We start from the raw sequence: 72,089 nt of genomic DNA, 5'->3' as shown, positions 1-72,089 counted from the left end.
TTCTCCAAGAGTGCTCCAAGAAAAACTCTAAGTGTCCAAGAGTACGAGAGAGAGAGAGAGAGAGTAGAATAGAGAGCTCCAAGCTAGAACTGACCAAATTTTGAATTGACAAAAAGCCATGAACTGATCCTCATAAGCCTTCTTATTAATGAGACCATTATTCTCTTCATTTTTCCATTATTTTCCTTCATTCTCCTTCTCACATTCAACATGTGACCTTTCACCTCCCTTTTCTCCTATTTTCCATTACTTTCATAAATAAAATGCTAATAAATGCCTCATGCCTTCCAAAGCCTTTGTCAATTTCAGTAGCCATTAATTAATCACAAGTGATCCCGATCACTATGTTTTTTGCCCAAACTTAAACTTGGAATATGTGTCCCATGACCATGGTTATTATTTTTCCTTTATTAACTTTATTACATGGATTTTTGACTAGCGTTGTTACACTACTATAGTGCATTATATTGACACCTGAATTACTTACTCGATGAGTAAGATTTCTGGAGTGGGCATAGACATTGGACAACCTTAATTATCTAAAGATGTAGTTTGAATGCATAAAGTGTTCAAAAAACACAACCACTAAACAAGGATAGTAGAGACTTGTGCAAAAAGTATGATGATTTCAAGTTCGCATTTCAAAAGGGAAGATTCAACCACTTTGGTTAATTCATCCAATGCATTGCGAAAATCCTTTACATTAGTGTGCTTTTCATTATCTTAAAATTTATTTTAAGAAATTACCCATTGATATTTGTCACACCAACTATAAGTGCAATAAATTAAAAGAAACCTTTAACAAATAGTTTAAGTGGTGTTTTTATTAGCCACTAAAAATAATGTGTAGGGAAATTGGCATACACAAATTATTTTGAATTGATGAAATTGCAGATATCAGGTGTTAACATTACACAAGTTTTTCTTGTGGTGATCCATTTTTGCATTAAAAAAATTAATTTTATCGATATCCAAAATTGCAATTTTGTTGAAAATTTACTAACCAAATTACAATAATGATTTAGAAAAATGAAAATGTAGAATATTTAGCTTTCTTTCTAACAAATTAGCATTCAGATTTTTTTTCTTTTTTTTTTTCGAAATAGTGAGAGATCAAAAATTTATTAAACCACCTCAAATGGCTTCTTACTCTACCCCATACAAAAACCCCAATATAAAGTTGATTCTCTAACTCATTATTTGCAAAAATATATTTTTTCAATTGTGGAACCTCCATTAGAGGACCTTCTATAATTGCATTCTTTTAATGTTTGTGGCAAAGGTGAAGTTGGTGAACTATCTTCGTTTCTTTTCTGCTTTCTTTCGCAGGGATCAAAGGCTTCCTTATTTATTTTTGGGTGCATTATGTCCCTTAAAATACTAGATCTACTTCAATGACAGTGCCTTTCTAATCAACAATGTTTTAGTGCATCGTTGTAAAACCAACATGTGTCATTTTTTTTTTCTATAAATAGTTTTAGCATTACCAACTTTAGTTTACCTTGAGCTTGACTCATTAGTTCCACTTCATTCTATGAAGGAGAAAGTACATCAAATTATGATTCAAATTTTTCATATGGACTTAAGTTTTCCACCTTAGGGTCATGTTGCACATTAAAAGGTTGGCCCCTAATTTCTTCTTCTATCACTTAATGATCCATGGGAAAGAAATGGGGGGCTTCAACCACATGACATGTTGTTGTATGAAGTTTAATGGAACAAGTTTTGTGTTGGAGAGTGGTGTCATAATTGATAACATCCTTGGTCAAGTAATGAGTTAATAAGTGGATACACTCAATATTTTTAATGGGCCTAGATTTTTTTTTGGCAAAGAAATTTTTTCTCTTGATTTACTCAAAATTCTAGTATTTTGAAAGTCTAAAGATGGACCAAACCAATAGCAACAAATTTATATGATCAAAACTCCCATCAATCAAGTAAAACTATAAATTCTACAAGCATTCCTACCGTATTTGGGGAAGAATTCCCAAAAGAAAGAAGTTGATTATGTCGATAAGGATATGATAAGGATAGGATATTTGTGATCTTGGTTGATGTTTCAATTGAATTTTAGGAGATGACACAACACTTGAAAATGAAAAAAATATATTTGAGGGGCAAGGAATCATTAAGTGTGGTTCTCGTAACCAAAGGGAGGGTGAGAAAATGTTAAGTGTGGCTGGTTTGAACTTATTTATTCCCTTGGTTAATAACAATGGGTCAAAGTCTTTATCTTTGAACTAGAATATCTTGTCCTATCTTTTGATCTGTGTAAGAAGGAATTTCCTCATGGTTTTCCTTCCTATACATTTAATATATATGACCTCCATCCATTTAGTACACACTTAAGTGCAAGGGCATAACAATAACAATAGTGGGATTTTGGATATATATGATGATCATCACTCGGCGGGAGAGAATGGAGTCGACTCTGCATCATAGGCTGAACCCCACCTGACAGGGGTTTACAGGCCGTCCTACGGCCCTGTAAGCCCCTCCCCCACACGTACCTTTTTTCCCCGTACTCCATTTCCCGAGCCGTTTTCATCTTTTTACCTCCCGACTTGCGGCCCCATTTTTTCACTTTTTACCCTAGCGCATCGGCTCCTGTTTTCACCCTAGGGTTTCTTTCTGGCAGCACTAACCGCATCGGAACGGAGCATCCAGAGCAAGCTCGGGGTTTCGGTCGCCTACTGTTTTCCTTCCGGCGAGAGCGACCTGCGAACCTGCATTCCCAAAACGGTCCCCCGAGGTCGGTGCTGACGGTTACCAGCTCACGAGGCAGGCACAAACAAGCGGCCACATTTCTTTCGAGGAAGGCTTGCAGCTGTCGACATGGATACCGAGGACCTTGATTATTCGGATTCCCCGCTGGCGGAGTCCTCCATCTGGCGCACAACGTTCTCCTCATCTGGGGGTATGCACAGTGGAAACTTGTCTGCTAGTTTCGAGAACCCCTCCCTGTCCCGTTTTGACCCGCCTATCCCCTCCTCCCTTTACTCTGGAGAGCCTTCCTCTTGGAATTCTTTTGCCATACCCTCTCCGGCTTCGCTTGGTTTCCTCTCGGACTGCCTCCAGTCCTCTCCGATCGGCACCGTTTCCCATATGCCGGAGATTCCCCCCATCCCCCCTCTCCCTGTTATCCCTCCGGCGACCTCAACTAACCCGGTGGAAAACCCTCCCCTGGCGACTTCTATCCCCCTCCCGGCCCATTCGGCCCCTTCAGGCAGTTACCACGCGGTTCCCCCCCTCCCTGAAGCCATCCCAGCCCTGGGGTCAAACCCCCTCCCTCCCCCTAACAATCATCCTCCGGCGGGCTCAAAAGCTCCTTCTAACCAGGGCCGTATGTCCTCTCGTCCCTCCAAGAAGCAGCGCTGCTTTAAATCCACGGCTGAGGACGCTTTCTTGAGGTTGGAAGAAGACATACAGTGGGAAGACGCCATGGATTTGGCGGATCGTGTACTTGTGGGAAGGATTCGAGGCAGGCATGCATCGGCGGAGAAAATCAAGCAATGGGCTTCAGAGATCTGGGGTCAATACCTAGCGGAGATCCCATCTGTACAGACATTCGTGCGAGGATGGTTTGCACTCAGATTTGCTAGGGCGGACCACACGAGCTGGGTTCTTTCTTCATTTTGGCACTTTGAAAAAGCCCCGGTGCTGCTCAAACGGTGGACACCCCTCTTTGATCCTGAGACGGAGCTACTGGGCATTGGACCGATCTGGGTCAGACTGCCGGGCCTGCCCCTTCAGTACTGGTCCGATGCCATTTTCAGGAGAATTGGGAACGCGCTTGGCACTTTTATGGAAACAGACAAGTCCTACATCTCGACGGGTGCATTGGCCTATGCTAGAATACTAGTGCACATGGATACCAGAGGCGGAGTGCCGGCAAACATCACTATTCAGTGGAAATCTACCTCAAGGACGCAGAAGCTAGATTACGAGGGCATTCCCTTCCGCTGCAGAAGATGCCACCAGGTGGGGCATCTCTATAAGGACTGCCCCCTTCTCCAGAAGACTCAGCAGGCAACAACAGGAGAAGATCCGCCCATATCGGAAGGCCACACTGAACCACCGGTAGCAGAGGCACCAAGAGTGGACCACATTATTACATCCGATACTGTGGAAGCGCCTCCAGCATCTCGACGAAGGAAGCCTGCATCAAACTCAAATCGGCCGCCTTCTCCACCTCTGACACGCTCAAGAGCAGCAAAGGGAGCGGTCTTCTCGTCGGGTATGTCCTCTTCTTTGTCTGCCTCTGCATCTCTCCTTGTATCTATGAATTTATCAGCAACTGGCTGTCCCCCCCCATCGGGATCCCCCCTCCCCATTCCCCGTCTGCTCAGGACTTGGTCAAGATGGACCGGCCTCCCCCCCCCCTCCCGGGTCACAATATGTGACCTGCCCTATTCCTAAGCCATCGGGCTTACCTCTCTCCTCATCGATCCCCTCTTTCCCCCACCCCTCTTTCCCCTCGCCCTCTCCCTCGGTGAACTCTACTCCGAGATACCCCACCCGCTCGACCACCAAGCTGAAAGTATCGGACTCCATTGGGCTGTCGCTGGACAACCTTATCCTCTCACCCAAGCAGGGTCGTGGTCGACCTTCTTCTATGTCAATTGCACAAAAACAAGCGGAGGATGAAGTCCTCCTGGGAAAACAGAACACTATTCCAAGGGCCCTTAGAGCGCAGGATACCCTCCCCCATCCCACTCCATGAAAATTTTGTCCTTCAACTGCAGAGGGTTGGCCAGCCCGGAAAAAAAATCGGCCCTGAAGCGACTTTTACTATCGAATCCGGTGGACATTATTTTTTTACAAGAAACCTTGTGTAACGCAGACTCTGCGTCCTCTATCCTAAGCCTGTGGCTGCCGGGATGGACTTTCTCAGCCATCGACGTCTCGGGCCGCTCTGGAGGAATCGCCATAGGCTTCAAGGATAAATCCATCCTGCTAAAGAATATCTGGGGTGGAGGGGGGTATTTGGGGGCGGACATTTTCTCAAAAGAAATGGAGGAAAACTATAGAATCATCAATGTCTATGGTCCTTGTGTGAATAGAGAAATATACTGGCAAAAGCTTTTCAACTCCCCTCTTCTCCAATCGGATAACATTATATTGGGTGGAGACTTAAATTTCTCTCTGGGTTTCTCTGAATCTTGGGGTCATCAGGCTCAAATTGATCCCCTCTCTGACTATTTTGAGCATCTGCTAGAGGATCACCACTGGATTGATCTCCCCTCAGCAAAAGTCCAATTCACATGGAAGAACAACCGAACTGGGGATCAAAGCTTAGCCAGAAGGTTGGATCGATTCATCATCAAGGAAAGGCTCTGCAACCTACACCCCAGATCTCGACAGTGGGTGGGAAGTGGGGGGATCTCAGATCATCGTCCCATTTTCCTGGAGATGGGGACTAGACAACAGACCCAAAAGGCCCCCTTTAAATTTAATTCCACTTGGCTCAGGGACCCCAATTATATCAAGCTCATAACAGATTTCTGGACGGCACATCCGATCCCTGAGAATGTGGACCCAGCCACTGCTTTTGTCAGAAACCTCTCCGAGATTAAAGGGATTTCAAGAGAATGGGCTAAACTGAAGAGAATACAGGATGATCACACACTATCTCTGGCTGAACATGCTATTGAGGCACTAGAATCTGACTCAGATGGAACTTATATGACCACAGACCAGAAATCTATGTATGAAAGTTGCATCAATAGGAGAACACAGGTCCTCAGAGACAGGGAGGACTCTTGGAGACTTAGAAGTAGAGCCATCTGGCTCAAGGAGGGGGATGAGAATTCTAAGTTCTTCCATCGGTTTGCAAATGGTCGGAAGGCGATCAACACCATTTGGGAGCTCAAGGATGAACAAGGACATCAAGTCAGCAAACCTGGAGAACTTGCCTACCTGGCCTCAGCTCACTTCAGGGACATTTACAAAGCACCGGAACAAGCAAGTCTTCTTGAAATTATGAGAGTGGCAGAGCTCTTTCCCCGTTTTGTGGATGATGAAGCTGCAGAGGCACTCACTAAAGATATCTCATTGGAGGAGATGGAAGCCACCATTAAGGGATTCCAAAAAGACAAAAGCCCAGGACCTGATGGCTGGACGATTGAGTTCTACTTAGCCTTCTTTGAGCTGATAGGCCAGGATCTCCTCAATGCCATAAAACATTGTAGCCTCTCTGGTTCTGTCCCTTCAAGCATCAAGGCCACTTTTATTGCCCTGATCCCAAAATCTGATAAGCCGGTATCTTTCAATGACTTTAGGCCTATCTCGCTCTGTAACTGTCTGTACAAGATATTAGCCAAAATCCTAGCGAACAGGCTGAAGCCCATCCTCTCGGACCATATATCCTCTGAACAATTTGCTTTCCTCCACCGTCGTCAAATCCATGAAGCTATAGGCACTGCACAGGAGCTTCTCCATTCGATGCACAACAAGAAGCTGAAGGGCATGATCCTCAAAGTGGACCTCTCAAAAGCCTTTGACAGGGTTAATCTACTATACATCCGTATGCTCCTCACTCACCTGGGCTTCCCTTACCCGTTCATCAAAAGTCTCATGAGCTGTATAACTGATGTCCCGTTCAGTGTCCTCTTAAATGGATCCCCCACCCCATTTTTCACAGCTGAAAGAGGCCTCAGACAGGGCTGTCCCCTTTCGCCCCTCCTGTTCCTCCTCATTATGGAAGGGCTAAGTAGGTTGATTGCTTCTGAACATAGGAGAGGTCGTTTTAAAGGAATCAAAATTGCGGACAACTGCTCACTTACACATCTCTTGTTTGTGGATGATGTACTCATTTTCTTAAACGGAAGCATGGCTGACTCATCCACATTACAACACATCTTTGATCTCTTCCAGAAAGCCACAGGTATGGTTATAAATGTTCAGAAATCCACTATTACAGCTCTTGGCTGCACTCCACATGAAATCATCTACACAAAGAATCGCTTCCCCTTTCAAATTCATCCCATGGAGGAAGGGCTGAAGTATTTGGGCTTCCGTGTGAAACATGGTGGATACAAGATCGCTGACTGGATTTGGCTAATCTCAAAGGTGGAGAAGAGAATCAATGTATGGTACAATAGATATCTTACAAGGGCCGGTAGACTTACTCTTATCAAAGCAGTGCTGGAAGCTACGCCGGTGTATTGGATGTCACTGGCATGGATACCAAGAGGGATATTAACCAGGCTACAAAAAATTTGTTGCAATTTCCTATGGAAGGGAAACAGACAGGGAAATCTCTTCGCCTGGGTGAAATGGGACACAATTGCAAGACCTAAAAAATGGGGGGGCTGGGGAATAAAGAGACTAGATCTTTTCGCAAATGCTCTGGCAGCAAAGCTGGGATGGCAGCTTCTCACTTCTCACAGTCTTTGGAATAAGGTAGTAAGGGAAAAATATATTGCCCCGGAGAGCATCTACAGCTGGATCTGCAGGGATCACAGAGGTAATGGAAGACACTCTATCATCTGGAAAGCTGTCCTAAATTCTCTTCCCCTTATCCGGGAGGGGCTCACCTGGAGAATCCATCAAGGAATTTCAGTCCGCATTGGCATAGATCCCTGGATTGGATGTGGCAATATGCATAGACTATCTGGACAGCTCATAGCTCACCTACAGGACCAAGGGATCACTCACATTGCTCACATTGCTGACCATGAAAACACCTGCTTTCTTCACCAGGCTTGGAAGTCAGCACCAGATCTCCACATTCCGGAACATTGGAGACAAGAGTGGGAATCCTACATTGAAGCTCTCACACAAGCACACATCAGAATATCAGAGGAGGAAGATGAGATTGTTTGGGCTCTAGCCAAGAGTGGGTTATATACACCAAAGGAGGGATACCTGCACCTCATGCGTCCATATCAGCCAGACCATATACAACAATGGTGGAGATCTATTTGGCATTTAAAGGCAGCCCCCAGAACGAGACTGCTAATGTGGGCAATCCTGTACAATAAAATTCCTACTGGCGAAAACTTAAAAAAACGCTCCCTCCATGGACCGTTCTGGTGCCATTTATGCAGAAGGAACGATGAAGACACAGAGCATCTTTTTCTCACGTGCCCGGTGGTACAGGAACAATGGTCTCTCCTTTCTGCTCGCTCCCCCACCCTCCAGCAATGGCAGGGCCCCACTATCCTTGAAGCATGGAAACGCTGGCTGGAAAATCATTCTGGAAAGGACAAAAACATCCCTCTCCTCATGTGCTGGTCCATATGGACAGCAAGGAACAGAGCCATTTTTGATCAAAAGCTTCCTCACTGGCCTATCATTTTGACCCACATCTTTGCTGATCTTGCACTTATCCCTGACGACCCTCCTCCTGCTCCCCCCAGAACCATCACCCCTGAACTCATAGACAAATCCATCCCATGGGCCTACTTTGATGGCTCAGCCCAAGAGGAGGGATGTGGAGGGGGAGCCCTCCTCTTCCTCAGAGATGCCCACTACTTCATGCTACAAATTCCTCTGGGTCGGGGTACAAACAACTATGCTGAGCTTACTACTGCAAAACACATTATCTTTTTTGCACTCGAGAAAGGATGTACTCATCTACAATTGTTTGGGGATTCACAGCTTGTCTGCAATTGGCTCAACAGAAAATCAATTTGTAATGCTTACTCTTTAAGACATATTCTGGAAGAGGCCCTTAGACTAACAGATGCTTTTGAAAAATTTGAATGTCACCATATATACAGGGAGCGCAACGTTCGGGCGGACCACCTGTCCAAGCAAGCAGCACAGAGGCAAGAAGCGGACTGGCTAATTCAGGAGGAGCTGGACGGGACCTTCTTTCAGCACTACCACAGACCCTTTGATGATCAACAAGCACAAAGGGACGCTCAACACTGAAAGGGGTCCCAACATTTCACAGTTTATTTTGGTTTTCCTTATGTTTCTATATACATAATCTGTCATATATGTATGCACCGTCTCGTGGCGGAAAAACAGTTTGTTTTTTTATATCATTTCCGGACAGCAAGATACAGCTGCGCCATATCAGCACCTGATACTTTTCTTGCTGTATATATTTTTTGGATATAAACCTCCCTGGAGGATGTACACTCCCTTTGTGGTGACAAACACTAAGGGAAAGGAATGATCTCTCTTAGCTCACCTGTTCAGTTCTGGAACAAACGTCAAAAATTTCTTTTTGATGGTTTTTGAAAGGCACACAGCCTTCGTATGCATATGCTCAGCATCTACAGAATGTAATTTCTTTTGCCTTAATAGAAATTACGACTTTTTCTACGGGAAAAAAAAAAGTACACACTTAAAGAACCTTGGCCATCTTAGAAAATATTTACCGAAAAGGTAAACTATGGTCTTGTGAGGATCTCATACCTAGTTCCATGTGCATCTATATACATGATAATAGTTGAGATTATTGCTTTGAGGGTCAATAAGATTCTTTCTGAGTCAATCTCCATTGAGCAATTTAGATTCCTTAAAGGAAGGAAAATCCATTATGCATTTAGGGTAGAACAAAAAGAGGTGCACATGATAAAAACAAAGAAATTATCAGTCATGGTTTTCAAGTTGGACCTCTACAAGGCATACGATTATGAAAAAAAATTGTGTCGATTCACATTAGGTTTTGTGTTCATATTGTGAGTTGGATTATTGTCTAACATCAATGTATTTTCTAGTCTTAATCAATGAATCAAAATATTATTTTTTTAGACCCAAGAGATGACATAGGCAAGGTTATCCCTTGTCATATTTGCTCTTTTTGATGGAAGCTAAAGGCCTCGACAAGACTTTATTAAAGGCAAGAAGAACAAGACCCTCGAAAGGTATGTAACTCAAAAGTTCAATGTATTGACGAATTTTCTTTTTTTGAATGATGTCTCAGTATTCCATGATAGTTAAATGAGAGATGCGAGTAACTTAAAATAAACATTAGAAATATACCACATTTCTATTGGTATGAAGGTTAATTTGCAAAAGGTTTCTATTGCTTTTACTGGGGTGACAAATGATAAGTTAGCTTCAATCTACAATTGCTCTCTAGATTGAATTCTAAGTAGGTTTCAAATACCTGAGTTTTCATATAAAGGCAAATGACTATGGGATTATATAATATTCCTTTTTTGGATATGGTCTAAATGGATGAAACCTTCCCATGGTATTTACTGTGGTATTTCCCATGGTAACTGCCCCTAGTATTTTCTTTCATTTTTCAAGGGAAATAATAAAATAAGGCTTCTAGAGAATCCATCAAGCCTATAAAAGGGAATAGGAGCTAGGCATTGGATCATTCAAGTTTATTTATCTTCTTGTTTTTTTCTTGAGAACTTGGCGTGGCCAGTTCCAATTTGATCGAGGTACAAAAACCCCATGGGTGTTATTTTGTCTGGTTGATCCATCCAGGGTTCACGATTGTGCTTAATTGCATTTGTCTTCTCATTTTGTTAAGCAACCGTGCATGCCATTGCAAGGCTTGAAATTTATTGTATGGGGATGTACATTTCCTTTAGTTATTAATATAAATAAGGCTTCATTTTCAGATCCCGGTGTGTTGGCTATTTTGATTGCAATTATTTTTAACTAGAACACCTAGATGTGCCAAATTGGTTGATTATTTCGTTGTTCGGTATATTACAGTGGTATCAGATTTGTGCATCCTTCCCTCATGAGGGTTTTATGCAGGTAACTTCAGTGAGATTTACTTTCAGCCTAGACAACATTTCCATCTTGAGTGGTATTAGGTATCACCCTAGTTGGTCTAATTTTCTGTTGATTGAAAAGATAATTTTCTGCAGATTGAAAAGATAATTTTCTGCAATGGTTCGAGGGTTATCAGGGTTATCATTTTAATTGCAGAAAGAATGGGCCCTGAAAATAGAAGGCGAGCATTATTTTAAAGGAAGATGGGCTAAGAGGCCATCACACCCACAAAAAAAAAGAAAATGAAAAGAAAATGCATAAAAAAAATAGAAAAATAAAATAAAATAAAAATGCATTAGATTTGGGTGTGTTGTGGAGAATCTAATCATTGGGAAGCCGAAATCTAATCCAAACCTAGAAGTTTGATCCATTTTTAGCAGTTCACTAACATTACTAAGACCGCTCGGATCAATCCTGGTTGCACATTATTGTAAGGTTGTGGGGTTATTTATAAGCCGTGCTAGCAATAAGAACAATGGCTTGAAGGTTGTAAAGCCTTCCTCGTCAGAGTGTTGATCTTCACAATCGAAGGGTGATCGGAAAGGGTTATTGCTTGAAAAATAGAATTGGCTGAATAAAATCAGAAAAATCATCATAGTCGACTGACAACTAATTTGTGGATCGACAACCAATTGGTGGAAGGGTGTGGCATCAGAGCGGCTTTGCTATTGCCGAAAGTATCCCTCCATTTCGCTTGATAGTAGAATGTTGTTAAAAATCAAATCTGGGGAGTCAAGTGGCATCCAAGGTGTATATCGATCCTATTAGTGATCGATCTATTTACAATTAAGCCATTACTTAGATCTATTTATAAAATAATTTATATACAGCATCCACGTTCGCATTCTTGTCAGAATAGAGACATCCCGTGCATCATATCAGCAGCCTACTGAGAGTTCATTACAAGGGTGATTCTTACAGCACCACTAATAGGCAGAGGCATGTTGTTCCTTTGAGTAAAGGATGATGACTCCTATACGCGTTGAGCAGCGTGTTGTTCTGTTGAAAAATTAGTATGGTTTCCTGTGTTATCTGTGCACTAATCTTCAATATCAATGACGTGTTAATGAGCAGCGATGGTGGTGAAAGTCACTGCCCTCCATCTTACAGTCGAACGCTACTTCAGGAGGAGAAAGTGCTAAGGGTTATTAGGAGTAACAAATTAAAAAACAAATTGTGGCATCTAGGGCCGAGAACATCCCAACGCAGGACAAAATACCTTCAGGGCTGAGAATACACCCCTTCTAGCCATCGAGGCAAAGTAGTGAAGCTCGTACAACGATTTGGAGTTTTCCATCTGCAAGAACGATGGATTGAGATATATAGGAGGTCGACTATTATCAACAACATTAAATCTCCAATCACGTTGGAACACCTGCTCATTGGCTAAATTACTGCATAAACTGAGGAGGTCGAACCACTGAAGAGAACATCAACCTACAATGATCTATCACTAATCGTTGGGTAAAGCTAGTGTGTCGAGGATCTTATGAGGAGTGCCACCACTACACTCGTAGGAGAGAGATCGTACAGAGGAGGAGTGCCACCACTACACTCGTAGGAGAGAGATCGTGGACGCTGAGGCGAAAGTGTAGCAAAGGGATTGTGAGCCAGGCGGTCCATCAGACAGAGGAGACGTGCGACCATTGCAAATGTAGGAGAGAGAGGAAGTGTACGTTAAGGCGAACATGTAGCAAAGGGGGTCTTGAGCCCTCAGACGAACGCATCAATGACACGTAGTCCAGATTGACTAATTGAAGAGGCATCGAAGTTTATTCTCTAGTTTCGGCCACATCATACGCTTGTCGAAGAGGAATGGTTCTACACCTATGTCTTGAAGCGGAGGGCGAGTTTCCAAATTTATAATAGAAGTCAACCTGGCCAGAATTAAGGAGGTCAAGATTCATTGTGACACCAACTTTCATAAGGGACTAAGGCCAAGTTATATTAATGATTTGTGCAAATTGGGAAGAGGCCGAGTTGAGGAGAATATCACTATTACAAAAGTTTACTGCGTGCAAGAGAACAATTTGTTATCTCTGTTCAAAGGAGGTAAATCAATTTTATTGAAGAAAGCCAAGGAGAGAGAAGGAAGATCAAGCGTCAAAATCCATTGATGCCAAGCCATAATGTCATCACTTTCCTTTTGGAAACGCTTCAGGAATCAACATAGTAGTACATCCACTGGTCCTCTGGGCTGCGATATTTTAGTGGATCAAAAATGGAAACAACCTCGAGATCAGAAGAATGAGTAGAACAACATGCCTTTCTCTCAAAAGATCAATGCTATCCTTCAACATTCAAAGGATATTTGGAAGGAAGATGTAAAAATCAAGTGTCTTTTTGAACTTGGATCCAAAATGTAGAGAACAAAGTCAAAAGATGTCCTCCTAATGTTAGACAAATTATACATAGCTTTATGTCTCACAGAGTAATCAGACTGGAAAGGGTCAAGTTGGGCCTTGAAGCCATCCATGCTTACTTTAATACAACCTAGGTTCTTGGAGCATTCTTGTGAAAAATTTAAACTCACAATCGCTGCTTGTCTCAGTAAAATCTTAGCCTTAACAACGCTGCCATCGCCCTACAATGATGACATCATGAGGAGGATTTTTCGAGTAATGGTAGGAGCCCTCCAATGATTAGACAATAACACCCTTCTTACTTTCTTTCGGAGATGCAAAATTTTAGAATGCATGGAAAAATCTAGATTTGTTATACTTATGCTGGATCTAGAATGTGATGGCTTAATCCTTCATATGCTCCAATGCTTTTGCACCTGCATTACGACATCTCATTGAAAATTTGTCAAACCAGACATGAAAAAGATCATGTCCCTAATCTTAGGAGAAGATAAATCCATCTGCAAACAATTGAGGTCCAAATTGTTAGCCATTTGGAGGAAGGAGCTAATTGTATCACCTGTTGCCTATGAACTAGTTGAGGGGTTGGTCAAACAGAACATTAAACTACTTAAAATGAAGTTGACCAAGGAGGAACTAACAAGGATTTGTGGAGACAATAAGAGTGAACTAAGGAGGAAAAGCTTATGCTTTGTATGCAAGGGATCTTGGGCACTTAACCATTCGTGTCCATGTGATCGGAAGGAGGAAACAAGGACAAAACCAGAGGTAATTCCTTCAGACCATGAGGATTCATCTGAAGGATCCAAGCAGTCAAGTACAAATGGTGAGCAACAACAAAATGCTATTCAGAAAGACATGTAGGACATCCATGAAGAGCATGAGAAATCAAATGTAAATAAGAGTCCATTGGTGTATCCATGTCTAACAACCAAAGAGGATGGACAACAAATTGTCCCCACAAGTGGAGAAGGTCAGGAAGAAGACATTTAAGGAGACTTAAATGAGGAGACAGTGATGGTAAGCTAGTATGATGAGCATGATCATAATGAGAAACTTAAAAAATAAAATATGCAGGATGAGCCATTTCTGGAGAGTTGGTCAAAGGTTCAAGCTGGGGCTATGTTAATTGAGCAACCAATGTAGAAAGATACAAAAGAATTCAGTAGAGCACCAGAATTTCCAAGAAAGGACTTTCGAGAAAAGATCATGAATTTCAAGACAGATCTTATGATGTTGAAGTAGAGATTTTGGACAGTCCGAGACACTATTTTACATGAGAATAGGAAAATTGAGGAGCTCATAGGGGTATGTGTCGAATCGATGAATAAGATGTCTAATGTTGAGGAATGAATCAAGTCCCTCAGAAGGCAACAAGAGGAGTACAGTTGGGAGTTCCAGAGAAACCCTCTACATGAGTACATAGATGTGGCTTGCAACACTACCAACCCATCTTTATACACTAGGAAGAGAAGGGTAGAGTTCTCCAAATGCATCATTTTGGGTGACCGAATAGAGCAGTATGAGTTGAGCATCGAGCAACATCAACATAGTATATTTGCAGGTATTCATCCTTCCCAAGGGATGGATTGGTGAGAGATTATGAGTTGGTAATGTATTGATGGGTTGATTCCTAAGAGGATACTCATAGCCAATGACATATTGCAGCTTAGGCCATTTGGCACTGGCAGTGATGGAGGGATAAGATGGTACCATAACCCACAGGTCCCAGGACTTAGGTGGCACTGGGATCTAGGAGAATCCATTGGGAGCAGGATTGGTTAGAGGATTTTTTGGGATCCAGGTATCCAAGGATCCATTCAGGATCATTTAACATGGAGGATGGAATAGCACACCGGGTTGTATGGGATCCTGGTATTAATGGTTTTGTTGTGGATAGCAGTGAATTGCTTCAGGGAAAGAAATCTTTGGTAGGGATGATTTGTAATATTCCTTTTTTGGATATGTTCAAAATGGATGAAACCTACCCATGGTATTTACTATGGTATTTTCCCATGGTAGCTGCCCCTAGTATTTTCCTTCATTTTTTGAGGGAAATAATAAAATAAGGCTTCTAGAGAATCCGTCAAGCCTATAAAAGGGAACAGGAGCTAGGCATTAGATAATTCGAGTTTATTTATCTTGTTGTGTTTTCATTGAGAACTTGGCATGGCCAGTTCCAGTTTGATCCCAGGGACAAAAACCTCGTGGGTGTTATTTTGTCTGGTGGATCCATCTAGGGTTCATGATTGTGCTTAATTGCATTTGTATTCTCATTTTGTTAAGCAATCGTGCATGCCATTGCAGGGCTTGAAATTTATTGTATGGGCATGTACCTTTCCTTTAGTTATTAATATAAATAAGGCTGCATTTTCATATCCTGTTGTGTTCAGTATTTTGATTGCAATTATTTTTAAATAGAACACCTAGATGTGCCATATTGGTTGATTATTTTGTTGTTCGGGATATTACAGATTAATGATTGAAAACGGTTATTTTCCAAAGTTGAAAGGAGAATTAATTTACGGTGTAATATTTGATTATCTAGAAGAGGGATACTTATTCTAATGAGATCAATGTTGGAAGTAATTCTAATATACTAGCACTCTTTGGCATTGAATCATAAGGGGATTTTGGACAAAATAAAAAATATTAGTTTTAGGTTATTATGGTCACGGATTAAAGAAAGTAAGGGTATCTCTCTGGTAAAACAACACATCACAACAAAACCAAAGACTTTGAAGGATAAAGACTTAAAAATATCCACCATTTTGGGAAGACTCTGGCACCGAAGTACCGAAGTGCTTATGTAGGTTGATATCAAATAATAGATTGTGGAGTCATGTTATCATCAATAAATACATTTAACCTAATACAATATAAGAATGGATTGAAAGCCCCTCTAAGAACATCCATAATGTGTTTATAATTTGGAAATCCATTGTTCTATCCTTCCCTATAATTGAGAATTGTTTGGTTTGGAAGGTAGGTAATGGTGAAAGAGTAAGTGTAGGAACTAATTCTTGAGTAGGGAGTGAAGAAGCATACAATATTTCTAAAAACATGATTTCTTATTTTCAACGGAAGGGTATATATAATTTAGTTTAGGTAGTCTCTCTAGAAATCTCCGCTATATGACATCAAGAGTGGAAAAAACATAAAAATATATGGTATTAGATGGTTTTGGAGGTGAACTATGGGAGGCCTATATAGCTAAATTGAAGGTGAGTCATGCCAGAATCAAGGATATAGAGGATGGCATGGTTTGGTCCAAAAATCTATCCAATTATTTCTACATTCCAAGATTAAGATACAAAGTTATGTTTTCAATTAATAGATTTCAAGAAGTTCAATTGTGGTGGAAACCACTATGTAAGATTAGGCCTCTTCTAAAAGCAAGATTTTTTATATGGTTGACCATAATGAATAAGGCTCTTACTTGGGACATATTGTATAAGAGGAATAAGTAAGGCCACAAGGGCAACTTGTTTCACAACACCTGTGTTAGTAGGATATTAAATAAAACATGTAATCTCACAAGATATTGATAAAAACCTCCCAAAATCATTTTATTGAACCCCCACTTTAAAAACATCTTTCTAATAAAAAGAACCTCTATTTTTAATAGACATCCCCTATTTTTATTGAATACCCCCTTCTATACCCCCCAATATCTATAAACCCCCTTAACCCACATCCCCACTCCCAATACCTACAATATATTGACTCTATTTTTCACAATTTTAAAACCTCATTTATGAATGAATGTGGTAAGATATTGGTCAACAAAGTGAAGCCCTTGTGAGGAAATTATAAGTCACTTGGTAGTCTCTTGTCTATTCTAGACAAGTTTAAGATGAAATGGATAGTTTGATAGGGGTAAGAGGAGGTTGGCAAAGAGAGTCAATAGAAGATCATTTCAAACTCTGGTACATGAAGCCAGAGCTAAAAGAATTTAAAATCTATACATTTGATGGTAAAGTGTGACATCTAGCTTACTAGGAACATATGCATATTTGAGGACAAATTTAATCTTCCTTCTTTCAAATTTTCTTCTTAAAGTAGATCTATCTTTTCCAGTTATAAGTCCATTCCAAAGATCTATTGTCAAAGGTAGCTTACACATAGAGTCTGGGGAGGTAACTAGGATCCAGTTAGTTACGTGGCAAGGAGAATCCTTTATTTGAATTCACACTCATTTCTTTAGGTTCAAACATTGTGATATGTATGTTAAAATTTTAGTCTTGAAAGTGCGTTTAAAATTATTTAAAAGGAAGGAGTACCCAAATTTCACATTTTTAATGAGCCTACGATGATTATATTTAGGCGAAACATGAATTTATGATGGAAAATTTATTCTCAATTTTTTTTTTTTGAAAAAACAAAATAAATAAAATGTGCTTTTAATTTCATTCATTTCTTTCATGTTTATGTGGAGCACAACTTTAAAATTAATTCTCTAAAAAAAGACATCAATTTAATATTAACGTTTAAAGATAATAAGTTCATAAACATATTGTCTTATTTTCTATTAATATATCATGTAATCTTCTCAAAATATTTGAGAAGGGCAAATTATTCATTTTTATCTTACTTCATTGTTATCTTTTGAACATTACTAAATAAATTCTAATTTTTTTTCATTTGAGACATTGTCTTTTATATATATATATATATATATAGATAATGGATATATATTACTTAAAACATTAATGTTTTCTGGATGATTTTGAAATATAATATGTATATATAAAATATTCATTTAATTTTTATTAGAATTTATAATAATTTTTATGATATATAATTTAAAGAATATATAATTTGATAAAAATCAGTTAAAACTATATTAAATTTTGGTAATAATTGTATTAAGAATCAAATTAGATCATATCATATGTTATTTTATTTTTTTTAAGTATAGTAATGACTAAGAATCAAGCATTTTGGGTAACAATAAGTAAAAATTATATATTTTTAAAAACAATGTATGATTGTAAATAACTCTCACTCTCAATCTTTCTTCATGAGATTTGAATTGGTAATTTGATAACTGCTAAATCTAACATAAACCAACATAAATCCAACCTAAATTTAACCATCTCAACCTCACTGATTTTATTTTTCCCTTTTTTTAATCTCTTCCAATTAACAATGAGTTTCTAATTTTAACCACCTTATATAGAAAAATCCTTAAATCTTCCAAGTCCAATCACTCCAGCAAATATTTAATATATTACAATTGAGTTGCATGAAGCAACATTAAATACTATCGTACAAGATGACTCCACACCTCCATGTAATGAGAGCTCACTGCAAGTGACAAAAGCTTGTGAGTGTTGGGAAACCTCAGACAGTGAGTAGAATAATCCACGTATTTTAATAACATAAATATGTAGTGCAACGTTGTTTGAATGAACTATTGCCACATGGAATTAAATTTTTAGTCGGTGAGTGGAGGCCTCATTAAATAATATAATGTTAAACTTTTCGGTACACTATTTTCTGAGTGCTCCTAGAAAACCTCACACAGTGAATAAAATAATTTACAAATTTTAATACCTTAAAGTAGTGGTGCAGTGAGTCATCTAGACATGGAATACACTTTTTGGTCAGTGAGTGGAGTTATCAAATAAAGTTGTTGCGCAGATAATGTAAAGGATAAACTTGTCTTGGCTGAGTGTTCATTGGAAACTCTACATTTAGAAAGAAAGAAGAATGAATTTATTTTAACATTTACGAGGCTAAAGATAGTCTATGGGACATATTGATTCTTCATCTGCTTGATGTATTCGATTAGTTTTCTGTGAAGCTTCAAAATAAATGCTCCCAGCTTCTCGACAAACCCGTCGCTAAATAGATTATCCCAAGAGCTAGCTACCAACATATCTGCATAACTTTCCATGTTGTCTTTGAAGGACTCACATTCTAAAATGAAATGTTTTTCTTTTTCTACTTTTCTGGAAAAACAAAAAATGTATACTCTTTCCTCCCACACTTCCTTTGGCCTTTTCCAGCGCCCTGTTTCACAACGGAGTTGATGAGAATTAGTCTTTAACTGAGCAAAAATAATTTTTGATCTCCAAGAGATATTGGCCTCTATGTATGCTTTTGGTTGATGACTATGAGTGGGATTAAACACTTCAAGAAAGTAATTTTTCTTTCTTCCTAGCTCCTTATCCCAAGTACGCTTGTGGAACTTTTCAATAACAAAAACTTTTATCTCTTTGTTGTTTATGAGACATGTGTTCAAGCAAATACCCCATTTACTAAACCATTTTTTATTTTGCTACATCCAAGTTTTTTTTCTCTTGCACAATCTATCATTAAAGACAACCTTAGGCCATCTACCCTCTTCCATTTGCTCAATTTTTTTTTAAATACCTTATGACTCACACCATAGAAATTGCTTCAATAGGAGCAATCCCTGTTTCACTTAACAAGATATCATAAGGAACTGCACTTTTAATCTTAAATTTGTTTGTAATCAAACACTTCTGAATTTTCTCAATTTGTCTCCACTGCATGTCAGATGTACTGTTAGCCCATAGTTCACAACAATAGAGAATCACCGGAATCACTAGAAGCCCAAAAAAAGTTTGAGTGGTTTTCCAGTCCCATAACTTTGCCTCTCTACACCTATTTTGAAAAGCATAAAATGCTTTCCAACCCCTCAAAGTTATTTTCTTTCTACAACCATTCCAGCTTAGAGTAAAATAATGTACAAATTTGAATAAGATAAACATGAATGAATCAGTGAGCAGAGAGGTCATCAGTTAAAAATTGTTGCTGAAATAATGTAATGGAACAAACTTTTTGGTGCAGAAAATGATCACAGACTTCTGTTATTTCTATTCTCCTCCATGTCATAGAGTGTTTTGTTTTTTCTTTGGTTTGTCTAGAAACACAACAACGACTTCTCCACTATATATTTCAGCATTCCATCAAATCCAATCCAATCCAATCCCCCTTACCATCAATTAACTGTACAAACCCAAATAAACTCCACAATAAAAGAACACAATGAAAGAGCACAAGGAAAGCGAGTCATAATATTGATAAAATTGCTTATTTATGCAAATGCAGTCTAGGTACGAGACAATTGGGTCTCGGTAACTTATTAACCGTAAAAACAGAATGTAAAACTAATTACATATTATACAATATAAAATAACAATCCCGAAGGATTATTTAACATTCCCCCCTTAATCTCAAGGGACATCTAACATGCTGAGTAACATTCTGAACTTTTCAAACTTTTCACGTCCCAGTGGCTTTGTAAATATGTCTGTGATTTTCTCTGAAGTAGGACAATGTGTCAAATGAATAACTTTGGCCTCTACATAATGTCGAATCAAGTGATATTTGGTGTTAATATGCTTGCTTCGATCATGAAACTTGGGATTCTTGGCCAACTGAATTGCAAAAGAGTTATCGACGAGTAGTGGAGTTGAAGCCTTTTGTTTCTCATGCAAATCTTCAAGTATTTTGCGAAGCCAAATGATTTCTTTTGTAGCTTGAGCTACTGCAACATATTCGACTTCGGTGGTAGAATCAACAGGAACAGATTGCTTGCATGATCTCTGACTGATGGCTCCTAATCTAAGACTCATCAAATAACCAGAAGTAGAGACTCCATTCTCCTTGTCTCCATCAAAATCAGAATCTGAATAGCCGGTGAGATGGAAATCTACAACTTTGGAATTATTGATGCCATATGCTCGAGTGCCTTTCAAATCTTGACCACTCGCTTTGCTGCATTCCAATGACCTTCACATGGCTTATGCATGAACCTGGAAAGTATCCCTACAACAAAATCTATGTCAGGTCGAGTAGTAGTTAGAAAATTTAAACTTCCAACAAGTTGCCTATACTTTGTTGGATCTTCAAGCATACTTCCTTTAGTGGAAGCAAGCTTCAAATTCTGCTCCATAGGAGTAGCGACAGGATTACGATCCTGCATCTCAATTCTGTCTAGTAGTTGTCCAATATACCTTTTCTGAGAAATGAAAATATATTTTGGTTTCTGATCAACTTCAATCCATAAATAATAATGTAATAAACCCAAATCTGTCATGTCAAAAACTTTCAATAATTCTCTTTTAACGGATGTTATATAGTCATCATCGTTTCCTGTGATCATCAAATCATCTACATACACAACCAAATATACGACTGACTTTCCAATTTTCTTAACAAAAAGAGTTGCATCATCCGGATCAAATAACTTATAATTCAACTTGAGAAGGTGTTCAGTTAATTTTTTATACCACGCATGAGATTCTTGTTTTAGTCCATACAAAGCCTTAACCAATTTGCATACCTTTTTCTCTTTGCCTTTAACAACAAAACCTTCAGGTTGAAACATATAAACATCCTCCTTCTAATCGTCATTCAAAAAAGTTGTTTTAACATCCATATGGTGTATCTTCCAGCCATTCCAAGCTGCAAGAGAAAACAGAGTTCTAATTGTGCCCCATTTTGCCATAGGATAAAATGTCTTTGTGTAGTCAACATCTTCCTTCTGAGCGTAGCCTTTTGCTACAAGTCTTGCCTTGTATTTATCAAGCGAACCATCTACTTTGTGTTTGATCTTATACACCAATTTGCAACCAATGGGTTTGATACCTGCAGGAGGATCCACTAACCTCCAAGTTCCATTCTTAATAAGTGCATCATATTCCTTTTGCATTGCATCATTCCATTCATCACAATTAGCAGCTTCTTAAAAACAATTAGGTTCACTAATTGTACAATGATTGAATTCACAGTCATGAGAAACATTCCCTGAATCACCTTTAGAAGGCATTCCTGTTTCAAAATCATCATACTTGCTTGGAACTTTTCGAGCACGTGTAGATCTTCGTAAAGGTTGTTGAAGTGGTTGTGATGGTTGCTCATCTTGAAAAACAGGCTCAAGAATAGGCTCTTCAAGAGCAATTTTTGGTCCTACAGAAACATTACTATCATCCAAATTTTCTTCAGCAATAACATTCTCATGAGTCAAATATGGAAGAATCACACACTAATCTAGAATGGGAATCCCCCCTTCAGTGTGTGGAACAACATTATCAAATTCAAAATAGAACTTCTTAGATGCAAATTTCTCCAAATGAGCCAGTTTCTTATCAACAGTGGAATTACTTTTATCTGATTCAAGGAAAATGACATCTCTGGAAAGAATGAACTTCTTGTTCTCCTCATCATACAATCTATAAGCTTTGGAAGTAGTAGAATATCCCAAGAAAATGCATTTACGACTCCTAACACCCAACTTGTTGCGCTGATGTTTAGGAATTAATGCATAGCACAGAGAACCAAAGACTCTAAAATGTTGAACAACAGGAAGACGATTATACCACATTTCATAAGGAGATTTATTATTAATGATAGAAGAAAGACAACGATTGTGAATGTAAGTTGCACAAAGCACTGCTTCTCCCCAAAACATCAACTTAACATTCTTAAAAAGCATCATAGATCTAACCATATTAAGCAAAGTTCTATTCATGCGTTCTGTGATGCCATTCTGTTGTGGATTATAAGGTACAGTAGTTTGATATTTGATTCTGTTGTCCTTCAAATATTGTTCAAAAACATGAGAAGTGTACTCGCCACCATTATTAGTTCTGAGAATGCCTATATTCTGTTGAGTTTCATTTTTAATCATCAAATGAAATTTTTTAAAAAACATCAAACACTTGTGACTTATTCTTCAACAAATACACCCAACACATTCTCGAGTAATCATCAATAAATGTCAGCGCATATTTATTTCCATTTGCAGTTGCAATAGGCATAGGTCCACATAAATATGAATGTATGAGACCTAATTTTCGTGTAGATATGAAAGAAGAACTATGAAAAGGTTGTTTACAATGCTTTCCTATAATACAAGCATCATAAGGTGTAATATTTCTTGGAATTGTCGGAAGACCTTTAATACCTTGATTTTTCATAATTTTGATGCTGCCATAATTGATGTGACTAAATCGAGCATGCCATAACAAGCTGGGAGACAGGACATCATTTTGTTGTGCCAAAAGAACAGAACTTTCACGAGAATTAGTAAATGAAATACAATTTAATTTTAAAAGCCTACCTTCTTCAACACCGATCATAACAACTGCATGATCAGATGCTCTTCTTATCTCAATGATGTCATCAAATATATGAATAGAATGCCCCTACTGCCAAATATGGATAAGAGACATCAAATTTCATTGAAACTGTGGAATATAAAGTGCATCATGTAGAACATAATCTGCAATATCCGATATCTTCAAACGAATAGACCCAATGCCAGATGGTTTAATTTGAGACTTGTCAGCAAAGTAAATAATACCATCAATATCATCACTAAAAGTTTCAAAGAAATCTCGGCTAAATGTCATGTGACAAGTGGCTCCTGAATCCAAAATCCAAGTATCTCGACATGAAGAAAATGCAGTGTTGAAAACATCATTCATATTAAAATTACAGTGAGCAAAAATGTAATGTGTAGACTCTAATGATTTTCCCTTATCTAGTGGTGGTTGATCTTTCTTTTCATTTAATTGTTCTCTCCTTTCACTAACTTTCTCCCAAGGAATTTTACAGTTAGTAGAAGTATGACCAATTTTACCACATCTAAAACATTTGATAGCTGGTATATCATTAAAATTTCTTTGTTGTTTGTCTCCCTGATTATTCCCGCTCCCCTGCCTCTATAATTTCTCCTACCACGACCTCTACTACTTTTATCACCTTTAGAAGTTTTAGCATGAGACTTCTGATCCTTTTGTGCAAGGCACAAAGTTTCACTAGAGTTAGGTGGAGCCTTTTTCTTCCCAAAGGCTTTTTCTCTCTCAGCTATTTTTCTTACTAGTTTATCAAATGTAATGTCTTTTAGCTGCCCACTAGCTTGGAGAGATTCCGAATAATTTGAATACACAGGGTGAAGGAATTTTATAAAAGTTGTAAGTTGTAAATGTACCTTAATTCCAGTGGCTTCTGTATCATGAAAAATGGCTTTTATTTCAGAGGCACTCTTCAAAGGATCATTATCCTTCATCTCCAAATTAAACAACTTTAACAATAACTGAATAATTTCTAGTTTTGAGTGTGAATCATACAATTCTTTGAACTTCTTTGGAGCTTCGAATGCAGTACCAGAAGAAATGATATATATGCTTACTTCTTCTATCATAGATGCAATTTTTTTTTTTTTTTTTTTAACAAAGTCGGTTGCTATATATTGATTGAAAAATGTGATAAGGCATGGAGCCGTACATAGTTTGCTTCGAGAGCATTACATATCCGAGGATAGAGCATGAGGTTCCTATCCCTGAATTGGTTTCTGAAAATTCTGACTACTAAAGAGCTAGTACTACTATATATCCGGACGAACTGATGACACAAAAATTTGCATTTGCAATACATAGTTAGTCAATGGAAATATGACTGATATTTCTCGCAGTGGAGTCCTCGGGATGCTGATCTGCTTCCATTGGCTTTGCGCTTGAAGAAGTTGATTTCTCTTTCTGCTTTGCTTCCAAAATTTCCCTTAGAATTGCCAACGACTCCTCGGCATGGATGCATCTGTTGTTGAGCCCGTTGAACTGCTCCTGAAGCGAGTGAACCCTGTGGAGAAACAAATTCATTTCTGTACGGTATTTAGCGTGGAGATTTCTGAACTGCTCCTCGAATTTTGCTTCTAGACTTCGAATCTGCTCTGCATGCCTAGCTTCCATATTTCGCACTTGATCTTCCAGAATTCGTTGTTGAGCTCTGACCTCGTCGAATTCGGCCTGGAGGTCGCGGCAATGGAAGCATTGCTCAGAACGAGCCATCACAAAATGGGGTTGGATTCTAAGAGGGACGGTTTCACAAGGATGATCTATAGACTCCTTCTGGCTACAAGAGAAAAAGGCCCAGGTAATAATGCGCGGATTATTGGCAGGTCTGGGTAAGATTAAAAAAGAGCAGATGAGCTTCGAGATCCCCGATCTCACTTTCAAGGATAGGTAAAAAAAGAGAATCTGTAAGATAGCTCCCAGGACTAAGAGATAAGAAATTGAAAAAAGGGAAGATGAGCTGGGTAGGTGCGAGCAGAGGGAGCAGGATGGAAGGCGGGTGGACGGCCAGCGAAGACGTTGAGAGAGAAGCAGGAATTGCTGAAGGAGGGGCACTGGAGCTCTAAGCTTCCCTTCAAAGCTTTTCCTGAAAGAGACCGAAGGATTGATTAGAGAAAAATTAGGCAGGAAATAGAAAACCGATACCAGAGCAAGGGTTCTCCGTCGTGGCTGATCCTGAGCGCTTTCTTCACTTTCGCGGAGCTGCTCTTGGTCGCAGAGTTGAGAGACAATAGAATGCATTCCTGTGCTCAAATTTATGGATCGGGGTCGACTGCAGCGGCCTGGAAGCATCCGATCCTCTGTAATAATTAGATATGTATCTATATCTCTAGGACGATTGACTGTGGCAGCAGAATCCTTCCTCAGTCCTTCACTGTGGTTATGAATTTTACTTGGGATATCAGCTGATCTGTGAATCGTGTCCTGAGTGTGATTGCTTGAGCATTTCGAGCTGTGTCCTGAGACTGTTTTTACCTTACCCATCACACGCTTGCTGGATTTGCGCGCTTGGGTATTGTCAGTGTCGGCCTGATTCATGGCAGGGGCTGGAAGAAGGCTCGTTGACTGTGCCTCAGTACTCCTTCCTGATGTCCGACTGCTTTATTAGCATGTTGATCCGCTTCCCCATTGTATGTGCGTAGGATATGGTAGAATCGGATATTTTCAAAATAATCGATGAGGAGAGTGATGCGATGGAGATGCTGTTGAAGACTACTGTTTGAGGATATCCTGTAATGGTTCATGTAGTCGATGATTATAGAGGAGTCTCCTAGAACAATTGCATTTTTGATTTCCCTATTTTTTAATTGCAGCAATCCTTGATACAGAGCAAGGGCCTCGGCATTATTATTTGTTTTTTCCCCTAAACTCCATTCATAGCTGCATATTTCTCCTCCTGATTCATCTAATATAATTCCTCCTGCACCTGCTGGTCCTGGGTTGGACTTGGAGGCTCCATCAAAGAAAAGGATTGGACAGTTATTGCTCATTATCCATCTTTTGAATTCCTGAGATGGTAGCCTTATTTCCCATTCTTTGGTCTTATGTTGGAGTTTCATGCCATTTCTCTGAATACTCTGATGTTGGCCTGGGCTACCTAGTATATGCCTGATCATGAGCCTCTCTTCAATTGTATAATCAGTTGCTTTAATGGTTCCTGAACATTTGACAGCCATCGTCTCCTGCGCCAGTAGATGAGCACTGCTACATGTTTTCCTGACATTGCCTTCTTTATTTTGAAATATTTTCTTGTTTCTAGTGAGCCAGATTTTCCAAAGGAGGTTGTGGGGGATGATGTCCCAGGTTCTTTTGACAATCTTGCTCCGCTTTTCTTTCCAAGGGCAATTCCTTCTCCAGTCTTGAATTGTCTCAGCAATGTTTTGCTGAGGATGCCATGTTATGTTGCCTAGGTTGGCCATGATAGTCCAGCATTTCTTCGCAAAGGCGCAATCAAGAAAAAGATGGTGGATGGTTTCCTCCTCGGAGCAGCAGTTAGGACAGATTGAAGGACCATGTATCCCTCTCTTTCTCAAATTTTCCGTAGTGAGAATTCTGCCCTTAAGCAGCAGCCAGATGAAGAATTTGACCTTTGGGATGGCCTCAGACTTCCAAATTGTTCTCCATTGATTCCAGACCGGTGCCTGATAAGTATTGTTGCAGATGAATTGGTAGCCAGATTTAATGGTGTAACCTGAGCCCGTGGGGTCCCATCTAAGCCCATCTAGAGCTCCTTTTTTAATAGGGGCTCTGTTTTGGAGGTTTTTAAGGAGGGCTTGATAGCTAGATTCCAAGTGTGGGGGAATAGCTGGGAATTCCCAGCTAAGCCAAGCACCACTCTCAGCGTCCCATTTTGAAATTTGGTCCAGCCTTTGAATGCCTTTGCTGTGAAGGTAAAGAATGATGGGAATGGCTTCTTCAACAGTATTTAAGGGTTGAAGCCCCATGATTTTGTCAGTGGCATAATTAATACTGCTCCCATCCCCCGGAATCTTTGAGGTGTTTTGAATAAGAGTGGGGATTGCTTTCTTGCAGAGTTGCCAGATTTTGGTGGAGTCTCTTATAGGAATATCAGATTCAAGAAGTCTTTGTCTGTGGTCCGAAAGATATTTGCATTCAAAGACCTGTTTCCACCAGGCTTTTGGTTCACTAATAAGTCTCCAAGCCATTTTAATCCCAAAGGCGAGATTTAGTATTTTGGGCATTCTGATTCCCAATCCACCTCTGTCTGGAGATTGAATTACACTTTTCCAGTTGACCAAATTGTATCTATTTTTTTCTTTTTTCCCTCCTTGCCATAAGAAATTACGGAGAGCAATTTCTAGCTTGTTGTGGAACGAAGCAGGAGCTTGGTAAAGAGTGAAACGATATAAAGGTAAGGAGGAAATACCTGATTTAAGCAAGATTAATCTGCCCGCTGGGTTAAGCCATTGAGTCCCCCATTGCTGTACCTTTCTTTTGACTTTGTCTATTATTTCATTCCAGGTGGACGCTTTAAGAGCGCCCAAGGTGACCGGCATCCCAAGATAGGTGAAGTGATCCCAGGTTTCTTTGTAGGCTACTCCAAAGATATTGGCAATATTGTGAGCTGTTTGGTTGGGAATGTTCCATCCATAGATGCAGCTTTTCTGAAAGTTAACTTCTCCTCCAGAACACTCCATAAATTGATCGAGGAGAGCTTTGAAGCGCCTTGCTATTGTGGTGGAAGCCCCACCAATAAGCAGGGTATCATCAGCGAATTGTGAGTGATTGATGTTTTTAACTCCATTCCCAAACTTGATACCAGAGATGAGGCCGACTCTTCGGCTGTGATCGAGGTTGCTGCTGAAGGATTCAGCCATCAAGATGAAGAGATAGGGAGAGAGAGGACATCCTTGCCTTAGTCCTCTTGAAGATTGAAAAGCTTCACAAGGGCGGCCATTAATGAGAGGCGAGATCCAGGGACCAGAGATGCATGCGGCAATGGTGCTTATGAAGTCAGAATTAAAGCCCATTTTTCTCATGACAGCGTACAAGAATGAGTGTCTTACTCGGTCGAAGGCGTTGGCTAAGTCAAGCTTGAGGACGAAACCTTTCTCTTGTCTAGAGGTGCTAGAATGGATAGCTTCTTGAACCAAGGAGATGGAATCGTGAATTTGCCTGTTGGTCATGAAGCCCCCCTGATTTTCAGATATGACGGAAGGAAGCAAGGGCTGGAGTCTAGCTGCTATGATTTTTGCAAAAATCTTATAAGAAGTATTGCACAAGGAGATTGGTCTAAATCTGGAGAAGGAAGTGGGCCTAGTTTCCTTAGGAATGAGGGCAAGAAAGGTTGAATTTGTGAAACCCCCCATTTTCTTTTTTCTTTGTATGCCTTTCATCATTTTTACAAGATCTTTTTTTATCAAATGCCAATGGTCCCTGTAAAAATTAATAGAGAAACCATCTGGACCTGGAGATTTATCTGGTTGAAGAGTCCAGATAGCTTTTCTTATCTCTTCCTCTGTTATTTCACTGTTCAGCCTCTCATTCTCCTCAGCAGAGATTTTTCCTGGAAGGTGTCGAAGGAAGGCCGTATAGTCCATGGCGCCTTGATTTTCGGTGAGAAGGCACTTGTAATGATGGAAGGCTGCACTTTTAATAGATTCCTGATCTTCATGCTGGCTGCCTTGACTATCTGTAATAGTGGTAACAATGTTCCTTGATTTTTTTACTGTGGCCTGCTTATGGAAATATGCCGTATTTTTATCACCTTCCTTTAACCATATTTCTCGCGACTTGAGCCTCCATTTGATTTCTTCCGCCCTCTTAATTTGAGTTAGCTATCCCTGCACTTCCCATTCCTTACTTTTAAGCTGATTAGTGAATCCGTGATCTTCTATTTGTTTATGAATATCTTCCAAACTCTGCTGTATTTTTTCCTTTATTTTTTCTGGTTCTTGGTAGCTAACTTTTGCCCAATCCTTGAGTACTTTCCTTGTGTTTCGAAGTTTAGTTTCCCAAATGTAGTTTGGGGAGCCCTCCACGTGATTCTTCCATGTGTCTTCTATAATTGACTCGGCCTCAAGGCTGTCTCTCCACAGTGGATTGTATCTGAATGGGATTGGTCCCAAATTGGCATGGGAGTCCATCGTTAATAGGATGGGGAAATGATCTGAGGCTGTGGCGCTTAGAATTTTGGTGTGACCTGCAGCAAAGGAGGAGAGAAGGGAAACATTAACCAAAATTCTGTCCAACCTTTCCATAATGTTACCTGGCCCCAGTCGTCTATTGCTCCAAGTGTATTTTCTATTTTTTGGGATGATGTCCATCAATTCGTGTTCAGCCATGATGATTTCCAGCTGCCTTCTGAAAGGATCAGGGGTGAAGGCACCCCCCCTTTTCTCATTCGCGTGGAGAATTAAATTGAGGTCTCCAGCAAGGATAACATTTGAATTCTGCTCCTTGTCTATTTCCTGCTTCAATTCCTTCCAGCATTGTTCCTTTTCCCGGAAATGGTTGGGGATATAGACATTGTAAATAATTAAGTCACAGCTTTCTTCCTTGTTGACGAGGTTGGTCCTGATCCAGTTTGGATTGAGGACAGAGGATATGCAATTCCACTGCTGCTTATTCCACATAGTGGTGATTCCTCCAGAGGCTCCTCTGGAATTGCTACTGATCCCTATGAAGGATTTTTGTGCTTCTATGATTAACTGCATATCATTCTGGTTTTGCTTGGTTTCCTGAATTAGAACAATTTCAGGCCTTTCTGAATGAAGGAGGTCTCTTAGGGCAGCTGTTTTAGAGGGGTGCCCCATACCCCTGCTGTTCCAAGATAAAAGCTTCATCATAAGACGTTCGAGCGAGGAGGTGCTCGCCTCTCAAGTTCTTTAGCTGCTGTGTCTTTCTCTTGAGAACCTGTAATAAAGGAATCCATAGGGGTTTGTATCCCGAGAGCTATGTCCTTTTGCGTGCTTTCTTCCCGATGCTGCTTGGCTGATTTTCTTCCTGGTCCGGGTTTCTTGTGGATATCACCAGATGCACCAAGGTCCTTGGAGGAACTTCTGGTAGTTCTGATGGGCTGGGGTCCGAGTGCTGGCTGAGATGGGTTCGAGGAGATCAAAGGAGGCTCAATACGGGTCAGTACTGGTTGATCAGATTGAGGGCCATCATTGGACACTTTCGATTTGTTTTTAGATAAGTTCCTTTCCACTGAGTGAGGAGGGGAAGCTTGGAGGGGGGAAGAGGGAGAGATTCTGGGGCCTTTGGGGAGGGAGGGGGAGATGGAAGGTCCTCTGAAGCAAGGGATCCAAAGGGGTTGGAGGATGAGGGGAAGACAGGGGGAGAGGGAGGGGTTCCGGAGTGAGGCACCTCAGACTCAGGGGGAGGGTTTGCTTTCTTCTTTTTCCTTACTATTTCCCATGCTTCCTCATGTGTTTCAGAATTATTGTTATTGACATCTGGTTTAGATTTAGGACACCTATTTGCAAAATGACCGTACTCATGGCATACCTTACACTTGAAGGGAAGTTGTTCATAGTCCACCTGTTGAATATGCGTCCACTGATCCACTCTGAGCTTAACTGCCTCTGGAAGACCTTTGCCCAAGTCTACCTCCACACAGATCCTCGCACATGCATACATATTTTCCTTTGGTTCAGATCTGTCCACATATTTACCTATTGCATTTCCAATCGCTCGAACAGTTTCATCAGCCCAGCAGTGGAGCGGCAGATGCGGAAGGCGAACCCATACAGGGACTGCGTTGGGAACATCCATTTCTGGATCGAAATCCGGGGTCCAACGGTTGAGATAAAGGCCTCTTGTGTCCATAAAGTATGGCCCATTCCTGAATATTAGATTGCGATCCTCCACTGATTCGAAAAGGAAGGTAAAGAACCCTCTTCCACAGAACCTTATGGCAATTTTTCCTTGGACCATGGCATTCCAATTTCTTTCCACCCAACGTTGAACAGATCGAGGGGAGGGCCATAGCCCCGTGAACTGGCCAACCAATCCGCGTTCAGCTAAGGCTACAGCCGATCTCCTTGGAAGAGAAAGGGGAAGAGGGATTTCCGGAATTTCATCAAGTTTTTTGATAAATTTGGAGGCAGAAGGTCGGATCCTCTCAGAGTTATTTTCAGGGACGAGAGAAGCAAAAGCTTTCTCAAAATCGGGCTGGTTAGAGGCATGAGGGTCCATCGGGAGGGAAGCTCAGCGAAAGGCAAGAGGGGGGGGCAGGAGGCCCAGGAAAACGAAGAGAAGCAGCAGAAGGCTGCCCTCAGGGCCGCGCGAACAACCAGGGGCGGGCAGGAGGCCCGGGATGCAAACAAGCAAGGAGGGCGCAGCAAGGAGAGCCCGCAAGGGCCTGCAAGCCCGGCAGCAGGGCTGCCAAGCTCGAACGGGGGCGGTCAGGGCTTTCAGAGGCGGGAGAGCTCCATCTCCAGCACGCGATCCCATCCTCATAGATGCAATTATTAATACATATGTCTTGTTGTCTTTTGTCTCCCAAATTGCATGTTCATTCTCATTATCAAGTGGCTCTGGTGCAATTTCTTTTCCATCACTATCCTTCTTGCCTTGACAAACTTCCCACAAATCATTAAAAACAAGGGCACTTTAAGCTTTCTAAACCACTCTTGATAGTTTTCATTTCCCTTAAAAACAACTCCAACAATGGAAACTATTGAAGTCATAATTGTTATGTAGCCGAATATTCTTCATATTCTTTCAAATTCAAAATATATGCAATACTTTTCAAAATATATAAATTTGTTTCTCCTCTTGTTTTAACAAAGTTGGACAAAGTTGACTTTGTGGTTTAGTGGTAAGTTTCAAAAATAGCCTAGCAAAGAGCTAGGTTCTAATTTTATTAGCCTTAAAAAAAAAAAAATTACCAATGACCTCTTTAAAAATATGTATTTCAAATCACCAGAAAATTGACCACTCTTTAATTAAAATCTTAGCCATCAAAACATATATATCCCTCTTCAATTAAAATTTCAGCCACCAAAATATATATACACCAAAAAATATATATCCCCCTTCAATTAAAATTTCAGCCACCAAAATATATATACTTCATTTTAAGTCTCTTTCACAAATATTTCAGTAATTTATTTTTTGTATTCTTCATAAATCTTTCTATAAAAAACTTGTATTATTCAAGCTTTGTATCATTTTCAGTAAAAATTTTGTATTCTTCAGAATTTTTTTTGTATTCTTCAGAAATCTTTCTGTAAAAAACTTGTATCATTCAAACTTTGTATCTTTCAGACATCTCCCATTTGCAGTAAATGTATCTTATTATCCTTCATAAATTTTATTGTCATTAAACTCATGTTTACTGTGGAAAATGCAAATATTGTGATTCAAATGAACTCCAGTAAATGTAAATACTAAAAAATTTATGCCACTCAATTTCTCCAATCGTCTTTCATTATGGCTGAAATATATGACACTTACAGAGAGTCAATAGTTTGGGCATCCCACTGCATTGCTCCACTAGATTAACTTTCTGTTGCACTCTATCTTCACAGTTCACACTCCGAGTCTCCTTTACGATAGACTTCAAATACATGGAGTTTAGGAACAAGTCAACCAGGGCTCTGATACCACTGTACAAGCCCAAATAAACTCCACAATAAAAAAACACAATGAAAGAGCGTCATATTATTGATAAAATTACTTATTTATACAAATTTTATTTAGGTACAAGACAATTGTGTCTCGGTAACTTATTAACCGCAAAAACGGAATGTAAAACTAATTATATATTATACAATATACAATAACAATCCCGAAGGATTAGTTAACATTAACTTCCTCCTTCCCCTTGGTGTAAGCACCCATGTATCTGCCTCTTGTTGGCTTTGCTCCTTGACTTTGTATTCATATTCTGATCTGTTTTCTCTGTCCCAGTGGGCTCTGCTGCTTTTACATTCATAATCTGTTGTGATCTACTCTGCTCTCAGACAACAGTGGATACTATGACAGGAACCACAACTAACGATGACTGGCAAGAGCCTGCTTTAGTCAGATGAAAACAATGTATTCAAGTTTTCCAAGTAGCCATCGTCCTCCTGATCGAAATTTGTATCAGCGATTGAAATGGAGATATGATAGTTTGAGACATGGTAATATGGAAAATGGTTTTCAAAATTGTGCCATGTTTCATGAAGATGCATTATTTACCTGAGAGGAATTGGTGCAGATGTGGAATGTAGAAGGTCTGGTTAAGAACAAAGAAGAGGACTATTTATTGGACAAAGGGCATAGTTATGTAAAGTCTTTTGTAGATCGTTCTTGTTACAGTTAAGGAAAGTTGTATTTTAATTTTGAGATGTAATTCAAGTTCACAATGCCCTCCGAGACCTGGAAATTTATATTAGGAAGAATGAAGAAAACTATGTATGGAGCAAAGCAAATGCTTCAACATTTCTCCACATCTATTCCACCACTAGTGATTGCAGAAGAATACATTTATTCCACCGCTAGTGATTGCAGAAAAATATCAACTTGGGGCGAATTCATTTTACCTCAACATTCCCTAGAGTGTTGGACTTATCTCCTCCAAGGAACAAATGAATGTTGTTATCATTGTAGCGGTTGTCACAATTTGAGTTGGACCGAAATCAAAGATGCAGCGAGTTAAAATCCAAAACGTTTCAAATAGAATGGCTTGAAAATTTGAAGTATCTGAATCTTTTTAATTGATCTTGTCCGAGAAGAAATAAAAAATGATTTTAGAGGAAATGCCCAACGTCTATAACCTTTTTATTTGTATCATTTAGCTTTCACATATTTTTTAATTTCTTTGAGATATTTGTTTGCAATTTATTAATGATTTATTATATACTTTTTATTTTAGTTAAAAATTTTAGATGAGATAGTTTCAAGAATAAATATTGTTTTAAATACAAAGTTTTATATATTATAATGTTAAATGCAATACTTCACTTGAAATCTTTCTCACGATTACAGTAGTTTGAGTTGAATGGCTAGGCTATATTGCATTTCATTAATATTTTCAATTTTTATGTTAGAGTCGTTAGATTAGAATGTTATTCCTAGTTATTTATATTGAAGTTTCTCATTTAAGATAACTTTGCATTTATTTTGTTATTTATACTTACTTTGTTACAATGTATTATACTCATTATTGATTATGCTTGTTTTTTTGGGTCTCTGCTTCGTGTATTTTCAAGTTCTAATCTCCGCTAAAGCAAGTTGACACCAAAATCTTGGAAAATCAAATTTACAGTAAAATCAAATTTACAGTAATAATTTAATAAGTTGATTAGGTGGCTGGTCATCTTCATGTCCTACTCGTTGCAGGCCCACCATCAATATTATAATCAGGAGCTCCACATTCCTGGGTAGGTTCATTTCATGATTCTATTGTCTTTTCCTTTTAGCCTTTCATGTATAGGCAATGGAAAGTTAATGTAAAATGAATATTAAGAACCCCTCAAAACTCTAGTTTGAAATATTAAAGCATTAAGTTCAGTGCCTAAGCCCTTGCACATTTGCAATCACTTCAATCATTTCAAATGTTCCAAACAATAGTGGGAGGAATGAACAACTTAGGCCGAGATGGAATTTTGGAAACTCTTTGCAGGTTGTCACAATGACCAGTTACTTTTAAAACTTACAAATCATACACATTCCTAATTTTGCAATATAAATTTAGAACTTTAATTGATTTTCACCCACGAGCATCATAAGTAATCTTTGTGACACTCTGGATTATTCATTTGACTATACTTTTATTGTCAAAATTCAATCTCAATCTTCAGATTGTGCAACTTAATGTAGCCTTGAGTGGTAGGCACCACCACCAACAACCACTTGGGTCGCCAAATTAAATTCAAACAAAGTACACAATTATTGACACTCTGGATTATTCATTTGACTATACTTTTATTGTCAAAATTCAATCTCAATCTTCAGATTGTGCAACTTAATGTAGCCTTGAGTGGTAGGCACCACCACCAACAACCACTTGGGTCGCCAAATTAAATTCAAACAAAGTACACAATTAACAGCTTAGAAGCACATTAAAAGACACAAACACATACAAGGAAGACTGAATATGCAGAATCAATGATTCAATTACACTGCAAATTTATGAAATTACATTCTTAAGGTCTCAATAGGCTTCTATTGCTAAAAACAACTACCAGATTTAAAACTCTTTCTTCAAATACTAAATACAAATCCTTGTTGGTCTAAAGTTTTGGTGAGATCTACAGGAACTTGATGGAAAATCAAACAAAAATTAAATTCAACCCAATTTTCCTCTATCTCATGCTGCCATCTTCTCTTCTCTTTTGCTACTATTCCTCTGTTTCTTTATTCTTCCTCTTCCCTTCTCCTTTGTATTTTCTTCTTCTTCCCCAAATTCTCTCATGTCCCTCTTCTTCTCCATTAATAAATCCCTTCACTAAAACTTGTTGTATATCCAATGTTCCTCACTTGCATGTACTCTTAAAGCTTTGGGTTTCAAATTTATGTCAAGTGCGTTTTAGAACACCCTAAGCCTCAAGGTGTAGATCAGTTGGTGTTAGAGATCTTTGCAAAGGCAATTGGATCAAACCCCTCTTAAATTTATATACCGAGGGGTTGCATTTAGTATGCCTAAAAATTATAATGAATGCTAGGTAAGCACAAACCTAACCCAGTGATCAATTCTGTCAATTCAAAAAGAAATCTAGTGCCAATAGAAATTAAAGGCCAAATGGAAAATTAGCCCAAAAGTAATTAGGCCGTAAGGCGTTTCCCTTTGAAACAAATTAACCCAGCCACCTCTGTGTCCTATTCTACATCGTGGATTTGTGTGTTAGACGATTGAAATAATTTTCATCGTTGATCCACAATCAAAATAAGTTAATGAATAATGGAAAAAAAACGGTTTAGAATGATCATGTATTTGTCTCTCTCTAACGGTAATACACTCGCATAGTCTCTTTCAATATAATGGTATAAGATCACTTATTTGTATGGTAAATGATCTCCTTACTGAATTATCAATTGCCAAAACTGTTAACCGCCTGAACTGTGAATGGATTCATTTATTTCCACTGCCTTCCTTTTGCCTAAAATATGAGGTGAGTGATCATGCGCATCAAGGTGGAGGCGTTGGTGAATTAGACAATCTCCACGCTCATCGTCGATGGGGAAAGGGTGGTACAAGAACACAGAGTGGCGGGTAAAGTAGGTCGCTGGGGCAGGGGGGGTTTGTTGCCCAAGTTTTGCAGCATGCTCGTCTCTTACAATAATGACAATTTCAACGATTTTTCAAGGCTCGCAATCGTTGAAACGTTGTGCACATTTTTCATTCACGTGAAGCTGCAAATATTGTCCATAAATGTATTTTATTGAATTTTCTTATTCAAAAAGCAACCCGGTACTAGGTAAAGCACTTGACTTGCACATCCATGACCTAAATGAAAGGTAATTCTCAAGAATGTAAGTAGTATTGATATTCTTCAGGTATAGTTAGCCAATTTCTTAAATTTGCATTCTAAAATACAAATTCACAATCTTGAAAATTATTCCTAGAACTATTAACCATGTTTGCCTGAACATTATTGATCGATTTTTTGTTGACTGGTGAATGAAAACCTTTGCAAGAGCAAGTATTTGGTTTCTTGAAATATGATGCTGAGTTTCAAACTGCAGGAAAAACTTATCACATTGATAAATGTATACTTTTTTACAACATGCATATTTTAAACATGTCAACTTACTAGAAATCATCGGTTTCTTGAGGAGTGATGTCTCCACTAACTCGATTTGCTTCACTAACTCCAGTAGCCAAGGCAAGAATATCTAGTGTTATTTACCAACTCCCACTCTTACAACCCCAACTTAAATGCCTTGGATGTATTCCACCTCTTCCATCTGCACTTTCCATAGGAAATGTATAGCTTGAATGAGAAAAAGAGTCCCCATAACCTTCATTGTTTTCTAATCCACCATTGCTTTCATGTGCTTCAAAATCTGCCAATGCTTCAACACCAACAGTTGGCCATGAAGGCTTATGACCTATTTCAAGGTCAATTCCTCCTTTACCCATGTTAGGACTAAGAAACTTCCCCCCTAAAGGAGGAGCAAAAGTATCTTGCAGTGTAGAATAATTTTGTAACTTGGCTCAAAAGTTATTCTTCGACAGTGGAATTTTTGTAAAACATATTTCTTTGAAATTCTATATTACTCCTTTGGTGTAATGATTTTCTCTTCTATCATATCGATCTCTGAAATTCTCATATGTAGTCTGATTTGTACTGATCAGATAGAGATGAAATAACATAAGTCAACCAACAAACCAAACTGAAAATAATGTGTATAGTATGAGCACAATTGGTGCATGTGTTTTTGGCATAGATTTCCAGACTGTAACATCATCTGCTACCATAATTTTCTTGGTATATACCCACCAAAAGGAGAATACATAAACACACAACAACGTTGTTGAAAAAACAAACATAAAGAAGATTCACAAACACATATTTTGTATGAGGTAATCGTGGATGTGGAGTCTGCCCACCTATTGACTCTGGTGTCAAACTGGAAACATCATAACCTTCTTCAAGCTCAGGAGGGTGTGAATTTCAAGGGAGTATTCCAGGATCTCTTCTACATTTGAGAAGAATAAGAACCAAAACGTATATGACCATTACGGATACTCCTGCATGATGTGAAAACTTGTCCAAAATTTTTATTGCAACAAATACACATAATATTGTTGTTGGAACGAGGATGAGAACAAACGTCAAAACCAGTGACCTCACATCTGGCCCAAATATAAACCTCCCAGTAAAGAAAAAATTATTGCTTCCTTTCCAAGATTGATATACTCCCTTGTCGCTATCAGTTTGGTCCATATTAGACCCCCCATGTCCGGAATCTGAGGAGGTGGATTTACATACATCTGTTCTGAAAGCCTTCTCTTTCACCCCCACATTAATTTCTTTCCCAAAGAGATCTGCAAGAAACGTTGGTTGTATGGGTCAAACCCCAAATCAATGGTCCCCTGAAGACCCGAACTAATGAACACCCGTTAAAAATAGTCCAAAGATTGAAAATCAAAGTGGATGGACGCCTGGAAACTAGAACTGACGACCTCCTTTAAAAGCAACCCTCCAGAAATAAACATTTAAAAAAAATCATTTTATTTACTGTTCTAAATATGAAAATATTTTAAACACCAATGTCCTTTTAATGATTTATTAAGTTCCAATTTTAATATTTTATTTTTAATTATTGTTGTTTAGTCTACGAGCTTATATTTGTAATTGGACTCTTACAAAAGCGAAATTCCCGTAGGTCCAGGTGTATTTGGAACAATGAGATAATAGTATCCAAGCAAATCATTCGAATCCGTACACTACTTTAAGTGTAAAATTAATTGGCTTCAAATGGGATGATATATTGCAGCTAATGTTGGATAAGTTGCTGAAGCTAGGGGGATATTTTTGTCTATTTTTCACCTATAGCATATATGTAATTCCATGAGCAATCTTGTCAAATGCATGTGCTGGGATATTGCTTCAAACATAGATTAGATTATATTGTTATATGGTTTAAACCTCTCACAAATAGTTGTTTCTTGAAGAGAGATCGAGATACCAAACCACCTTTATGCAGTTTGGTCTTCCTATCATTAGCAGCTTGTTACCTTTGGCATCTAATAGTGTTTTTGAAAAAAAAAATGCTCTAGACTCCCTTGAATCTGTTTTCAAGAAATATGGAAAATTATCTTTTGTTTGGAAAGATAAGTTAGTTATTTGAAAGACACTTTTAAGTGATTTCCCACTATAATATTTTCTAGTCATAAGAGATTATTTTCTCATTTTATTTATAAATTGCGTAGGAAAAGCAATCTAGGGTATTTTTTATCAAGTTATATCTTTAAAAATAAAAATGGCATGCATCAATGAAACATAATCCTACTGCCATGGATAATACTAACGATTATGTGGCATGAGATCTATGATAACGATATAATGAACTCAAACATAATCCTACTGCCATGGATAATCCTAATGATTATGTGACATGAGATATATGATGATGATATAATGAACTCAACTCACTGGTCGAAATTTTGATGCAGAAACATGCTCTGCAAGAAGATTTGCATAATGTACTCTTAAAGTAACACGGTGTGATTTGAGGGCATGGGTAGACTTGTTACAACACTATTAATTTCAACTCGTAGTTTCTTGTCGTTAATTCTTAATAGTAAAGGTAAACGTTTCACAAGAGAAATATCAATGAAACGTAATCCTATTGCCATGGATAATCCTAATGATTATGTGGCATGAGATATATGATGAGATATAATGAACTCAACTCATTGGTCGAAATTTTGATGTAGAAACGTGTGCAACGAGAAGATTTGTAGAATGTACTCTTAAAGTAACGTGATGTGATTTGAGGGCATGGGTATTCGTTACAACACAATTAATTTCAACTCGCAGTTACTTGTCGTTAATGCTTAAGAGTAAACGTAAGCATTGCACAAGCAAATCGAGGAAAGTATGCGTAGTATAATTTATAGGCCTAAAATGACTTTTACTCAATCAAATCGAGTATAACGTGGCAATAATATTTTAAGGTTAATTGACAACAAGGAATATGCATGTGTAAATGAATACTATATTCATATATATGAAAGATATAAATATATTATTATATTTAGAAATATATATATTTTAGTACATTGCAATTAATATAGATTACTAAATTAATATCAATATATCATGTATTTTATGGTATAACCTATATTATATTTATAAAGTTATTAGAGAGCAATAGTATAAGAAAGCATATAACAAAGACATAATATAAGAAAGATGAGTTCAAAGTATCATTTTTTGCTTTTGGGGATTCCTCGGATAGATGTAATTTTTGCTATGTCTCGCATGTCAAAAATCTAGAATATCTTATTATTAGAGTTTGTTATGTGTTTTTAGAGCGATGTTTGAATTTTCTTAGTTTTCCGATCCTATATTATAAGGTTTTATTCTAAGATCTTATATTCTAATTTTTTGTTCGACTATATTATACTATTATATATATATATATATATATATATATATATATATATATATATATATAATATATTACTTGATTGTTGGTTTGGTGAATGTAAATCACTAACAATGATAGAGGAAAGATAATGCATGATTCTTTTAAGTTTTTTATTATTGCATTTTCTTTCATATGATTGATATAAAATATAGGTTTAATATTTTCCAACCAATTATGTTTTTTATTATCATAACAATTGGTTTAAACTTTTATTTTTCCAGCAAAAGTTTGTCAACATTTGATATAAATAAGAGTCTTTCAGAGGCTATTCAAATCAATGTATGTGATTTTACGTACACATCCATTATGGAGGAATGCCAAAAGATACCAAGCTAGAATAGGGTTATCCACACAATTTCATTAGATTTCAAACCCTAACAATTAAGAAGAGAAAATTCCTCACAAATATAACCTTGAGGTGTTTCCATTGCAACACTCGGTGTAATTTCTAGTTAAGTCAATGCCAAACATCACATAGGCTTGACCTAAGGGAGAAACACCAATTAAGAAAGGCATGAACCAGAATGACAATAAAGGTATATACCATCGGATTAGGGTGGAAAGGATAGTAAAGGATCATTTTGGCAGCCTCCTTCATTCCACTGCAAAAACATCAAACCCTGCAATGGCTTTTCGGCTATTGGAGGGCAATTTTCTGCAACTGCTTGACTACATCTCAGCCACCAAATAAAACAATCCTGAAGGCTTGAGCACCATTCAATGAGGATTGAGTGGATGACTGGACAACTCTACCGCCAAACTTTTAGAGTTCCCTGTAATAGCTTTGGAACCCGAGGAGATGCCCCTGCATCAAACTCTCGGGGTAAGAGAAAAGCTAGCTCCCACTCCCAAGACTAGCGGAATGATCACGTGAACGTTGAATGATTTGTTTCAACTTTGCTTCTGAAATGCACATGGATTCTTCCGATCCTTTGCTTTCTCGACAAACTAAGTATTCTTTTATCCTTTGGCTTCTGCTTCTTCCTGTGATCCTTTCTTTTAAAATTTCTGCTCTCTCTTTCCTTTCACACTCTCGAATCTTCTCTTTCCCATCAAGAATATACTCCTCCCATCCACCGTGCCTTCATGGAATTCATATAAAGTAACCACGTTGAAGGTTGCGGTAATAAGATATCTTTTTCAAAATCAAGCAAGACCCCTATCTTCGGCTTATTATAGGTGCCCCCAAGAAACCTTTCCTTCCTCAAAATGCGTGGAGACAAGGTCTCCTTTATCAAACCTCTTTACTCACATTTTTACATCGTTATTTTGCTTCTAAGCTTTGTTGCTGCAACTACATACACTTCTTGCATATACTTGAGAAATGACTTTGCATCTACATTCATATTACTTGTTTCAAGCAATCTGATTAGAAGGGTATTATCTCTACATTCGTATTACTTGTTTCAACCAATCTAACCAATCTTGGGACCAGAAAGGTATTATCTTTAAAATGGTAGTGAATCGAAATTTGAAATTTTAACATCTACTTTAATATGTATCCTTATAACTCTCAAAATTTTGTAGTTTTAAATTATTTAGGAAAACAGTTATAGCGCAAATTTCAATATAATTATTTTGAAATTGATTTTAGGACTAACCAAAAATCTTAACTTTCACCAAGTATATATCCCAAAGTATAGTGAACTAAAATTTGGAAATTTTAACACTTATAATTTGATATTTTTCATCAATTATTTCAAAATTTCAAAATGTTTTCAATAAAAGTTCCAATATGCATTATTTGGAGCAACAAAACTCTAGCACCACAACTCTAAAAAGAAATGTTATGGTACAAATACATAAAAGATGAAAAGTACACACCATATACAATAACATGACCATGGAGCACAACTCCAATATAGATAAGAGAGATAAGTTACATAATAGCTTCTTAAAGAATAAGATAACCTCCTCCAAATGCCCAAAAAAATGCATACATCCAAATCACATGTTTTCAATATATCCCTATATATAACTATTCACACATTGCACATGTAGTCACTTCATTATTAGACCAAACCTATTACATATACATTTGCACATTACATGTACATTTAACGCTGCATACGATTCCCTTGGAGCCATATCATATACATTTAACCCCATATATTTCCCCCTTGGGATGAAACTTAGTGTCATAATGATGATCATTATAACAACATTTGTGGGGCACTTATACATGTCACATGGCATCACTCAGCTTTTGTATTATTGTACATGTAACATGGCATCACTGGGATTTTGTATTATTGTACATGTACACATGGAGATAATTTTTCGGAATTACTTGGTGCTTAACTATCTCTCATTTAAAGATGACATACACTCATAGGTTATTCTTATCCACCAATTCTCCATTATCTCCCGATGAGCTTCTCATCAAACTTTATAAATTGCTTGAAATCCACCCTTGATTATGTTTTATGATCAATAGTCTAGGTTTCTCCTAGTTACAATAAATTGAGGCAAATATTAATGAATCTAAGAGAGTGGATGGTGGATTATGATATTCATCCTTATCCTAGACCATATGGGTCATTAGGCTATATCATGCATGTACTTGAGGGTCAAGTATGGATACCATTTGAACTCCATACATGTGTGTGCTAAATTGAGAGAGTTTATTGAAGAATGAAAGGCTTACTCCACAGATCTTTCCCACCATAGGGTTTTAAAACATAGATTATCTTGTCTCCTCTATTTTGTTTCTTATATCTACTTTATTGTTTTGATGCTTTCCATAAGAGTTTAGATAGGTTAGATCCATGGTTATATGTTTTTTCATATGTTCATAGTATTTCATGATTAAATTAGGATAAGAATATGGGTTGAGGTTAGTGGGGAATTAGATTAGCTTCCATATTTTATTTAGTTGATTAAGGAGGAATCCAAACTTATAAGTCCATTTAAGTTTAATTTTTCCTAGCTTGAGGATAGAGACTTTGTCAATTTGGTTAAAAACTAAATGAAAACCCTTTGATGCTTCCACGAGATTACTTAGCATTCAATTTTCTTCTAATATCAAGGTTACTAAATGAGTGATATCAATTTGGGCACATATTGAGTCGATGGAGCATGGGAACAACATATAATCAATTGAAATTCAAACTGTTGAATTTTATACTAAAGAGGTAGATACCTTTTTTTTGAGGATTTTGTAAGTTTTAGACATTTACAACAAGCATTGCACAAACAAATTCTTTATAAAATATAAAAGTAAATGACATTCACACATAATACTCATAGATTTTCCTTGGAAACCTTTAACTAAAAAAACCAAGAAAATGTTTAGAGCCACACCTCTAATTCTAGTTATTATTAACTTTACCATTTATAATATGATATATAGGAACCCATGACATCACAAATCCTAATTTGTTGACTTCAATTAGATTATAACTTTAGTTCCTTAATTGGAATTAGAAAACCATGAGTTGAAAATTTGTGTGCCAAAAATGGCTAAAAAAGGACACAAAACAACTAATTTTTTTTCCAAAGATCTACCCTTGAACTCTTCAATACATAAGACCTACTGAAACCCCATACAATGACCCTAGACGTGGGGCTTATTGAATCCCCCCAGGACACCTTTGTTGCACCTAATGCATACATGTCGCATGTGAGGCTAACTATGCAAATAATATAACACTTACACGACATATTCAAAAGAAACATTGAGTGCACTAGAACAAAATAAGAGAAAAAATTTTGTTGATAAACAAACACTATAGAGGTTATATAGTAAGGCTTTGTGGTTGTCTAAGGGTGATGAGAAAACATTTTTTTTCATAATTTTACAATTTATAGAAAAACATAAATATAATATGTGAAGTACAAATATATGATGAATCTCTAACACAAACTTTAAGGACATTGTTGCTTCAAGAGTGTCTCATTTTGGGAATATATATATATATATATATATATAAAACAAACATTATAGAGGTAGCTAAGAAGACTGCCCACTTTCCTAGTTTTTTATGATGCAAGAAACATGAGATTGATGTTTCTTCATAGTCTTCAAAAGGACAAGAATTCTAGTCTTGATGATCAAACAAAGGATTTTTTTTGGGTTTCTATATTTGATAGAAGATGATTTGTTAAGGTTAGTTGGGGAGTCAAGGATCACTGAGAAGATTCTAGGTGCCTTAATTTCTACTTTTATGACATTGATCTCGAAGAAGGACAACTATGAAGATCTCATACCTATTTCCACATGCAACTTATTTACAAGATAATAATTGAGATTATTTCTTTAAGGGTCAAGAAGATTCTTTTTGAGTCAATATCCATTGAGAAATTTAGGTTCCATAAAAGGAGAAAAATCCATGATGCTATCAGGGTAGCACAATAGGAGATGCACCCGATAAAAACAAAGAAGTTATCGGCCTTGGTTTTGAAGTTGGACCTATACAAGGCATAATATGGTTAGGAAAACTAGTTGTGTTGATTCACATTAAGTTTTGTATTCATATTGTGAGCTAGATTACGAGTTGCCTAAAACCAATATCTTTTCCAATCTTAATCAATGAATCAACATCTTATTTTTTTAGACCCACAAGATGACTTAGAAAATGCTATTCCTTGTCGTATTTCCTCTTTCTAATGGTATCTAAATGCCTCAATGAGGATTTATTAGAGGCAAGAAGAACAAGATCTTGGAAAGGTATGCAACTTGAAAAATATTAGTATTGTCGCATTTTTTTTAATGATGTTCTAGTATTTCATGATGGTTCAATGATAGATGCTAACTTCAAAGAAATATTAGGACTGTACTACATTGCTACTTGTATAAAGGTTAATTTGCAAAATGATTATATTTCTTTTACTAAGGTGGCAAATGATTAAATTAGATTCAATATACAATTGCTCCTCATCTTGACTTCTAAGTAAGTTTCAAATACCTGAGTTTTCATATCAATGCAAATGACTATAAGACTAATGATTGAAAATGGTTGATTTCCAATGTTGAAAGGAGAATTATTTATAGTGTACTATATAGCTATCTAGAAGAGGGATACTTATTCTAGTCAGATAAATGTTGGAAGTAATTCTAGTGTATTAGCACTCTTTGAGATTCATTGGTAAGGGGGTTTAGGAAAAAGTCAAAAAGGCTAGTTTTAGATTCTTGTGGTCAAGGAAGAAAGAGTAAGGATATATCTTTGGTAAAACAACACAACAAACCATAAAAAACCAAAGACTTAGGAGGATATATATATATATATATATATATATATATATATATATATATATATATATATATATATATATATATTGGAAGGGTATATATATAATTTAGCTTAGGTAGTTTCTCCAAAACTCCCCTCTATATGGCGTCAAGAGCAGGAAAAGAATAAATTTATATAGGATTAGATGGTTTTGAAGGTGAATTGTGAGAGATCTATATAACTAAATTGAAGTCGATTCATGCTAGAATCAAGTCCAAAACATGATTTCAGATTGAACCAAAGTTTCAAGTAAAATAAATTGGTATATAAGGAATTAGACACAGGAATAACAACAAAATAACTAAGAACTTGAATGCGCAAACCCACATTCCTATGTCTATCTAAGCAAGCTAACTCAAAAAACTGTAAAATTAGAATCATGAGATAACAAAGTGGAAGTGGAGGCATCCACCTCAATGGTACATTTGGAACCTGAGCTAATTGGTCTTCAATTCACTTAAGACAAAGCTTCATTTTATTTAGTTCAAAACCACTTTGTCCAGCATGAGAATGTTTTTTTTGGCATCTTTCTAGTCCATTATAACCCTTCCCAACAACATCTTCAACCTCCAATAGAAGTCAATTGTCAACAAACATTGATTATGTCTTCCCTGGGTATGATTTGGGCCGAGAACCTAGTTAGTGACATCCATTAACACCTCAAAATCTAAATGACAAGCATGCTTCTACTACATCTACTTCGAACTCAAGGAGTTAGTCCTCGATCAACTTCAAAATCTATTCTTGGAAGGTCCACACCAAGGTCCCAGCTCTGTAATGAGCAAGATAATCTCTCAAACCTTCATGACTACCACTTCCCCTTAATTTGTTCATTGACAAATCATGATCATATTCACAGCTCTATAATGAGCAAGAAAATCTCTCAAACCTTCATGGCTACCACTTCCCCTTAATTTGTTCATTGACAAATTATGATCATATTCACAGACAACCAAACCACTATTTCCCCTTGAAACAGCACTATGGACGAAAAAGTAGAGGAAGAACAATGAAATTATAACTTGCTCCTGCGTGTAAAGAAAAAAAATTAGATAAAAAAAATCTACAGAAAACCAACATTAAATAAAAAGTAAAACACCAAAGTGTTGGTAATTGACAACTAATTAGTGTAAATTTGGGTAAATTTGTATTAGTTGTTGACAAGTTAGTTTCATACCAAATCAACAGTTATGTAACCGAGGAGGCTCATATAAAACTGATGAATGACCGAACTATTGTAAGGCAAATCATTTTTATTGATTGAATAGAAATTCCAATCCCTTGCCCCGTGGATGTTTCCTTGACACACTGTCCGGGTTTTACCAGGTAAATCTTGAGTTTTTACTTGTGTGGTTGTATTCAGTTTCTTTTCCTTTCTTGTTTGATAACCTCCTGTAACTACAAATGGTATCAGAGCAAGTTGAGTTGAGTTGGAGGCGAATGTTGGTGAAAGAAAATAAAAGCTGCGTGATTATCTTTGGAGGCGAACGCTGGTGAAAGGTGAAAACTGTGAGTGTTTGCAGATTATAATTTTTTGAAGGCAACACTCTGCCCATCGAGGACCGACGAGGAAGGCAACAGTCTGCGTGCCCGTTTGCTCGCCTATCCAATCCGTCAAGGAAGGCAACACTAAGTGCTCGTTGCTGGCCTTGTCTAGAACTATCTACTGGTTTGCGTCGAGGAGAGCCCTGTCCAGAGCCTGCGTGAACCACCGCATGTGTTATCTACATGGACCACTGCTGGTGTTACCTGCGTGGACCAGAACTGGTGGATTGTCGAGGAAGGTTGTTGCTAGCTTGTCCAGAACCATAGAGGAGCGAGGAGGCTGTTGCTGGCCCAGAGCTGTTGAGGACCTCTGCTTGGATTTTTGGAGCCCTGTCTTGAAAAACACAAGTGCATTCTGTCTGGAAAAGCATCGAGAGAACGAAAAATGCAGTCTTCGATCAACAGAAAGAATCCAGGTATTCTTTTTTCTTCACCAGAAATATGATTTCTATTGAGCGTTGAGCGCTGGTGAATTTGAAAAAATAGGGTTTAAAGTTTTTGGAAAAATGTTTCCTTTGTTTTTGGGGAAATTTCAAGCATTTTTTAAAGAATCTGTGTAGGAAGCTTGAAAATAAACTCTGGAAATTAATTAAGAGAATTTTCTGGAAATTTCTTAAGAGTTAAAAAAAAGAGAAGGGAACAGAATCATATTTTGTGTAGAAAATCAAAATCAGAAAGAATTTTTTTATGTAAACCCTAGCTGGAAGAAGGAAAATTAGAATATTTTAGTTGGAAGACTGAAACCCTAGGAGGAAAGAAATGGCCAAGATGATGAATACAAAGTTCGAGGTGGATAAATTCATTGGCCAGAACAACTTTGTTCTCTGGAAACTGGAAGTTAGGGATTTGTTGGTGCAACAAGGGTTGCACAAAGCTTTTTACAGGGCAAATAAGAAACCTGCTAGCATGAAATATTCAGACTGGGAGGACTTGGATGCCCGAGCTTTCAGTACCATCAGGTTATGCCTGGCGGATGAAGTTCTCTTCAACATTGTTGAAGAGAGCACAGCTTCAGGCTTATGGGAAAAACTGGAAAAACTATATATGACAAAGTCGTTAACCAATATAATTTATTTGAAAAGACAATTGTACAATATTCAAATGAAAGAGGGTTCAAAAGTTGCAGAGCATTTAAATGTTTTTAATACACTTATATGCCAATTATCAGATATGGAAGTTAAAATTCAGGAAGAAGACAAAGCTATAACCTTGTTGTGTTCTCTGCCTAAGTCATGGGATCACTTCGTAACTTCAATCAGTTTGAGCATCACTAATTCTTTGAAATTTGAATCAGTTGCGGGAGCTCTCTTGTCTGAAGAAGTACAAAGGAAATCCAGTATTGAAACAACAACACTAGAAGCCATGATAGCTAGCGGACGGTCAAAGGAAAGAGGAGAAAAAACAAAGGGGTCTTCTAGATCTAAATCAAAGGGAAAGAAGTGTAAGGAAAAATGTTGGCACTGCAACAAAATTGGACACCTTAAGAAAGACTGTTGGAAATGAAAAGAGTCTGATAACTCGAAGAAGGAAGCAAACCAGGTTGATTCAGGCTTGACAGATGAATTTTTATCTACTGAAGAATTATGTATGATAGATGAAACTTTACCTATATGTAATGTCTCTTAGGGTTTTGAAAGTTGGCTGTTAGACTCTGGTGCTTCTCATCACATGTGTCCACACAGAAATTGGTTTACTTCATATGAAGATGTAAATGGTAGTTCTATGTTTATGGGTAACAATGTATCATGTCAGACTATTGGGATGGGAAATATCAGGATTAAAATGTATGATAACACAGTTAAAACATTAACTACTGCTAGACATGTACCTAAATTGAAGAAAAATTTGATTTCTTTGGGAGTGTTGGATTCGGATGGTTATAAGTTTACAGGTCAGAATGGAGTGCTGAAAGTCTCTAAAGGCGCCCTCGTTGTTATGAAAGTAGAAAAGGTCTTCACATATTGATGAAACGTAAATATCTTCCTGATCTGAAATCTTTGTAGTTGGATTTCTGTAAACATTGTGTTTATGGAAAACAGTGTAAACAAAGATTTAAAACTGGAAATCATAATAGTAAAGATATTTTAGACTATATTCATTCTGATCTGTGGGGACCATCTCTTGTTGTATCATATAGAGGTGCTCTATATTTTTTTAACATTTATTGATGATTTCTCCCGAAAAGTTTGGGTCTTTATGCTGAAAAAAAAAAACTGATGTATTCAATGTATTTAAACAATTTAAAGTGATGCTAGAGAAAAGAATAGGAAAATCAATTAAATGTTTAAGAAATGATAATGGTGGTGAGTTTACTTCAATAGAATTTGAACAATACTGTAAGGACGAAGGAATTGTTAGACACAAAACTGTTGTTTATACTCCTCAGCAAAATGGTGTTGTTGAACGTTTGAATCAGACTCTTATGGAAAGGGCCAGAAGCATGATCAGCAATGCTAACCTGCAAAAGGAGTTGTGGGCAAAAGCAGTATCCACTGCTTGTTATTTAGTTAACAGTTCACCTTCAGTAGCAATTAATTGTAAAATTTCTGAAGAAGTGTGGTCAGGCCAGTCTTGTGATTATTCACATTTAAGGATATTTGGCTGTGATGCTTATGCTCTTATTCCTAAAAATCAGCGTTCAAAATTAGATCCAAAATCTAAATGTTATGTCTTTGTTGGGTATGACTATGCGGTGAAAGGATACAGGTTGTGGGATCCTACATCACGAAAGATAATTATTAGTAGAGATGTAACATTTGATGAATCTTCTCTTTTAAAAGCAGTAGATGATACAGATAGCGAAAAATGGAAAACGACTATGGAAGAAGAAATGGATTCCTTAGCCAAGAACAATACCTGGGATCTTGTAGAACTTCCTGAAGGGAGAAGTGTTCTTGGATGCAAATGGGTCTTCAAACTAAAACGGAAAGTTGATGGAAATATCGAAAGGTATAAGGCGAGACTGGTAGCAAAAGGGTATTCTCGGGTTGAAGGTATCGACTTTCATGAGATTTTTTCACCAGTTGTAAAACTTGTTTCTATTCATACTGTGTTGACACTAACTGCATTACTTAACCTTGAGTTAGAACAGTTAGATGTTAAAACAACTTTTCTACATAGTGATTTGAATGAAGAGTTATATATGGAACAACCAGAAGGTTTTGTACATGGTCGCAACAGAAGATTAGTTTGCAAGCTCAGGAAATCATTGTATGGTCAGAGGCAGTCACCCAGATAATGGTACAAGAAGTTTGACTCCTTCATGGTGAGCCAGAACTTTATTATAAGTGAGTATGATCATTGTGTATACTTAAAGAGTTTCAATGGCATATTCATTATCTTAGCTTTGTATGTTGACGATATGCTTATTGCAAGCAAAAGCATGGAAGAGATCAACAGGTTAAAGGCTCGGCTCTCTAGGACATTTGATATGAAGGATCTGGGAGCAGCAAAACATATCTTGGGCATGGAGATACACAGAGACATGAAAAATGGTAAGCTTTGGTTATCATAGCAGAAGTATGTGGAGAAAGTACTTGAAAAGTTATGTATGAACAATGTGAAACCTATTAATGTTCCATTAGCTTCCCATTTTAAGCTTTCTTCAGTGTTCAATCCTAGAACTAATGAAGAAAAGCAGTAGATGTCTCATGTACCATATGCAAATGTTGTAGGCAGCTTAATGTATGCGATGGTATCTACAAAACCTGACGTGTCACATGCAGGTGGAGTTGTCCGCGAGTTCCAGGTGAAGAACATTGGTGCGCAGTGAAATGGATGCTTCGATATCTAAGAGGCACAAGTGACCATTGCATCATCTTCAATGGTAGTGAAGGTTCAGTTTGCGGATATGTAGATGTTGATTTTGCAGGTGATTTGGACAAAAGAAGATCTACTACAGGTTATGTCTTTACTCTTGCAGGGGGAGCAATTAGTTGGATGTTAAAGCTTCAAGCAACAATTGCGTTGTCCACTACCGAAGCAGAATATATAGTTGCTTCAGATGCCAGTAAAGAAGCAATCTGGTTAAAGGGTCTACTTGATGAGATTGGAAGGACGCAGGAAAAAGTGAATGTACTTTGTGACAATCAGAGTGCTATTCACTTGGTTACAAATCCTGCTTATCACAGCAGAACCAAGCACATTGATGTAAGGTATCATTTTCTGAGACATGTGATCGATGGCGGAAAAGTAGCTCTTCAAAAGGTCCATACACGGGAGAATTGTGCAAACATATTCACAAAGCCAGTTACAATAGAGAAGCTGCGATGGTATTTAGCTTCTCTTGGCTTGCAGAAGAGATGATGAATGGGCACGAGCAAGGGATTAAGAAAATTGTTGTCAAGGTGGAGTTTGCTGGTAATTGACAACTAATTAGTGTAAATTTGGGTAAAATTGTATTAGTTATTAACAAGTTAGTTTCATACTGAATCAACAGTTATGTAACTGAGGAGGCTCATATAAAACTGATGAATACTCGAACTATTGTAAGGAGAATCATTTTTATTGATTGAATAGAAATTCCAATCCCTTACCCCGTGAATGTTTCCTTGACACTCTATCAAAGTTTTACCACATAAATTTTGAGTTTTTACGTGTATAATTGTATTCAGTTTCTTTTCCTTTTTTGTAACTACACAAAACTGCAATTGTAATACACGAATAAAAAAAACCATACCTACCTCCATGGAGATTAAGGACTATGAGTACCAAATACCAAACCAACCTTCATGAGTGTGCATCATGGCCACCACCATCTAGCCTATCCTTCATGCGAGCAACAGCATCTACTGACACGGTAGTACCTTAAATCCTTCAATCCACCACGTCGCGTTATATCCTCGAGAGCATCCACTCCTTGTTCAAACTAAATAGAAAAATAATGGATTGCGCGAGGCGGTGGCGCATTTATCACTTTTCACCTTACTCGATTCGGGAATGACAAAAACTTTTAATACAATATTCTTTGTGTGCTCATTGGAAATCTCACACAGTGAGCAAAATAATCCACAAATTAATCTCTTTCAGTGTCAGGCTGTGTGAATGAATTGAGACATTGAATTAACTTTTTGGTCGGTGAGTGGATGGCTAATGAATTAAAGTTGTTGCATAAATCATGTAATGGATAAACTCTTTGGTACAGTATTGTGTGAGTGCTCATTGAAAACCTCTCATAGTGGTAAAGTAATCTACAAATAGTAACAACTTTAAAGCTGCTGTGCAATGAATCATCGACACATGGAATATTTAATTTTGGTCAGTGAACGGAGTTTCAACTAAAGTTCTTGCCCAGATAAGGTAATGGATAAACTTTTTGATAAAGTATCCGCTGAGTGCTCATTGGAAACCTCTCACACTGAGGAAAATAATGTACAAATTTGAATAAGATAAACATGAACGAATAATGGGAACATGGAATAAACTTTTTTGATCAGTGAGGGGGAGGTGTAATCACTTAGGTTGTTGCTGAAATAATGTAATGGAATAAACTGTTTGGTGCAAAATAATGATTCAAACTTTTGTGATTGCTATTCACCCCTCGATTTGGCTGGAAACACAACAACTACCTCATATGTTTCAGCATTCCAGATCAAATACAATCAATGTCTCTGCGTATGTATCCATGTATTTGCCTCTAGCTGGCTTTGCTTCCTGCCTTTGTTTTCATATTCTGGTCTATTTTCTCTTTTCCAGTGGGCTCTGCTGTTTCTAAATCCATAATCTGCCGTGACCTACTCTGCTCTGAGACAGCAATGGATACTCTGACAGGAATCACAACTAACGATGATTGGCAACAGCCTGCTCTAAGCCAGATGAAAACAGCGGATTCAAATTTTCCAAGTAGCCATCGTCGTCTTGATCAAGATTTGTATCAGAAATTGAAATGGAGAGATGGTAATCTGGAAAAGGGTTTTCTGTATTGTGCTATGTATCATGAAGATGCATTAATTACTCGAGAGGAATTGGTGCAGATGTGGACTGCAGAAGGTCTGGTTAAGAACAAAGAAGAGGACTATTTATTGGACAGGGGGCATACTTATGTAAAGTCCCTTGTAGATTGTTGCTTGTTACAGTTCAGGAGAGTTGTATTTCAATTCTGATGTGTAATTCAAGTACACGATATCCTCCGTGATCTGGCAATTTATATTAGGGAGAATGGATAAAACTGTGCATGGGGCAAGGCAAATGATTCAACATTTCTCTACATCTATTGCACCGCTAGTGATTGCAGAAGAATATTAACTTGAGGCGAATTCATTTTACCTCAACATTCCTTCAGAGTGTTGGACTTATCTGCTCCAAGGACCAAATCAGTGCGGGTATCATTGTAGCGGTTGTCACAACTTGAGTTTCTCAATTTGAGTTGGACCAAAATTGAAGCTGCAGCGAGTTAAAATCCTTACCGTTTCAAATAGAAGAGCTTCAAAATTTGAAGTATCTGAATTTTTTTAATTGTATTAATTTGGAACTGATTCCAGTTGAGATCAGAATACTTTCAATATGTATGAGCTTGCCTGAGCAGAAATAAAAAATGATTTTAGAGGAAATACATGGACACCCAGTGAACTTTTCAGTGAAATGTGCAACAAAAAATTTAAATGCAATTCTCCACTCAAATCCTTTTCATGATTACGTTTCAGTAGCTTGAGTTGGATGGCTATACTATATTGCATTTCACTAATATTTTCAATTTCTTCAATAGAGTTGTCAGATTAGAATGTTATTCTTTGTTACTTACATTGAAGTTTCTCATATAATAAATTTGCATTCATTTTGTAGATTATCCTTAATTCCCGTTATACTCATCAGTGACTCTGCTGGTTTTTATTGTCACTGCCTTGTGTACTTTCAAGTTCTAACCTCTGCCAAAACAAGTTAACACAAAAACCTTAGAAAATCAAATTGACAGTAATAATTTAATGAATTGGTCATGGGTGGCTAGTCATCTTCATCTCCCACTCTTTCAGACTCATCATCAATATCCCAGACACCTTCAGGAGCTTCACATTCATGGGTAGGTTCATTTCATGATTCTGTTGTCTTTGCCTTCTAGCGTTTCATGTATAGGCAGTGTCTTTGCGTTCTAGCCTTTCATGTATAGGCAGTGAAAAGTTCATGTTAAATGAGTATTAAGAAGCTCTTAAAACCCCTGTCTGAAATATTTAAGCAACAAGTTCACTTCCCAAGACCTTATTTGCAAACACTTCAATCATCTCAATTGTTCCCAACAACAGTGGGAGGAATGAATAACTTAGGCCGAGATGGCAATCCTTTGTACCTTGTCACAGTGACCAGTGATTTTTAAAGCTCAAAAATCATCCACATGCCCAATTTTGGAATATAAATTTAGCACTTCAATTGATGTTCACCCACGAGCATCATAAATATTCATTGTGACACTCTGGATTTATTCATTTGACTGTAATTTTATTGTCAAAATTCAATGTCAATCTTCAGATTGTCCGACTCAATGTAGCCTTGACTGCATCACCAACAACCACTTAGGTTGCCAAAACTAAATTCAAACAAAATACACAGTTAACAGCTTGGAAGCACATTAAAAGACAAAAAAAACATACAAAGAAGACTGAATATGCACAATCGGCGATTCAAGCACTGCAAATTTATGAAATTACATAATTAAGGTCTCAATGGGCTTCTATTGCTTAAAACAACAACTAGATTTAAAACTTTTTCTTCAGATACTAAATGCATACAAATCTTCGTTGGTGCAAAGTTTTGGTGAGGTTTACAAGAACTCGATAGAAAATCAAAACAATATTTAGATTCAATCTAATTTTGATATTTGGAATCGATTTACAATAGTTTTACCCGTGTTCTATCTCATACTACCATATTCTCTTTGCTCCTATTCCTCTTTTCATTTGTTATTCCTCTTGCCTTCTCCTCTGCATTTTCTTCTTCTTCCCCTAATTTTCTCTTGTCCCTCTTCTTCTCCATTGAATAATCCTTTCACCAAAACTTGCTGTATATCCAATATCCCTCTCCGGCATGTATTCTTAAAGCTTTCGGGTTTCAAATTCATGTCAAGTCCATTTTCCAATCTACAAGACCCAGGGGTGTAGATCAATTGGTGTTAAAGCTCTTTGTAAATGTTGCTGGTTCAAACCGCAGGCTAGCCTTGTATGCCTAAGGGCTGCTTTGGTATGCCTAAAGATTATAGTGAGCGTCACAGAAGTAGAATCCTGAACCAACTACAGATTCCATTAATTCAAAAAAAGATTCCTGCTGCCAATAGAAATTGAAAGCCAAATGGAAAATTGGCCCAACAAAAATCAAGTCAGTACCAAACATCACATAGGCTTCACCTAAGGGTGCGGCATCAATTATTAAAGGCACGAACCAGAATGACAATATAGATATGTGCCATCCGGTTAGGGTGGAAAGGATGGTCGGGGATCATTTTGGCAGGCCTCCATTCATTCCATCGCAAAAATTTCAAACCCCGCAATTGCTTTTGGGCTATCGGATGGCAACCTCGTGAATGCCAATTTTCTGTGGCGGCCTGGCTACATCTTAGCACCAAATAAAACGATCCCGAAGGCTTGAGGACCAACCAATGCGGATTGGGTGGATGACTGTACAACTCTACCGCAAACTTTTAGACCCCCTGCAATAGCTTTGGAGCCGTTGAATGGCTATTGGGTGGACAACGGATATCTCCCCGGGGCCCAGGGAATTGCCCCTGCATCAGACTCTCCCGGCCAAAGAAAAGCTAGCTCCCACTCACAAGACTAGTGGAATAGTAGACCTGTTCACTGAATTGTTATATGCAAATTATATGCAGAAGAGAATATGGGCTGCAATATCACTTTTCCCTTGACCATTGTTTGAGCCACCCATTGAAGAACATGACACTGCCTTGAGGGACAGTTGAATTAATGGAAAGGCGATTGATCATTCCTAGTTGGTGCTAGTAATGTAGCATAAAAGTAAAAAACATGAAGACAAGTTCTCTCCAGAAGATGACATGTTTTAGCCATAAACTGGGCATTAAAATTCAATTCATTCAACATCAATGCTATAATTTTCCAAATCCAAGCTTTCAGGAGTTGAATTTTTCATGGAAAGACCACCAATGGAAGAAGCCACTCTGTAAAAGGGTTGCATGATTGTAGTTACAAGGGTTCAGAAGTTGACTTCAACCACGCCCTTTGAACTTTTTCATGAACTAACTAACTAAGACTTTGAAGCAGAAAGAGTAGCTCAGCAACGAAATCTCTGTTTTCACTGCATTCCTAAGGTGGGTTTAAATAAGGTGCACTTTACATACTCCCATCACTGCCCCTTGTGCATCTTCATTTGGAATTTGTTGGCCTTGAATGATTTATGATATTTTGTTTCTATAAGAATACGAACATTTGAGCAACATTACTATAATATTGTATAGGAGGGAGATTTTGGAAATATTTTAAAAGTTCATGAATACAAATGTTGAGAATATTTAGATGGACTTTTCATCACATTTCTAAATAGTTTCAAAGTTTACAATAAAATGAAGTTCAAGGCATCAAAATAATATTATGCTATTATCTTTTATTTCTTACTCAAAAGTTAATTGTGATTACATTAAAAATTTAATTAGATATAATCCATGAATACTGTCACAACATAGAAGCTAAAATGTAATTAAAAAACTAATTTTCAGTTAAGGAAATCCATGTTGTTAGTAATGTTGGCCTCATAGATTTCCTTTTCCATGTTTCGGGGATAGCTTAGAGGCTGTAGTCTAACTAGCTGGAGGAATTGCCCGGAAAGTTATGGCAATTCCGGTTATATTTAGAAAAAATCCGGCAAGGATTTTTGTAAATCCAAGTTATAGTTGTTAAACTTCAAAATTTTAGGTGTTCTAGATGTTTTTGATGGTGCTGAATCCATTTCCACTATCAAAAACACGATTCAAACACTCTCTCTACAAGATTTTTTGAAATTTTTTTGCCCGGATTCCGACCACTTTTGGCCGTCCGGGCAATTCCTCTGCCTCGTTAGACGACTCCTAGTTTAGAGGGTGTGAACAGAATGTGACATACGTTGTCGTTGTCTTATAAAAAGAGAGGAATTATTAGTAATGAATATCTTCTGACCAACAAACTATCACAATGTCATAAAGTGAACTTTTTTCTTCAACAAGAAAAAAACTAACGTTTTCTATTAAAAAAGATGTTTTACATAAGTATCATTGTCATGTTTATATATTCCATATCTCATCTATCCTTTAACAGGGCATACCAATGTGTCTATGAAATGAAAACACATTATCTATATCTATCTTTTCAGCTATACCAAAACAAATTTATCACTTAGTTTGTCATGTTAAAAAATATTCCCTTCATCCCTAGATTTATGCTAAGGAAAACTTTTTGCTGATCTGTTATCATACATCTAAAAAACAAACTAAGCAACATGAATTTTCCTAGATCTTTGTAAAGAGTCATTGGAAAATTCAGAGAATGTGTTCTCCCCCGACAACGTTCGTTGCCCTTCCTTTGATAATTCATCAACAACCTTGTTTTGCTCTTGTAGATATGAGAGAAAGTCAGATCATGAAAATAGTCTATAAGTACTATATTACGTTTCATCCAGTTAATTAGCTAGGGCATCTCAGAGGAATAACTCTTCTTCACCCATTCTATGACCACTTTAGAGTCTCCATAGACATCCATAGAAACTATGTACAACCATCTAACACAATATAAGAGTCCCCAAAGTGTTATAATATTTGAATGGTTTTCTGTGCCAAAGCCACTATTCCAATAGAAATGATATGATAACCCTGGCTCTAAAACTATATATGCACCACTTCTGCATGCATAGTTACAAGACACCCCATCAAAGAAGCCTATGAGATATCTAGACCAAATATCAACAAGAAGAAAATGCCTTGTGGAAATCTTGGTGGGAATAGGTCCAATTTCATTAAAAAAAGTTGTTATCTTCATACTGGTAAATTGAATGTCAACAAGAGCTTCATAAAAAATTAGAGCATTCCAACGCCTCCAAATGCCCCAAAAGATATAAAATGGGAGTGTGCAGTATTCCTTATATGTAGCACTCCATTCTAAAAGACATGCCTCAATTGAATTAAGATTCCAATCAGTAGATAAATGTAAATTGTTCAAAATAACAGTCTAGATAGATGTAGCAAAAGGACAAGGTAGAAAAAGAAGCACCACGCTTTCTTGAGCTGTCTTGCACATGATACATCTCCCAAGACCATGAAAGCCTCTTTTGCATAAATTATCCCACTTAAGAATCTTGTTCCGCCATGCCAACCAAATAAAACATTTAAGCTTATTGGGAAGTTTCCACTTCCATAATTTAAGAAACCAACTATGGGTTGTTGCGGAATTGTGAACTGGAGATATGTAGTTGTATACCTCCTTTATTTGAGATCTCACTTAGGAGATTCTTACCTCCCCATGAGAAGACATTGTTGGATTCAGAGAGAGAGATACCTACGTTATGTAAATTTTGGATATATTTTCCTTGATAGCTAAAATACCAGAAATGTCAAGTTCTCCAGGTCGAATCGAGGAAGGAGTCAATGCATCTTATGGATCATATATCTAATATAAATAATAGATCCCTTTGCTATATATATGACTAATAAATGCCTCTGACATAGTGTGTTCCCTGGAGAAACCTTTTATGGGATCTAAATCGATCTCCACATTTTTCCACAACCTATCTCCCAACTTGGATTCCCTATCAACCAATGAATTATTTTAATCATGCTTTTCCAGATATATGAAACTGATGAGGGAAACCGAGCCAATTTCTGTTACCACGATACTAATGACTTGTTCCTCAGGTATTTTTCTTTGAAGACCATTTTCCAAATACATGTACCATTTAAAGCCATCCACATACTCTTTTATCAACAATTCCCATCCAAATTTCTTTGCATCCTTAATCCCCCAACCCCCTTCTTCTTTCTACAGGGAAATTTCTTCAAGCCTCACAAGATGTATCTTTTTATCTTCACCTGTACCTGTCCATAAAAATTTAGAAATATATGCATTAATCCTTTTGATTATACTTTTCAACAACATGTATAGATGCATGTAGTGGACATATATTTCATGTAAGACCAACTATATCAAAACTATTCTACCACCTATTGAGAGCCATTTGTGCGACCACAACAACAATTTCTGCTTGAATTTTTTATTTAGTCAATCCCAATCCCCAATACAATATTTGTTAGTTTTTAAATTAAAACCAAGATACATAAAACCACTTTCCAAATCAATAGTCACAACATTAAAAATTGTGGCGATCTCCATAATCAATAAGTATGCAGTGCACTTAGCACACAAAGTAGATTTCGCCTTATTCATGAAAAGGAATGATACTTCTTTGAAAGAGTTAATAATCTGAAATAAAACCTCCTACTTCTTGACATAAATATTCCCTATAACAAGAACATCATCCACAAAAATGATACGAGTAATGGATATGTTTTTAGTGATCCTGCATCTAGAGATTAAACCATGAGAGTGAAACTTCGACAACTTCCTCCTTAGGCCATCGATGACCAACAAGAAAGGGGGTGCGAAAGAAAGCATCCATGTATTTTTTTAAAAAGGGGGGGCTAAGTCCCCTTGAAGAATCTTTATATTATAAGGCTCGTACGTACAATATTTTACATATGATTTTATGTCAATCACGTCACATCAATCATATATTGATTCGGAAATAGCTGCACTATGAACCGCGCAACGCCACATCAACGGGGATCGATCGCGGGTAGGGCGCGAAGGAGCCGACAACCCCCACTGTGCGAGCCATAAAGAAAGCATCCATGTCTTAAGCACTTAGTAGATTTTAAAAAAACAAGATGGAACCCCATTAACTATGGTAACATAATTAACTAACGAGATGCATGCAATTATCTAGTCCACAACATGAACTAATAGGTCGATTTTGTGCAAAATCATCTTAAGAAATTCCCAATCTACACAACCATAAGCTTTAATCAAATCAATATTCAAAGACATGTTTCCTTATGTTTAAGCTTGATATAATGTAAACTTTCCTGGGTTATGGCCACCGCATCTTGCATTTTTCAACGGACCAGAAACACAATTTGTTCTGACAAAATGAATTTAAACAAATTTTCTTTTATCTGAGAAGCAATAACCTTTGAAAGCATTATATACGCAGTATTACAAAGAGAGATAGGATGGTGAAAGAAGCATAATTAGAAGATTTAGGGATTATATATTTTAAGTGAACTTCTATATGAAGCTTATCATTGTTAAATCTTCCTAATTTCAATGAAACGTTGATATATATTTGGAAACCTAACATTAAGTTGTCTAATGAGAAAAGAGATACTTGTGAGTGACTTTATTTTTCAATCCACACAGCGTCACAAATTAATACTTTAAATGTATTTGTGCATACAATTTATCTTGGTTGTATCTTTTTAATTTTATTAAAATTTTAATATATATTTTGAAATATATTTTTATAATAATTTAATTTAATTTTAGTAAAATTATTTTTAACAAAATTTTAACAAATATTGTTTTTAAAAAACTTTAATAAATTTAAATTAAAAACTATAACTTAAATTTGAGATCATACCATGTTAATTTGCAAACCCTTTAACATAATAGAACATTTAACATGACAAGATATTGTAGTATTTTACATTTGAAAATCTTGGACTTAGTAATAACATTAGACCCTAGAGCATTAACAAATGGCATACAAGATTGAAATGTGTTTGTGGATAGTGCCATGTTTCGTGAAGGCTTATATAAAAACTTTTGAAAAATGACATATAAGATGGAAATATATTTGTAGATAGTGCCATGTTTTATATATTCATCCAGACTTATATGATTTTTTTTTTAAAGATAGGATAAGGATGACATGTAGACTATATATATGATTCTTTATCATTCCAATCTACATCTTTCGAATTTGTAGTGTTAGGAATTGTTAGAACTTTGTCAAGATTTTAGTTTACGATACTAATTTGCAAAATTATTGGTGATATCATTTCATAAAACTTCCCTCATAAAAACATTTATGAGTTTGTTTTTTCTTTTGAGGAAACTGTGTATCTTGTTTGAAATGACCAATATTTCGAATGAATGTTCCACCCATCATTAGGGACACATATGTCATTTTATGTGTCCCTGATGATGGGTGGAGCGTACACCTAAAACGTCTGATGTTTCAATCAAGATACATAATTTCTCTGGAAAAAAATTAGATTGACAACATGAATTCTAACTGTGAAAATCTGCACACTTCAAAACATTTATGAACTTTAAGAATAACTTATTAGCATGGAAAACATTTTCGTTTTCTTATCCCAATATAAATAACCATGAGCAACTATGAGAAGATCCCACAATAATTTACTAATATAACTATTCATTCAAACAAGATTTGTGGCACACAATTTTTTGTAAGGTGAATTGGAAATATTCTTACTAGTTTTCATAGCTATGCTAACCCCACTTTCTTGGAGTTTCTATCATACATGTTTTTTGTAGCTAGAAGTGTTCCAGTAAATTGAACTTTTCTCATACATTTTCTAAAGGTAAATACTTGTGTAGTCTTCTTTGCACCTTGAACAAAGTTGAGACATATACCCATCCACACTTTCTTTGTTTCCTTATCCTTAGTTAATCTATTTAGAACATATGAGGTAACTGATTCTAATTGTTGATGCTACTGGGCCTTCAATGGACTTGTTCTCTTGGGCACAAATTAGTTTTCTTCTTGTGATTTTTTTGGGTGCCATTTTACCTTTTCAACCATGTAACTACCTACATTCATGTTTGCCTTTGGCCATTTTCAAGGGTATATAAGTTCAAATAATGTTTCATCATGGATATCTATGTCGTCTCATGTAGATCCACTTCCTGTAATCAATTCAATTACATTCCTTGTTTTCATCCTTGATTGATTTCCCTCTCAACGAAATTTTAGAATCCCTTGAGAGCTAGTATATCTCACTCTCTTTACACCTAGATTACTCACTCGATGAGCGTTGAAAATAAACTCAGAATTAAAATCGAATTCTATTCTCATAACAACTTGTAATGGTTAACTAGACTGAGTTGACTTAGTTAACTTAGGAATTTCGAGTTTGAAGTATTTCTGAATTCATGTATAAGTTCTCCTTATATTATAGGGGTCCAAGAAGAGTTAATTGTGAGTTGTAATTAGTTAAATCAGTTTACTAAGTCCAGTTAAATTAGTTCCAAACTGTTTTAGGAACTAATAGTGAGTTACCAGTTAGTTTATTAATGCACTCAACTAGTGCTACTCCAGTTAACTGAAGATTCCATCATTAGAAAGTCATGCATGTTGATTATGAGAAAGACCTAGTGAGACTAGGGTGCGGGGACAATGTACTATTTGTTGTATAATTTTATGAGTTGTACTCATAGTGCACGCAATCAGGAACTGATCCTTGAAGGGATTGCGCAGTTTTGGATGAGGAATTTCCCTTTAAATACGAGCTAATTCTCCCAGGAATTGGGTAAAGAATTAGAAGCTTGGTGGCTTGGAAATTTGGCTAAGTATTGGCCAAAGGAAATCATCAAGCGAAGGATGGGAAATACTTGTGCAGGTTAAGCTCAAGGTTGAGCAGAACATATTGTATTTATCCAAATTCTTTGACCAAGGGTGCGAAGAATTAGAAGCTTGGAGGCTTTGAAATTTGGCTAAGTATTGGTTAAAGGAAGACACCAAGTGGAGGATAGGAAATACTTGTGCAAGTTAAGCTCAAGGTTGAGCAAATCATATTGTATTCATCCAAATTCTTTGACCAAGGGCACAAGGAAATAGGGACTTGGAGAGCTGGAGAATTGGTTAAGTGTTGGCCAAGAGATTGCTTGTGAGTTGGAGATTGATTTTACTGAGTGCTGGGATTGTTCTTGTGAGAACAAGCATTGTATTATCATCTTGGATTTCTGATTAATGAAATATAGGTAGTGGGGTTTTGAGTTGTGGCTTTCCCCAAATATTTATTGTGTTATGTGCCATTGATGTTCTTCCTCTTGTCTATTATTGTTTTGCTCAATCTTTATGTGCTTCTGTTGTAAAGAGTAGAAGTAGATTCTTGTCTCTTGTTTTAGTAGACTACATGAGCTTTTGAATCTACAATGTTTTCTACATAAGACCTCTTGAGTGGGAACATACATTGGAAAGCCATAATTATTGATGCAAGAAAATCAACGAGAACTGTATCAATTTTTTTAAAGGACCCATAAGGGGATGTGTAAATTTTAGATAGAGTTTTATTTTCTCATTTTATTTAGATGAATTTGTAATAGGGCCAAGTGTCCTCATTCTAGAGGAATATATACTATTACGTTGTTGGGATATTTTGAGGGTTGGCCAAGTAGGCCTTCGTAAGTATTGACAAGTGTTTAGTTTAGGTAGTAGATAATTTTGGATAGATGTCCAAATATATTTTATTATGTTAGGATATTTCTCTGTTAGGATATTGATATATCTTGTGTATATATGTGAATTTGTAAGTTGATAATGTATGAGAAGAGGAACTCGAGAATTAAGCCACTACACTTCCTCTGTAAATATACATTTCCAGTGAATATAATTGTATTAATATGTTCTGCCCTTTGTACAAGTACATGTTTAATTCCTAACCAAATGAGAATGTAAATCTGTCTTGGTAGTGTTGAGAAAGAAAACTTGTCTGGCTTTGGTGTGCTTATTATATTGTTTAATGTGCTTAAATTTCATCGTTTGGAGAAGTGCATTTATACTTTGTCTAGTAGAGGGGTTGTTACAACAACACAGTCACTTTTCATGGGCTCGAGACCACCTATTATTGTACTATCAGGATACATCACTGTGGCAAAGTTTAAAGAGTTCACGTAAGGTCTAGTCCTTCCTTTGCACTGAGAGAGAGTGAACCAGTAATTAGTTTGATGTTTCAATTGCTTATGTGCATGAAAACCTATCGGAGAAGGGATCACAACAATTGAGTCAGACCATACAGGGGTCAAATCTTTTAGTTGAGATGAATAAAGAAACAAGACCAACCCTCGACCTCGTTCTTTGATGAGATCAATCATTTGGCTGGGTGTGAGAGCAGTAGGGGAGGCAACATAAAGATTCACGAAGGAAGTAGAGGTTCGATCTCAAAATATCACGTCTTGGGCCCAACGGTTAGTCAGAAGGCAGAGTGGACCAATGTAGAGGCAATGTGTAGAAGGGTGATCGGGCCTTGACCTTTAGTCGGTCTCGACCCATTACGTTGGGGCTATCAGCACTCAAGGATTCGACAAGAACACATGGGTATCTATTTATCACATTAGTTGGGCTCTATAAGGAAGTTATTTCCTTTGCAAGAAAGGTCGAATGGAGTTGAGAACCAACTCTTTGTTGGTCTTAATGATCTATGTCAATATTTGGGTCTAAGTGGAGCCTCCCACATAAGAAAGAGTTTGAATCCTACTATCTTTTTGTTGATCCTATTCCACAAAGGACCTACAAAATATATGTATATATAATTTGGATCCATAATTTTGTTCCTTGGAGAAGTGAAAGGGGTTTACCTTAAATAAAGGGACCCCTTATGCAATGGAAATGAGAGTTTTGATTTTAGTAATAGGTCAAGAGTAATAGAGGTCCCTTAATTGATTTGGAAAAAATCAAAGCATGTAGCTAGGGATTTATGCATACAAACATAAGTTTTCATAAGGAGTAATTAAAGAGGTCTGATGAAGCAAGGTTAAATAAGTAAATACATCATTGTTGTGTAGGAGGAAGATAGAGCCTTGGGTTATTCAGCAGGCCACCAGAGAGGACTGTTATCAAGTGGTAACAGAGTTGAATCTCTTTTTCGAGCATTATCATATAAAGGGAGATTGCAGCTAGTAGATGTTGCATTAAGTGAGGAGGAGAATAAGCTAGACCAAAAAGGTAATAAAGTATCTATTTAATTTAATAATGATTGACAATTTGATATTGAAAGGACAAGACATAAAAGGTAGGAGATAGAAAAAGGAAGCTTCCCAAGAGGAGGAACATAGTACCATATTTGGAAAAGGAATGAGTTTGGAAGAAAACATTAAGAGAAGTACTCAGAAGAGGAAGTGGCACAAAGGAATAAATTTCTAGCAAGGAACAAATATGGAAGGAGAAAAGGAGGGCCAACCAAGTGAAGAGATGGAAAAGATATTCAAATAAACACTGGTAAGTAACTGGTTTGTTATTTTTTTTTTTTAAATTTTGGAAAGATAATAATTGTAGGTAGGAACATATGTGGGTGACATAACTATAACCAATAAGAGATGTAAATAATTGGCATAGTTTTTACAAGAGATGGCAAAGAAACCTTGCAACAAGAGAGGTTGTTGAAGAATAAAACCCAGTTGTGGTTGGAGAGTGTAGGCGATAGAGGAGGTCCTCAAGCGAAGAGAACCAGAGGATTTTCCAAGACATGAGCAAGGTGTAGCAAAATATAGTGAGGAGAAAGGAGTGATCAAGAGGATTTAGTGGAGGGAACCAAGGGAAACCAATATCCAAGTGGAATTGAGGTGTTTAGGTGACAAGAAATGAAAAAGATTTGTTATAGGGGCTTGTTTGTAGCTCACAATGGGCAAGTGAAAGCTAAAAGAAGGGAGGAAAAGAGATGGCTATTAATGCCCATAATCAGGTTTCAAAGAAAATCCACAACAGAGAAGAAAAATATGCCAAGAGGAATGACATGCATAATAAATTAATCTAAGAGGAATTTGATAAGGAGATGGTTGAGCTAAAAGAGAGGCTAAATTTAGTGAAGATGATGTTGGAACGAGAAGACCAAAGACAAAGATTGAACCTGAGGAGGAGGTTCAAGTTGGTTGTCAGACAGAAGGGTTTCATGAAGAAGATCCCTAATAGGCCAGGGAAAGAGTTGAAGCCCCTATTGAATTATTCAATAAGAGAGGAATAACTTAGAACAACTAAGCTTAAGGATGGAGTTGTTCACACTTGTGAACTAGTGAGAGGTGGCATCACCAGAGAAGATGGTAATGAGAGACTATCTAATAATTTCATGGAATGTATGCAATGTACAAAGAAACAAAGGGAGATATCAATAAATGATGCTAATGAGACACAAATCAAATGTATTAGGGAATTGTTGTAGCGACTGTAACACCCTCCAAAATTTTGGCCTGTATCCAAATTTCATAACCTTCCTTGGTTTTTCCACTGACGGTTGCAAACACTCAAGCTCATTCCATGAGCTCTTGTAGAGTCTTTAAACCATTTTTCTTGTCCGACCAACGATCATCTTTTGGCATGTTGATTTCTTTGTCATGCTTGTGATCTTCTTCTAGTGATTTTGAAGGTTGGCCTTTATGTGCACGAGTTGTCTTCGTTCTGTGAACATCGGTTGTACTCACACACAAAGTTGTAAGCACTGTCGCATAAGTGTCATTACAGTCATTCGAAGGTCTATCTCAAGTGTCGCACTTGTCATTCTTAACCTTAAGATAGTCTCACTGAGCACATGTTTGTCTTGTTGGTTTGTGGTGTCCTATCGTCGAGTCATGCTAAGTGTCTGATCACAATGTCACGGCTACACAAGTTCACTTGCTCTCGCACTTAGCCATTTTTCTTGAAAATCTGTTAACTCGACAAACCCCTTCAACCAGACTCTGATTAAGCTGCATTGCGCAGTCTCAGCTCTCAGTGTCCCTACTCTGCTGCCCAGAACTGCACAGTGCTTGAGCTTGTCCTCCAGGGTAGCTGCACTATGCAATCCTGGAAGTAAGTAGGTTGTATGTCTTCGAGAACTGCGCAAAATTCGTCTCCAAGCCCGATCCATTCTACGCTTCTCGCAAGATCAGTTATCAAGTCTCCCCGTGGTTTACCAAAAATCTGTACTGCACTTTGACCCGGGGCTACACTGCTCTCCAAAACTGCACAGACATGCCCAACTTCTAGCCCTGCACTTCCAGCAAAAACTGTGCAATCATGCTAAGTCAGGCCTCCTGCTGGCTTGCGTTGCTCTTCTCCTGAAAATTGTGCAGTCCTGACTGGTACACCTTTTGTTGTTCCGCTTTGCATTGTTTCCGGAATTTGTGCAGTCATGATGGGAAGGGCCCTACTGATTGTCCTCCACTGTCCCTCAAAACTATGTAGTTGTGACTAGCAGCTCCCTACAACCCGATCATGCCTTGCTCTAGAAAACTGTGTATAATTTCTTGCCAGTGCCCTCTCCTGCCTCGCTCTGTCTCCCTCCGAGAAACTATGCAAATTCCTAGCTGGACCCCGAGTGGTCTGCTAAGTCCTCATCTTGAAAATTGTGCAGAATTGTCCAACATTTCCCCTCGAGACCCTTCCTTGACTTCCTCCCAGGAACTACACAGCTCTACCCAGCTGAGTTCCACCTTGTAGTTGTCACTTCTATCCCTGATTGCACAATTTTTCCTCTGAGTGACCTCTGCACAATTTTCCCGAAAGTACTCCAGAGCCCCTCATCCCGACCTGAGCTGTGATCTGTGCAATTTTAGTGTCTTGTCCTCCCTCCTGGTCACCTGGACCCGAAACCGAAAACAATGCATCATACTAGACTAGGAGATTTTTGGATTTGATGTCGTTCCGTCATGAGTGAATTGTAGGAACATGTACATTGATGGAACATGGCATGGCAACGAACGAGATGAAGAAGTAGTGCATGCCAGGAGACATGCTCGCAGTTAAATGAACATACAAAGCACATCAAGTAGCAAGCGAAAGGGATACATGCACTAAACCATCAAGCAAAGACGAAGACCATCGAAAACCCCACAACACTTTTCCTTGCGGAGGTGAAGACACAATACACTGAGAGCACATCCATCACTCAACAACATAACAACTTGACATGGACACCATAGTCAACTAATACACGTCAGCAGTGTCATGTCGAGTTGTGTCATGAGTTGTCTAAGCCACATCACTATTATGGGCCATACTTGTTGTAATCAAATGTAATGAAAAGTGAAAGTCCAATGGACGCAATATGAAGTTGAAGAGTCATGTCAGTTGAAAATTGATAGGAAGTTGAACGGTCATGATGGAAGTCCAAGAGTCACAAGGGTCAAGCATCACCCTTGGCTATATATACCCCCTCATTTTATGAGCAAAATAATTTTCACCTTGGATCCTCCCACATAGCCTTGAGAGTTTATAGTCTTTTCTTTGAGGAGCGAGGAGTGGCTCCAATGTCCCACTACTAGGACTAGTGATTTATGGTGTACAAAAGTGTCTTGGGACTTTTTCTTAATTCATAAGATTGTTTCAGGCCAGCACGTTTTCACTCATGTTTTGTATTCATTTGTAAGACTATTCTTTAAATGTTTGTAATGCATGTTTGCTTAACCTGTACTAAGATAGTTGAACTACTTCAGTTATATTAGTACTTACATTGTTGAAGATGTGTTGTATTGTTTATCACTGTTGTCTCATCCCTGTGGAGTACTCCACGGGATACTAGACAGACCATCTTTATGTATTGGCTATCATCGTTGTCACATCCTTGTGGACTATTCCACATGATACTCGACAGACCATATTTGTTTTTTAGGTTACAACCACCGTCACATCCATGTGGACTACTCCACTGGGTGGTGTACGTGTTGTCCCCTTTACCTCGATTTTAACGATTATCGCATCCACTGTGGACTACTCCACTGGATGTTGGAAAAATCTTTGTTTGTTTGCATGTGTCTCTCCCTGGGTGGTACTACTACCTCTCATATAGGGGCTCACTTTTACTCTCTCCCCTTACAGTAAGAGAAATCAGACACAAAGTTACATTACGCACTCAACAGAAATACTCACCTCGCTTTATGAAGTTACACGCATAAAAATCTCATGTGTTGAACAACAAGAGCTAAGGCAAATCTCTAAGATAATGGCAACTGGGTCATTCTACTGGATGGTACTCCTACACCAAATGGTGTGAGGTCTAGTTGGGACTTCATACGAGGGAGATCCCCTGAATGTTGGCGGGTCCAACACCGTCAACATTTTTGGTGCTAGAAGGAGGGCCACCAACATTTTATGGGTAAGTGTCCTACCAACCCCACTTATCTATCATTTGGTCAAGGAAGTAACACGAACTCCCTATCCCCCATGCGCAACTTTGAAATTGGTTAGTTTTCAACTCCTAGAATCGAACAAGAAATTTCATAATATCACATTCGTGTTGTCTGTCCCATCACCTATCAGTTTTCTAAATTTTTTGGACTAATTCTAGGAGTACACACTCTTCCCTCTTCGTAGAGGAAGAAAAATACTACACCCACAGGAGTGGCAGTCTCATATGTTGAAGAAGTAATCCTCGCCACTCTTGAAGAGCTGGAAAAAGCTGTTGACAATGAAGAAGAACCTCTAGTTTTCCTAGAAGGAGAATAAGGCAACATCTTACTCTTGGGCTTAGATTCTAGTGGAGGGGAAGGCAACGAGGAGGCAGAGGCAGAGATGAACCAACATATTCAGAGGTTGAACCATCAGATTCAGAAGAAGAGGAGGAGGACAAAGAAGAGGACAACATGGCTGACCACAATCTGGAATGGATGACACAGGGCCCATTGGCACTCCCGAGTGTCTTGCACAAGATGCCAAGACACATAGAGAAATTGTTAACAAAATATGACCTTGACAAAGCAGTGAAGGTGGAGGATCATCTAGACACATTCTACCTACATCTGTAGACACTCAAGGTATGTTATAAAAATGTTGCATGTAGATTGTTTCCATGTACCTTGGATGGTAGAGATGTTGTAAGGTACCGCAACCTTCCTGTCAACTCCATTCAGAACTGGGGGGGTGTTCAAGATAATTTTCCTTGAGAAGTTTGTTGAAGACAAAACCCCCTCCATGTTGCTAAAAGAGTTGGGTATTCTCAAGATGGAGCAGAAAGAAAAACTGAAAGATTTTAAAGAGAGGTTTAACCGTATCTTGAACAAGTTCACCATAGACACCAAACCTCATGACCCCATCATAGTTGACTACTACACATCTACACTGCTGAACAACATTACGCAGTTCGTCAAACGAGCTGCGAAACCAACACTTTTGGAAAATTTCCAAGAGGCAATTGATGTGGAGAAAGACCTGTGCGCTATTGGAGTCATTGTAGATGATGAAGCAGCTAAGGATTCCAAACACACGGACAGGAGGTATCAGGCTACTATGAGTAAGACAAAGGAAAAGGAAGCAAGTGAAATCAAAAACCTTACTCATCTTGTCAATTCCTTGACAACCGAAGTTTCTGAACTCAAGCAGTGGACAAGCGAGACAACCATGAACAGTAGGCCTCCCAGATTTGCATAGAAGAAGAACTCAGATAAAAATTTGAGTAGCTGCAGTCACCCAGCCAAAACTGCGTAGAGTTCTAACCTTGTGTTCAACATGGATGTAATCGCAAAATATCATTATTGTAAGTTCCATGGCGAATGAAATTCAGAGAGGACTTGCGAAGGATGGAACCAAGGAATGAGCGCATTGGCTACACAGTTGAATGACCAATTTATGGCTGGTGAGCAAGATGAGCCGGAGAATGAAAATGAGGAGGATTTTTCTACATCTAATGTAGCTCCAAGTGTTGGGCATGTAATCGACATGTATCAATGTGCTAACGCTTCCCAGAAGAGGACCATCGAGAAGGAGCTTCCGAGCAACCGTCTAACCCCAAAGTGGTTTGAGGAGTCAAGGGGCCCCCATTGTTTTTGAGATACTGAGAGAAAAGGTAAGACAACATCTTCTTAGAACAGTGGATCCACCAATCATCTCAACATAGAAAACACAAGGCAAGAAAGGAAAGAAAATTTCAAATAAAATTACGTCCATGAGCAGCAAAGACAAAAGTAGCCCACCAGAAAACATAAACACAAGTCTACCCCTGGACATCTCGGTGAGTCCTCCCGCTCTGGATTACAATATTGTTGAAGAAATGAAAAATACTTGTGCGAACATCTGTCTTTATGAGTTAACCAAGCTCATGGGTCAACGACATATTCTTTTGCGTGCACTGGGCCAAACCTCCACAGACAGTGTTGCCTCTTCAGCCAAGGGACCAAGCAAGTCTCTTGACACACTTGTACCCATGCTCAATGCGCATCTTATGGAGGAAGCGAACTCGCTTTGGTCACCATTTTTGTTATCATTTGAAATATTCAACTTCAATGTCCACAATTGTTTGGTTGATTATGGCGCGTCAGTCAATGTCATGCCACTCTCTATTGCTAAACAGATCAACGCTCAATGGAGTAGTACAACTGCGCCATTGGTGAATTTCGGGATGTGATCATCCAGCTATTGTCTGTTGGGCGAGTTCATCAATGCATTAACATTGTGATTGTGGACATTCCAGAAGCTTATGACTTATTACTCAGCAAAGACTGGTCCAACAAGCTACAAGGATACTTTTCTACAGACTAGTCACACTTTTGGCTTCTGCACAAGGGCAGAAACAACCAGATTCGAGTGTTGTCAGAAAGATACATGAAACATAACATTACTCCCTTGAATGGTCAAAATGAATCATTGGCTTTCACAAAACTTATGCTTGGAAATAGCTTTCTTGGAAACGCAGCTGGGGTGTTATCTTGCGTAGCCAAGCCCCACCCCTCCAGAAACATAGTTGGGTACCCTTCCTTGCCCAACTAACGGAAATGAAACCTATACAATACATTGCAACAGTAGTAGCAATAGTGTTAGCAGTACTAGCGCAGCAAGTGGTCCTTATATAGATGACATGTGGACCTTGTATTTCGACAAATCCAAGGCACAGGATGACTCTAGATCCGAGTGTGTTTTGATATACCCAAGGCAAAGGAAACACTTAGTCTCAAGCCGCTTGGAGTTCAAGTGCACCAACAACACTCCCGAATATGAAGCACTCGTTTTGGTCTTACAGAAAGCCATCAGCCTCAACATTGTTGTGGTTAAGGTGGTAGGTGATTTAGAGATCGTGGTACGTCAGGTACGTAACACCATACACTCTGTTTCACCTCGACTTGAGAGTTACCAACAAGAGGTATGGCGACTTATCTCTAACTTCCAAGCTTTCAATATCA

The 72,089-nt window shown here is 37.8% G+C and overlaps 1 protein-coding gene and 1 pseudogene across 1 annotated transcript; both read right to left on the bottom strand.

Annotated features, from left to right (window-relative positions):
• Positions 1–25,707: 25,707 nt before the first annotated feature.
• Positions 25,708–31,333, bottom strand: LOC149149577 (uncharacterized). The gene is made up of 2 exons (XM_089442518.1): positions 30,644–31,333; positions 25,708–28,869 (listed from the first exon to the last, which is right to left on the bottom strand). The coding sequence occupies exons 1-2, from the start codon at positions 31,331–31,333 to the stop codon at positions 25,708–25,710; spliced, it is 3,852 nt and encodes a 1,283-aa protein (XP_089298644.1).
• A 5,548-nt stretch (positions 31,334–36,881) lies between these two features.
• On the bottom strand, positions 36,882–38,066 carry LOC149149576 (putative protein S-acyltransferase 7 pseudogene; annotated as a pseudogene).
• Positions 38,067–72,089: the final 34,023 nt, after the last annotated feature.

This window comes from Pinus tabuliformis, chromosome 9 (assembly GCF_031772625.1).
Source record: "Pinus tabuliformis cultivar Carrire ecotype Pingquan chromosome 9, CPIR1, whole genome shotgun sequence".
NCBI classification, from domain to species: Eukaryota; Viridiplantae; Streptophyta; class Pinopsida; order Pinales; family Pinaceae; genus Pinus; species Pinus tabuliformis.
This window is presented reverse-complemented; position numbering and strand designations above follow the sequence as displayed.

Coding starts and splice junctions, on each gene's coding strand:
- LOC149149577 (XM_089442518.1), bottom strand. CDS start 31,333: ATGGACCCTCATGCCTCTAACCAGCCCGATTTTGAGAAAGCTTTTGCT. Junction 28,870..30,643: donor AACTTCCCTTCAAGTGTAAG/GTATGCCATGAG, acceptor TTCCATAAGCAG/GCCACAGTAAAAAAATCAAG.